We start from the raw sequence: 72,089 nt of genomic DNA, 5'->3' as shown, positions 1-72,089 counted from the left end.
TGTTCCTAGATTAAAAAAAAAAAGAAAAAAGCTTTTAACACTATTGATTATGGATTATTAATGATGAAACTGGAGAAATATGGTATAAGAGGAAAAGGTTTTGCTCGGATAAAAAGTTACCTTGATGACAGATATCAATTTGTACAAATAAATAATGTTAAATCAGATTTAATAATTAAAAAAAAGTTACTTGTGGTGTTCCGCAAAGTTCAGTGCTAGGCCCCAAATTGTTTGTACTGTACATAAATTATATTTGTAAAGTGTCTAAAGTATTAAAATGGTTTTGTTTGCTGATTATACAAATTTATATTGTTCGGGGAAAAATTTGGAACAGTTTCTGAATACAGTGGAAATCGAACTGATGGTTTTCAAAAAATGGTTTGATTATAACAGACTTTCACTGAATTTAAGTAAAACAAAGTTTATAATATTTAGTAATCAACAAAGTAACAATGAAGTTAAATTGAGGATTAACAATGAGGAAATAGAAAGTGTGTATAAAAATAGAAATAGAAAGAGTGTATAAAAATACATTTTTGGGTGTTATAATTGATCATAAATTATGTTGGAAACCATATATTAATGTAAAAGCAAAATGTTGCAGTATTGAATAGAATAAAACATATTTTGAATGAAAATACTTTATATATATTGTATTGTACGCTCATAGTTCCAGACATTACTTATTGTGTGGAGGTGTGGGGTCATACATATAAAACCAATATAAATTCAATATATATGTTACAAAAGAAATCTACTAGGATTGTTAAAAGGGTTGATTATTACGAACCAACAACAAAAAATATATATTTTTAATTAATTTCTATGCTTTCAAATGTGTAGATTAGTTGATTTATATACATCATATTGTACAAAGTTTATAATAATTTGCTTCCAAATTGTATTCAGAGTCTGTTCAAAATAAGAGAAAGTCAGTATAATCTAACAGGATTGTGTTTAAAAAGTAAGGGCAAGAACTAATGCAAAAAGTAGGTGTTTATCTGTCAATGGGGTAAGTAAATGTATGGAATAAATGTGATAAGGAATTAAAATTATGTAATTCACTTTGCAAATTTAAGAAAATGTATAAAAATAAGGTGATAAATAACTATATGACTCCATATCAATAATTGTGAATGTATTGTTAAAATATTGAACTAATAGCTGGAATGTGTATTTTTGGTATTATGTTTGTTTTGAATTATGTATGTACGTTTCGGGAAATGTTAAGTAACATTTGTTTAACTTGTATTATCTAGCTTGTGAAAAGTGTCACTCATCAGTTAACTATGTATAAAGGGTAGGCATAATAAGCAAGGCTTCGACATACACCTTTTTTGGTAATTATATATATATATTTTTTTTATTTATTTTTTTGTGAGGAGTTGTTTGTGAAGGCCAAAATAGAATTATTGATTGATTGATTTAGAGCAGGGCTTTTCAAAGCTGTCCCAAAGGAACCCTAGCACTGCACATTTTTTATGTTTCCTTCATCGAACACACCTGATTGAACTCATTAGCTCATTAGAAAAGACCGCAAGACCTGAAGTGGGTGTGTGTCAGACAAGGGAGACAATATATATATATATATATATATATATATATTATAATAATAATAAAATAAAAGAAGCATTACGCATAAAAAAATATTTACCCAATGCTCAGCAGACAAAGTAATACAATTCCTAAAGCATTTATTCAGATAACTACAGCTGTAGATATCCTCTTCTTCTTCTTCTTCTTCTTCTTCTTCTTTTTTTTACTACACATGACCCTGCAACTTACACAACAACATACAAAAATAATTGTATATTTATATATTTATTAAATGTCAGAATAATCATGGAGGGTTTGTAAGGCATTATTCTTAAAAAAAAAAGCTTTAGATGGATTTGTATTGAGAAAATTACTACATAAAGAGCTGAAGTGAAAAGTAAGTACTACAATGATCAACATCTTTATACATTTAAAAGAAGCATTTACATTTGAAAGAAATTAATTCATTATTCCTTCAAAAATATTTACTCAAAGGACTGTGATCTAATGGTAGTCGTTCAACAGAATCTACCTTTCTGAGTATCTAATTAATCAGTGTGTGATGTTGGTTTGCTCTCTCTTCTTCTCATAAATATTTCTGGATCTGATGTCATAAACCAACATAGCAACAGCAGCCATGCCCACCAGAGCAGAGAGAGCCAATCGGACCACAGATTCAGTAACACCACAGAAGCAGATGGAGTCTAAGAGATAAAAAAAAAAAGAACAAAGATAAAATAGAAATATTATTCACTAAATTTGTGAAAAAATATAATTCTGCTGACATACAGGAACATGTGTGACAGAGTTGAGTGATGTCCAGATGTGTGGTCTGGTTGCTGATGGGATTGTTGATCACACAGCTGTAGGTGTTTTTCTCCTGATATTCCACCTCCAGAGGTAGAGAGAGACTGATACTGAGATCAGACACACTGATGCTGGACAATAAACTGTTTCCTTTGTACCAGGAGAGAGTCACATGACTCACATTCACCACTGAACACAGCAGTGAACAATTCTGCTGTGATGAAGATGATGATGATGATGATGAACATTGTGAAATGTCTCTGCTGATGACAGGAATGAACAGATGAGCTGAGAAGAGATAGTGGAGATTCATTTGATATTAGAAATGTATACAACAGTGAATCTGTATTTCACTACAAACTAAAAATCCATTATCAGTAATTTCACAATATTATTATTTACAATATTGCTAATAACTAAATGATTAATCTATGAGTGCATTATATTATTTATTTATTTATTTATTTATTTATTTTTTACTTGGGTGCTTTTTGTAATGAATTTATCATTTTACTTTTGTCCTAGTCTTTAAAAAAAAAGAAAATCTTCAAAAATGAAAATCTATCATAAAAATATTACTAAACATGTTTAAAACTATATTATGATTTTAACTTAAGAGTTTTAAAGTTTTGTGTGAAAAATATTCATTTTCTTAAACTATATAATTCAAAAATTTTGAAATCGGACACTGCGTTACCATGGAAATCGTACTTTAAAATATTTTAGTGTGGTCCTCCCCCTTAGTGGGAGGGGTCATATTCCAAATATATTACGGTCTTTTAGAATCAAAACTTTTCATAATCTTGACAAAATACATATCGTTGGAAAGGTCTGAGTCTCAAGATTCCAAATTTGGTGGTTATTTTGTCATAGACATAATATTGAGAGAGAAATTGATACATTTGATCACAGAAAAATGCATCCAAAAAATTCAATGGAGTTTCAATGACACCCGGTGGCTTTTTGTGGTATAACGCCTAAACAAAATTGCATATGAACCTAAATTTTTTTATATCAACTTCAAATTTGGATCACAACTTATTTAGACATATGGCTTTAATTTTATAGCAATTTTGGATTAAAACATATTTTATAAAATATTTATTTTATATAAAATATAATAAAAATAAAATAATAAATTTATTTACAGTAAATTTAAACTTCTATAACTTTTTTATGCTTTCATTTTTTTAAATGATTTCACTTCTGCAATAATCTGCAGATTGTCTTCTTTGGTCTGTATTCAAAAGCGTTTATGAATTATAACAATTTAAGTGTGAATAGTGTACTTTCACGTCTATGTTCAAAAATGGGGGGTGACAGTTAAAGGGTTAAAACAGGTTTTCAAAGTCAAAGACTGTACCTCCCTTCTAACACAACATACTTCACTAATATTGTCACCCTTGGTAAATATGAGCAAAGGTGGCTGTGAAAATAAATCTACATTGCTTATCCTTTTGTACAGTAATTAAGCTATAATCGTCAAATTATGCAGGAAGTGTGAAAATGCTATTCAGCTGTTTGTTCTTAGGATACGCAAATGCTAGCTGGGTCATTCTGTATATCAACTCAATCAGAGGTCCCCGGCTCAAATGTTTGATTTTGTTTAAAAAAAAAAAAATAAAAAAAAAATAAAAAAAAAAAAATATTGGGGAGAGAACTACCTAAATTAAGCCAAAATATTAAATATCATGGATGAATATTTGTAATCCACTATTTGGTAGAGGGGGTCAAAACTGAAAGAATATGGCAGCATCACGGTATTTTTACACAGAGATTGGTTGATCTGTTAGTAAAATCTGTTGACTTTAGCAATCTTTGTTGCATTATGTGCCAATGGTGACCATTCAAGAACGGGCAAAGAGAGAACTTTTCAAGATTTATAAGTAGTATGCATGCTTGTAACTCAAGAAGTATTAAAGAAGTATTAAATGGGGATTGTATGGGGACCTCAATGATGCTCCATATTCAGGTTGTTGAATAATAACCATTTTCAGAAAAAAATGGTCAATCTGACCCCCAAAAAAATTGAGATTGGGAAGTTTCTGAAATTTGGTTGATTTGACACAGAATGACCCAGCTATAAAGTTAGCTTTAGTGAGACAAAAATGAGTCAGCAATGTTATTTCAAATATTTAAGATGCTTTTTTCTATACAGTCTATTCAGCCAAAATTAAAACACTCACACATCAAACAGAGCAAGTGATTCTCTACTCACCATAGACAGTAAGATTGAATGTGTTGAGCGGCGTCTCTGTTTTTATGTATACTTTATATTCTCCAGAGTCTGTGATTGTGGTGTTTGTGATGATCAGAGATCCAGTCTGATCCAGCTTCAGTCTGTCTCTGAATCTCCCATCAGCATTATTATCATGAACCGTGCTCTTCTTTTTGTTGATTTGAGCGATGATAATGTCTTTAGGTCCAAATTTCCACATAATCAAATCCATTTTCTGTATTTCAGTAAGATCAGGATTTAGAGTGACAGAATCTCCCTCCGTCACTGACACTGACTTCACTTCATCACCAAACACACCTGATCAACAAACAAAACAGTTTCTCAGAGAGACATTGGGAGTTTTAGTCATTTTAGAACATTAAAAAAAATATCAGGGCAAAACAGTTCTTCCTCTGAACAAAAGTATTTGAATATTAGTCTGATGAAATGGATGGACATAATAAAGAACAGAATGATGTGCAGATCGATAACTGATAATATACACAGAACTGATGCCATAAATATGCTTACCAGCCAAACTCCATGAGCACAAACAGAAGAAAATAAACACCAACATCAGCATAACAGAATTGTTATAATAATCAGGTCCTGACTAAAATGTTGAATGTTTTATTTTGTATTATTATTATAATTATTATTATCATTATTATTTAAGTGAATGAAGCAGTGCACTGTCGGCCTGTAGTGAAGTGTTTTTTTGAACCCGTACAGTCAGTGTAAATAAACTCCTTCAGCAGCTCCTCCCTTCAACTACTGCCTGCCTTCTCACACATCTATTTAGTAAAGTTTTTTTTTAAGCTTAAGGAAATTAACAAAAAAATGCCCTCTGTAAGTGCTGTTTAAATGCGCAAACAAATAATGAGAATCATTTACAAATCTGTTGTCAAAAGAAGAGAATTTTTCTTTCTCTGTCTCTCTCGCTCTCTTTCTTTCCCTTTCTCTCTCTCTCTCTCTCTCTGTGTGTGTGTCTGACTCTCTCTTTCAAATAACTTCATTATAATAACTGCATTAGAATGCTATCATTAAAAACAAATGTTCTTCTTCTTTAGGGGAAAAAGTTTTAATAAAGTACTGGTTGGAAGTTGGGATGGTTTTGTTGGATACTTTAGAGGGTTCATGGTAGTTAGGTGGCTCAAGTAGCACTCAGCAAGAAAGTATCTGGATATGTGGCTGACATGGGAAGCTGTTCTGTGTGAAGTTTGCATGATCTTTCTGAGTTCCCTCTGTATCCCTTTGATGGACTGGCTGATGCATTATGTTCTTACGAAATATGGAGGCTGGATTTTATGTCTTTATAGTAGTACCTTCAGTTCTCCCATTTCAACAGATATCTGAGTGGAGACATTTTGTGACAGTTGACAAAATCTTTGTTTCGTATTTGACACATTCAGTTCAGTCGTGCATCTTTCTTAAGAACCACTGGTCTAAAGGATCATATTTGAAAATGTGAAGATTAAAAACGTCTTTATAAAGAGTTCATAATCTATTTATTTAGGTTAAAACTTTGAGAAGGCAGGCAGTAGTTGAAGGGAGGAGCTGCTGGAGGAGTTTATTTACTCTGACTGTACAGGTTCACGAAAACACTTCACTACAGACTGATCTTCACTTCAGCTTCATTCACTAAAAAAAAAGAAAAAAAATTCAAGTGGGTCAGGAAAAATGTTGGAGGTGTTTATTTTCTTCTGTTTGTGCTCATGGAGTTTGGCTGGTAAGCATATTTATGGCATCAGTTCTGTGTATATTATCAGTTATCGATCTGCACATCATTCTGTTCTATATTATGTCCATCCATTTCATCAGACTAATATTCAAATACTTTTGTTCAGAGGAAGAACTGTTTTGCCCTGATATTTTTTTAATGTTCTAAAATGACTAAAACTCCCAATGTCTCTCTGAGAAACTGTTTTGTTTGTTGATCAGGTGTGTTTGGTGATGAAGTGAAGTCAGTGTCAGTGACGGAGGGAGATTCTGTCACTCTAAATCCTGATCTTACTGAAATACAGAAAATGGATTTGATTATGTGGAAATTTGGACCTAAAGACATTATCATCGCTCAAATCAACAAAAAGAAGAGCACGGTTCATGATAATAATGCTGATGGGAGATTCAGAGGCAGACTGAAGCTGGATCAGACTGGATCTCTGATCATCACAAACACCACAATCACAGACTCTGGAGAATATAAAGTATACATAAAAACAGAGACGCCGCTCAACACATTCAATCTTACTGTCTATGGTGAGTAGAGAATCACTTGCTCTGTTTGATGTGTGAGTGTTTTAATTTTGGCTGAATAGACTGTATAGAAAAAAGCATCTTAAATATTTGAAATAACATTGCTGACTCATTTTTGTCTTGCTAAAGATAATTTTATAGCTAGCATTTGTGTATCCTAAGAACAAACAGCTGAATAGCATTTTCACACTTCCTGCATAAATTGATGGTTACAGCTTAATTGCAGATGAAGCATTATAAAAATGTTTTCTGCTCGTTTTATTCACACATCACTTTTCATTGCATCTCAGTCTCTTTACTTACAATATTGTCTGCTTGCTAAACAAGTCTACTAACCTTTGATAAAATTATTAGCTGCACAATTGTGGTGCAAATTACATTACAAAATATTAAGATTTTTAATTTAAGAATATAACTAATTTTCACATTATACATTTTATTAAAAACCCTGTTTAAATCATAATATACTTTTACACATGATTAATAATAGTTTTATGATGAACTTTCATATTTGAAGATTAAATGTCTCAGTCTGGGGCAAGAGTAAAATGATAAATTCATACGTAAAACAAATGGGAAAAGTAGCAAAAATAAATAAATAAATAAATAAATTATTATGACCTTCAAATAACAAAAAAGTAAAGGCCAGTTCACACTGCACCAACAAATGCATACTAACACAGACAATATCACCAGATTGCAGTCACTCTCATTCCACAACCCAACAAGCACTGATTCAGCACACAATCAGCAAATACGACCTCCGACAGGCACGAACACGGATAACACACTGATCTGACAAAACCTGACGAACGTGTCTGATGTTATCTGGTGGTGTGGTGTGAATTTCCCTTTAGTTGTTTAATCAATTCGTTTTTAATTCAAAATCAACCCCTGAGACACCAAAGCACCAAAACTTAAAGAAATACCCATACCTTTGTCATTTGACATAATTAATTATTAGTAATGTTATAGAATAATAATAAGTAAAATGACAGATGATTGATTTTGAGTTTATGACAAACAGATTGACTTTCTTTATGTATTATCAAGTTAATCAACGTTTTGAAAACTTTTCTTGATACTGATACTTTAATTTCTTTTTAAACATGAATATTTTATAAATATTGAGGGGTTTAGATCAAGACTGTTAGCTCTGAACTCCATGTGTGATGAAACGGAGTGACATCACAATGAAATTTCACTCATCACATCAAATACTGACAAATACTATTCTTTAATATCATTTCCAGCCCCTCTCTCCACTCCTAACATCATCAGAGAGACTTTATCTGTTCAGAACTCATCATCTTCATCAGGACCAGCATCCAGCTGTGTGTTTCTGTGTTCAGTGGTGAATGTGAGTGCTGTGACTCTCTCCTGGTACAAAGGAAACAGTTTATTGTCCAGCATCAGTGTGTCTGATCTCAGCAGAAGTCTTTCTTTACATCTGGAGTGTCTGAATGATTTCTACAGCTGTGTGGTGAACAATCCCATCAGAAACCACACCACACATCTCAACAACACTGAACTCTGTCAGACATGTTCAGGTATGTCTGTGATAATATTCAGTGTTTATGAACACATTCACTCACACTAATGTGTCTCTTTATCATCACAGCACACTCTCCTCCAGACTCTGTATCTCTGATAGTCTCTGCTGCTGCTGGATCTCTGTTGATTGTAGCTGCAATTGGGATTGTCTGCATTTGCAGGAAATGTAGAAAAACCGATCAAGAAGGTAAGTGTTACCTACTGTTAGTATGATTGTAAAAATATAATATTAATATTAAAATAATTTAAAACTGTATTCCATCCCACATGAAAAATACTATAGTAATTTATAGTAAATACTATAGTGTTTTTGAACCGTACTATAGTAAAGTGTCTTATACTGTATATATTATAGTATTTACAACGCTTTGTAGTATTAACGATAGTGAACTGATAAACTGTTATCAAAACTGTAGTATACTTTAGTTTTTTACTACAGTAAACTGCAGTGTATTGAAGTATAATATACCCTGTAGTTGTAGAAAACTTAGTACAGTATTGGGTAATGTAATTTGTTTATATTACTAAAGTTGTTATATTACCACAGAAACTATTGAATTACCACAACAAATTAAATAAAGTACTTTACTATAGTATGGTTCAAAACCACTATAGTATTTACTATAAATTACTATAGAATTTGTTTTTCATGTAGAAAACAGTCATTCTCAAACATCTTTTTTAGAGATTTATTCTTTTAAAATGTCTGCCATTACTGTTGAAACAGTTCAAACTCACACAAAGGAGATAATTTACTCTGATCCAACATTCTACAAAAGGCGTGGAGGAGGAAAGCCTCAAAACTGTCATGGGACAAAGGTAAGGGACAGCCATATACACAGTTGTCTTCTAAAACATAGATAATTCTTTATATGTAATTTGTTACATGTTCCCCTGTGCTTGTCTTTGGACTTTTATGGCGAAGTGTATAAATGCAAATCTTATATAGAATAAGCAAATCTTATATAGAATAAGAAGACTTTGATAAGTTTGGGTGGAGATGCTGTTAAAAAAAATGACACTAGAATTACATTTATAGACAGGAATGTAAAAAATATATGTAAAGGAAATAAACAAAAGGAAGGCTGATCCATTAAATGTAGTTTTTAAATTGTATACATCAAGAAATGTGAGAATAAAGCTGAAAACTGCTGATAGTGTATGCATATGCATTTTAAAGTGTTTTATTGATGGAGGATGAAAGAAGGTCAACAATGTTCTGGTTAAATAGGCCTACAATCTCATGTTGTGAAGCAACACAAGTAATAGCTGAGACACACATGAATTGCAAACAAGTATGATAGAAACACATACCTGAACTAAACGACTAAATATTTAACTATGAAAAACTAGGCAGGGAGGAACGGTGCAAATGAAAACAAAAGTCCATGAGGTGTGAATGTGTTACAGAATGCCCCTTCCTGAACTACAGGAGCAAATGAAGGGATTAAAAACATACTCCCTCTTGGTAGAAATTGTGAAATCGCATTCCCTTCTGTAGAAATCATGTTTTCCCCCTCAGGAGGCCACATTCCATTGTCGGGCCCTTGGAATCATCCTAACCTTTCCCCCCTTACAGTGCCCCTGCTCACTCTCAGTGGTGGGAGGGTGGGTGTTGCTCATTTCCATACCATCATGCTCTACAAGGACTCCCACAGCAATGGAGGGTATAGCTGGTCAGACTTTCAGACCTCAGGCTCTGAGGCGATGTTCACTCCTGACAGTGAGATGGTATAGATTGTCCATAGTGAAAATACAAAAATTCCAAAACCACCAGACAAATGCACAATCTGTACACATAAAATAGATCACTTCTGGGTTGGGCATTCTGTCACACATTGTCTGGTTTTAAGCACACGAAGAAGGTTCAGGTTCAAAATTAAATTTAGTAACATCCACAGATAAATCCAAGTACAAAAGAAAGAAGTAACATAATAAGAGACCTAATAAACTAAAGTTAACACATGTAAGGATAAAAGAAACTCAGAACTTTGATCTCCTGAGAAACAGACAATACAAACATACTCGGTCATCTTCAAGACACCCCACAGAGTGGAGGTGCAGGAAACGCCTCTCTCACATGTTATCAGTTTCTTCTCATCCCCTTCTTTCCCCATCCTCCCTCCACTTGGTTCACTCAGAATGGTCAATAGTATAATGTTCTACATGAATGCAAGTCATATTTTCAGTCATGTTTGGTATCATTTGAATAGTCTCAGGGTGAGTGGTACAATGGTCTCAGTCTTACAAAAGTAGACTAAAAGATAATACAGATCCTAAGAGTTAAGAGATATTTTGCTCACTGTAATGGAAGTGCCCTTTCCACAGAGTCCTCCATGTAAATTACCTTCTGTTGCCATTGAGTTGTAAAACACCCAGGCTTGGGACCTGAGTTAATGCATTATTCCAATTGTTAGTTCCTTTCTCCATCTCGGGGATGTTTGTCTCGATCTGAGATACTTAAGGAAATGTTGCAAGAGGATCAGAGCCTTCTGTAGCTGGAATGAGCCCATAGCATGAAGAGTGTGAACACACTTTATACTGTGTATTTCACTAAAAGTCCGGTATGCATTTTTACTCTTAGAATCATCTTTGAGAATTTAATTGTCTTGTATTGATTTGATATCTATGAATTGGCTACGTAATTGGCATAATACATATTTACCTGACTGTTAATAAATTGTTACATTTGATTCTATTGCGTTTTACTATGTAATTATTGACTCTACCGCATTTCCTGCATCAGGTTAGTAACAGACTAAAATTCAGTTTAAATGGAGCATAGGGCACACCAGCTGTATCTTTAGAGTTCTGGCTAACACTTGGTATTAGTTCAAGTGTACTTCGATTGTAAGGGTTTATAGGGAATTTCTGTTTAGGTCAACTGGATGTTGTTCGACCAACCTAAATAGGGTGAGCCTAACCTCTGTTTACTGTAATATTACTCTAGATAAGTGTACATGGGAAACCATGGCATGACCATACCAAAACTATCAGGTGTTAATGTTAATGTATAATGTATAATGTATAATGTTGGTCGGCTTATACCTATAGTAGTGGTCGTGACCTCTGACTAGAAACGATGTTGCTTTATTCAAGTGTGTACAAATCCATGGGGGTTAATTAAAAGTACTTTTAGGATGAGTAAGCATAGGAGCAGCCGTCTAAAGTCTTAGCCAATTACCTCTGGCTAATAACCAAGACTGATGAAAATGTGACCGTAAGATACGCTAAGGCCAAAGCGATATCTTTGAGCGACATGAGCACCTGAATGAACGAGTACAATAATATGAGAGAATAAATAATCAAATCTCAGAATAATAATGATTTGAAATAGTCAAGCAAACAATTTGCCTTTCAACCTAAATTCGAGGTCATAATAAAATGGAGCCAGATTAAATAATAAAATTGAGTCAGATTTGAGTTTAACTTAAATTGAATAACTTTGCGCGCTGAAAAGACAGAACATGCAAGAGACCTTCAGCAAGCACCGGATACCTTCCTTGGACCGAGTGCGTAAGACCCTACCTCACAAGAACTTACATACACTTATGAACTTAAAAACAATTGCAAACAAGGATGATAGACACGCACACACCTGAGCTAATGTGACCAAATCAAATCTGTAACTATGACAACAAACGCAGCAGGGAGGAATGGTGCAAATGAAAGCAAAAGTCCACGAGATTGGATACATACATTTGGACATGTGTTTGTTTTCTTTCAGAGAGTTAAAGAGGAGAATGATGTGGTGTATGCTGGAGTTGCTGTGAGATGAAATAAATATATTAAAAATATATGTAAATCCTTGAATATTTAAAATAGCATTGAAGGTTGCATTTCTCACCATAAGATTGCAAAGGCATGTTTACAAAGACTTCTATGGACACACAGTTACACAAAGAGAACATATTAAAATTATGTTGGGTATAAAAAAAGATGATGCCTTGGTTGGTATGTGATGGTTGGCAAACCCTAACCTCATTAATGTTGTTCTGATCCTGTAAATGTTTAAGTATCACAAATGTTTCAAATGTGCTTTTATTGTGTAATTGTTTTTTGTCAAGTTTCTCTATTTATTGTGAGATTATGAATTTGGGATTCAATCAAGATCAAATATTAAAATTAATGTGATTTTAATGGATTGCTATCCAGGGCTTTCAAGGAATGATTTTCTTTTGTGCATGTGTGTATTGCTTTCATATTTCTATTTTGTCAGTAATGGTGTACAGAAAATACAGATCACCCTGCTAGAGCTCCATCTACTGGATGAACATGTTCTTGTAGCTTCTTGTTGATGTTCTCTCACTAAACAAGAATAATATAACCATTAACAATGCCAGATCAATATGTAATATCTTACAGACAATAAAATAAATTGCTGTTGATAATATAAAAAAATCACTGCATCCTGTTTTTTGAATTCAACATTTACTTACATCTGTTCATTTAGCAGACACTTTTATCCAGACAATAGAACTAGTTACACTACTGAGCCATTCAAAAAAACAGCTACTGGATCAAAATAATGAATTTGTGTAACAGTAAGTGAATTCAACTCATAAAAAAAATATTTTAAAAAGTTTACAAACATTAAAAACATCTTGCCTGCAGGTGTTTCTTTTAAAGGCCTAAAGTTCTAGGAAGATGTTGACCACTTGAGTGAAGAAAAAAAATGTTGAGGGTGAAATGAGAAGCTGAGAAGCAAAAAAAAAAAAAAAAAAAAAAAATTATAAAAAAAAATGTATTAAAAAAAACCCCGGACCACAGTCACACTGTATTTCACAGAAATAAATGTGTAAACATCAGTCAGTTTATATTCCACCCTGCTCTTAGTTTGATCTTTATCTCTGATCACAACTATTATTGTATTTTAACGCGTACATGCATTCATGGCTGTAAAACACCATGAGGTTCCTGCCTTTTATTGTTTTACAAATGTTGGCTCTGATCAAATATCTCTATTGTTTTCCTTTAACTCTTGAAACTATAATAATTGTGTTCAAAACAGCTAATGATTTTCTGTTCATTACAAAACCACACTGGTGCATCAGATGTATCTCATCAGATGAAACGTTTTCAGAAGAACTGTGAATGCAAAGACACTTTAACTCTAAACAAGCTATGCTTCTGATAAAATAAACATTGATAACTTTCTAAAGACCCCGCTGGATCTCAAGTTAGGAGTTATTCAAACAGCAATAGAAAATAACAGATATCATGAAAAACAGGTAATTTATTTATAAAATTGTGTTCATGTAAAGTTATTTGACACTGAATGGAGTATTTTCCTGCTCCTTTGCAGACTGTAAGTTCACTGATACATTTTGAATATTCTTCAACTGAATTCAACTTCTGTCAAGAACAATAAATAAACAAATAAATAATAATTATAAATAAAATAAAAAATAAATAAATTTGTCTTAAAAATGAACTGCATCATTGTTGTTTCAAATGCACTTTTAGTTTTGTTTGTTTCATTTAAAGTTTCTGTGAAGGATTTTTCTGAGTTAATGAATGTGGAATCCAGTCAAGGTCAAAAGGTCAAACAATAAAACATTAAATAATAATGTGATATTAATTGATTGTAATCTTGATTGCTTTATTTATATTTTTAGTAGTTTTGTTAGTGCTGTGGTGTATAAACAGTTTTTTATATGTCTCTGTTGGTATGATGAACATACTCCGTGGCAAGTTCTACCTGCTGAATAAACATGTAATAAACTTGTGTAAACTACTTAAAATGTTATATACAATGTATTTTTATTACTTTATGCCTCCTTTTGTACTATATTAAATTAACATGCTTTAGTATAATCTTAAAATTCTTCAGCCTCATGGTTGACCTTTGTAGACATAACAACATTTGCAGCTCTACTCATTTATTTAATTTTACACGTTTATTGAAAAAAAAAAAAAAAAAAGTAGCCTACACATACAGTTTTGCATTGCCAAGTTTGCTGAATGAATAATGCTATCTAATATAAAAACGGTTAAAAGCTATTTCAGAATATAGTGTCTTTATACAGTACCTTTCATTTGAGCACTAAACAAGTTTCATATAACCACCGAGATTATCAGATCTATACACGATATCTCACTGAAAATAACATCCTCTGCTTTTTATGATGTAAAACAAAATCACTTCATATTGCTCCTGGATTTTATATTTAGTTACATTTATTTGTTTAATAGAAGCTTTAATCTATAAAATAAATACTTGAGACACTTTTCAAAGAAAACATATTAGACAAAAAAAATAAATAATGAATTGGTGCAATATTCATATTCAAACTTTAAAAAAAATGTCTATCAAATGGTGACAAACATTCATCTCATCATGTCAAAGGGTGTAAAACAGTTCTAGAAAGATGCTGTTGACTGGAGTGAAAAAAAAACTGTGAGCGTAAAATGAGAAGCTGAGAAGAAGAAAAAAATGTTCACAGTCACACTTGTGGTCACAAAAAATAAATGTGTGAACATTAGTCACTTCTTCAGTTTATATTTCTGCTCTGCTCTTAGTTTGATCTTTATCTCTCATCACGACTATTTTAACACATTTTTGCACTCATGTCTGTTGAACCACATGATCTGCAGATGTTTGGCCTGATCAAACATGTCCACTGTCCTTCAGATACTTCCACACATAATCTAACATGATCATCAGACATAAAATTGCATCAAAACTGTAACGTTATGGAATAAAATGTTACCATGAAGCGGTAATAATGATTGTCAAGCTTTGGGGTGCAACAACATTGTTTTACAGTCATAAGCCTTAAAAACTGAGCTGTGAAAACATTTTCACATAAACTCTTTTTTTTAAGTGCATGCTAACTATTCAGTATTTCCATAATCTATTAAAAATATATTTTCCTTAATAATTTTATGAGTTATGTGATCACTAGAAGCTGCTATGACAACCTCTATATTATTCAGTGATCTGTGTTTGATCAAAAAATATCAATATACTTATTATAAAGCAGTTCAGTTCCCTGAACTCTGAACCCTAACAACCAATGTTAATTTTGACAGAATTTTTTTTTTTTAGTTTTAGTCATAGTCTTTTGACTAAAATGCCGTTTAGTTTTAATCATATCTTAGTCATATGAATTGTTTTTAGTTCTAGTCTAGTTTTAGTCGACTAAATATCATAAGATATTAGTCGACTAAATCTATAGTAAATTTAGTTGGCTAAAATCTAATGGGTTTAGTTACAGTGTAATGCATTTATTAAGCATTTCTCCAAAATTTCCAAACTCATTATATAGGTTTGATATTAAGGTTTTATCATGATAGACATCGATTTAACTGCTGTCACACACAGCATACCTGTATGTTCAAATTAAATAAAACCACTTCTCATAAAGAACAAGAACATGGTCTTCATTTTAATTAAATACCAATGGTTATTCAGGCTAATTATGCATTCTTTATAGCAAATTTACCATATTTTTGATTCTCTCAAGCAGGCATATATATTTCTGTAAATAAATTTAGATTAATCTTTAGGGCTACTAAAGTTTTTCAGTCAAGAGCAGTGAGTGATTTTCTGTTTTCTTTTGTTGCTTGATTAACATCAATGGCTCGGAAAATAGCAACTAAATTAGGCTGCTGTCCCTTTAAAACTGAATGCACAACTGCAATGGATGCAATGTACTGATACAGTTCTCCCTACTGCTTACGTTCACTTAAGACGTAATCAACTGTGTTTATGTGAATACTCGTCAAAACGGACAATTCAACATAATTTGTGTGTAATTCTCCGTTCATGCAATGCGAGAGAGTACTGGCGCGCTGTGTATGCTTCAGTGTCTGCACTCTGAAAACTGGACCGAACTGAGTTCTTTCTTGCATCATCAAGTTTATCCATATGTCTGCTCTTCTCTTACTCCCACATATTAACATTTTTGAACGTTTTATGCGACGTGCAGCAAATGTATTTTAGCTTATGTCCTGCCAGTCCTATGCATCTAACCTCATAACCACGCAGCAAATTTGTTCTGAAATTGAATGAATCTCTTCCCAAATGATCTCTCCCTAACATTTTCGTCTTGATTTTATTTGTTGATGAAAATATCAATATATTTTCGCCATAGTTTTTATCATTCAAAAGAGTTTAAGTTTGTTATTGTCTTATTGTCGTCAGTGAAAAAGAATTGCCGTATGACGAAAATTATTGATCAACGAAATTAACACTGCTAGCAATGCCCTACCCACAACAACCTAGCAACTGCCTAGCAACACCATATCAACCGTCCAGAATTCCCTAGCAACCTCCATGGATACCATAGCAACTGCCTAGCAACCACCCAGGATATCCTAGCAATTGCCTAGCAACACCATAGCAACCATGCAGAACACCCTAGCAACTGCCTAGCAATACCAAAACAACCACCCATAACAACTTAGCAACCATGTGGAAACACCCTTGCTACCATCCAGGATAACCTAGCAACCGTGAAGCAACACCATAGCAACCACCCAGAACACCCTAGCAACCACTTAGCAACAACTTATAAAACCCTAGCAACAACCTAGAAGCACCCTAGCAACCAAGTACCGAGTTTTGCCACTCAATAGTGGTGCTTTCCAAAGGCTTGTTTGACTCAGGGAAGCAAATAGCTAATCATGAATCACCTCCACTACTTCCTAGCCACACCCTAACAACCCAAACCTAAAAAGGCATATCTTAAAATCTGAATTTCATAGTGGCATGCGGGTTGATTTATATCATTCACACTGGCAAGCAGCCTTTGAAGGATCATCAATGGCAGCTGCAAAGCCACTACTTAGCAACCAAACAGAGTAACCTAGCAACCATTTAGCAAAACCTATATCTTTGAATCATAACCATAACATCATATAGACATGAGAAGTTTTTTTTGACTCATGCTAGCAAATATGCCTCCCAACATGCTGGACATACTAGCAGTGAATGGCTACATGCTAATAGTGACTAGCTAAGTATTAAGACATGCAAAAAATTACAGGTTTGTTAAAACGATTAAAATGTCAAAATATGCTAACATATGTTATATCATGTTAACATTGCTTAGCAATGGTTGTTTTTTTACTTACAGTTGTCTCTACTCCCTTCTTGAGTTCTCCACTTTATCCTTCCCCTTATTTGTCAGTTTGCTACTTACGTTCTCACATTCACAAATACAAGTTTACAAAATGTATATTAAGCAGTTTGAGCTGAATTAACTTCAGAAATAGAGCAACAACTTATAAGGAAAAACTATGGCTGCATTTACACTGGCACAAAAAAAAAAAAAAAAAAAAAAACACCACCACCACAACAACAACAACAACAACAACAAAAACAGATCGGAATTTGTTGTACACATGTAAACACAAAAATCTGCACAAGATCCATTCCTGGACACTACCAAATCTGGATTTTAAAAAAGTGTCAACATTTCTTCAGTTTATATTCCACTCTGCACTAGTTTAGTCTTTATCTTTCATCACAACTATTTTAACACATTTTCATATTCATGTCTGTTTAACTCCATGATGCACAGATGTTTGGCCTGATCAAGTATCTCCATTGTCCTGCAGCTTGCAAAACTGGTGTTTGATTTAGTTTGGTTTTGGTCCAATGGTTTTCTGCTCTCCACAAACCACAATGAATCTCCACAGAGCAACTAAACCAGCGACATCAGCCGCATCAGTCGCTAAATCACCACAAGAGAAGATTTCAGCAAGAGATCTGAATGGTTTACATAAAATATAAATTTTGGGCAAATACAGAAGCAAGTTACATAATTGTTATTATTATTAATATTATTTTATTATCAAATAAACGTGTAGATATTTATTATTCAGCTTTATTATTGTTAACTGAGACAGAAGAACATTAGGTTTGCAAACACAGACCCAACACAACACGCTTTTGTTCTGCTGTCACTCAGCTCTGGCCTTCTGTTGATTTGGTTGTACATTTACATTGATGCATTTAACAGATACTTTTTTCAAAGTAACTTATTGTTACGTTTTTACCTTGTAATAGTCACAGCAGAACAAACGAGAGCGGACACTAGCTTCGCTTCACTTGTTTTCTCTTTATTCTTCTCTTACGTTTTCAACCAAACGTTCATTCCCGTGAGATACATCGCCCTCTACAAGTTAAACCATAACTCAATACACAACACTTATGTCTCACATCAACTGTAGTTTTGAAGACTGAATATTACTTGCACTGTCTTGCATTCACCTCATGATTAATCAAATAGCCATCCCAAAATACAATATTCTACTGACCATCATTCTATTACACTTACAGCTGTTCATTTAGTGCACAATTTTAACAAGAAAAAATACAACAGACACTACTAGGCCTTTTATTGCTAAATAAATAAATAAATGAATAATACATAGATAGATAAATAAGAATGACTTGAATACAACTACTACATGAAAATGATGATCAAGTGAGAGAAAACTTGTAGTGAATACACATTCAAACCTTAAAAATGTATTTTAAAATGTAACAAATGTTTCTGCTGAAAACACACTGTGAATCAGTTCTAGGAAGATGCTGACCACTATAGTGAAAAAAAAAAACTAATGTGTGGCAGAAACTGAGAAAAACATCTGACCACAGTCACACGATCGCAAAAATAAACGTGTGAACTTCAGTCATTTCTTCAGTTTATTTTCCACTCTGCTCTTGGTTGATCTTTATCTCTCATCACAACTAATTTAACACATTTTTCATACTTGTCTGTTGAACCCCATGATCCACAGAAGTTTGGTCTAATGAAGTTTCTCTACTGTGTTCAGATGTTATAATCATTGTTTGATCCAGGTGTTGTTCTCTTCCCACAAACCATCATCAAACTCCACACACCGACTAAACCACAGACATCAGCTTCATCAGTCACTGAATCACCACAAGAGAAGATTTCAGTTCAGTACAACAATCTGAATCATTCACATCAACAAAACGTATTTTATGTGAATATAGTAGCAAGTGACCATATGAAAGCAGATGAGAGAGAAGAACTGCGAGTGCAGAGACACTTTAACCTTTAAACACAGTGTGGTTTAATAAGTTTCTGCTTATACAAATGCTGATAAACAGTGCTTTCAGAAACTGAAGCTCTCAGGAGCCAAAAAGATCCTGATACTTCTGTTTATGCAGGTGAACATGTGAGAGAGAGACGGAGTGAGAAAACAAGAGAAGAAACTCACCAGTGCATTTAAAGTATTGTTTTTCATACTAAACAACTGCATTCAGATCTGCTTTATATAAAATAACCAAATCATGTTGTATCTCATTTTTAAAAATGACAGAAAAGTACAGAACAGTGCACAGATAATGAGAGCTTGTTCAGGATCAGGATCATCTGTGTTGACTGAAGAGATAAATGAATCCTGATGACTCAGTTTGACTCACTTGTGCAGTATTACTCTTTTGAACAATATTATATAAATGTTGAACCATTTCCAATTGATTTTTGACAGTTTAATGTCACTGTGTGAATGATTTAGACTAAAGGTCAAAAGGTCAAACATCACACACAGACAATTGATCATTATAGGATATCAAATTAATTATTATCAGTTTTTTTCTTTAACAATCTTCATGTCATAATGTTTTTTAATGTTCAGATTCAGTCATTTGAACTCAGTCTAATGGTGTACAGACAGTAGATCTCTCCTAAAGACCGGCTCGAGCGCCAACTAGTGACCGAACATGGAAAAACAAGATTATTTGACACTGCCCAAGGCCTCAAAACCTGATATGTGAAAACAAAACTATTTAAATATTTCTGTGATCTGTTAAAAATACATTTTAGATTATTTAATGAGTTCTGTGATCACCAGCTGATCCTGTTTTTGATTCTAATTCAGATTTGATCTGATCATCATCACTAGAAGCTCCTGTGAAAATCTGAGTGTATTATTCAGTGATCTGTGTTTGAAGAGGAAATATCAGCAGACTTGTTATATAGCAGATTCAAACAGATATGTGTAGTTTGATGAAAGAAATATATTTTCAAGCAACGTATGAAATTTGAAATATTTCATTACATTATATTTTATTTGTTACCAGGGATTGAAGGTGAGAGGAGTGAATGTACAAACACTTTTTTCTATCCTGAATACAACGACTTGAGACCCTTGAGCAAGGAACAGAAACCCCAACTGCTCCCCGTGTGTGTGTGTATGTGTAGGTGTGTGTGTGTGTGTGTGGATGAGATAAATGCAGAGCTCATACTTGGTCACTTTCTCTTTCTCTCTCCTGATGAAGCTGCTGTAGCTCTCTCTTGTGACTGAATATGAAAATCGCTCTTCACTCTGATATTTCAGACCTTCAGGGGCTGATATGTGGAAAAATTTTTAATTATAACTTTGCTTCTTTAATCTTTTTTATTCTGATTAACAATCATGTTAATATCTTTCTACCCAGAGAGCAACATAGTGTTGGCCCAGATCCGGCCCACATCTGGCCCGCATGAAATCCATGTGGGCCAGATGTGGGCCAGACCTGGGCCGAAACTGCTTGCTGTCTGGGTATTGTATTGTTTGCATTTTGGCAAAATTACCCTCTTCCTCATCCTTCTTCTTCACTGAAAATAGTTGTGTTTTTTCATAAAGTAAAGTCAGTGGCAAAATTAACATGACAATACTTTGATTTTTTTTCTTGCAAATGCAAATTGTATCAAAATTGGTGTTTTTGGAGTGTGTGTGTGTAGTTTAATTTGTAGAACAAAACATCAAAGTAGTGTCATGTTAATTTTGCCACTGTCTTTACTTTATGAAAAAACACCATTATATAAATCCATAAAAAATGTTCTTCCTTCACCCTCTCTATTAGACAACTCTAAACTCACAGGTGTCCAGCAGTTGCCTTTTCATGGCGTTTCATGACAGCATCTGCAAAACAAAACAAAACAAAACAAAACAAGAAAGAAGATAAAAAACATTTGGATTAGTCAGTTGTTACTTGACATGATTCTGGTCAAGTGTTTGTACCCTTAACCCTTATGGTCACTGCACACTATAGTCAGATATTTTCACACATTAAAAAATAAATACGGCCTCACGTTGTGTCAATCACGTTTACACAATGCCTCTGAAATTTGTACACGTGTCTGTCATAAAATAAATATTGGATCTTAACCACTGAAAGAAGATTGGGACATAAGCCGCGTTTCCACCGCTGGAACTTTACCCAGGAACTAGGGACTTCGGGCTGGTACTCGGTGTGTTTCCACCGCAGGAACCAGGATCTAAATAAAGTTCCGGGTAGAAAAATGCCCCTCAGAAAGTCCCTGCTCACGAGGTAGTACTTTTTCAAAGGTCCGGAACTTTCGGGGGCGGGACTTGAGCGCTAAACATGCTGATTGGTTGAGTTCATGCAGCATTGTGATTTCAACCACCATTTATTCGGATATTTTTCAAAATATTACTGTTATTGTGTCATGAAATGTAGTTTTAAAAAGTATTTCATGCAAGAATGTAGTTGTTTAAAACTCAAATCTGTGGTTTATTTATAAAGACAGCGCCTATTTAAAAATGTGTTTTGCCGATTTTGGAGACGGTCAGCTCCACACGATCAGCGGGAGCTCAGAGCTTATGTATCTGCCTAGAGCAGTCTCAAATCGCTAGTCCTTCTGATATGTGCCGCTGGCTCTGATGTCTCTTTAGTGGTTAAACTTAAAATATAATTAGTTTTGTGTAAATCTAACAGGTAATCTTTGGTCTTCATTCAATTGATCTATATGTTAAAGGGTTAGTTCACTGAAAAATGAAAATTATGTCATTAATGACTCACCCTCATGTCTTCCAAACCCGTAAGACCTCCATTCATCTTCGGAGTAGACACAGTTTAAGATATTTTAGATTTAGTCTGAGAGCTCTCAGTCCCTCCATTGAAGCTGTGTGTACGGTATACTGTCCATGTCCAGAAAGGTAAGAAAAACATCATCAAAGTAGTCCATGTGACATCAGAGGGTCAGTTAGAATTTATTGAAGCATCGAAAATACATTTTGCTCCAAAAATAACAAAAATTATGACTTTATTCATCATTGTCTTCTCTTCCGGGTCTGTTGTGAACGCGACTGCTGTGACTGTTGACGTACGACGCTGCTGATGTGTTATCTTTGTTACTGGGTGCACCAGAAAACACGTCAGCAGCATCATACGTCAACAGTCACAGCAGTGTGAAAAGTTCATTTGCAAAAACTGATAAATGCCATTTTTTAAAAAAATGCACATTATTCTCCATGTATAGCATGATCTGAACCCTAAATATGTTTGGTCAAAAAATCCGGTATTTGTCCACTTTCAAGGCATAATATAATTCAATATAATTCAAATATTAAAAATGGTTGTTATAAATGTAATGTGAAGCTTTTACATTCACAATGCTCTTTTTGATCTTGGTGGTGAAGTGTGCAGAAAATTCTGCTGGACTGAAATTTAGTCTTTGGTGAACAGTTTTCAAGAGTGCAAATAAGATTTGAAGTTTAAAGCACCTTTCAGGCTTGTGTGAGGTTTCCACAAGCAACATAGTCTACTTGAACAAACACTTTACTACATTTAAAGTTTACTTATAATTCCCACCTTCCCACCTAGAAATTTTTAATGTTCTAGGAACGTTTTCAGCGGCTAGTTTTATTTTAGTTCCCAGAATGTTCTGCTAAAAGTTAGGATAACATTCTCGAAAAACATTCTAAAAATGTCTATTGATAGCATTGTTACAACATTGTCCTCTAACATTCTAATAAAGCTTCCCATCACACTAGATGTGAACTTACATTGCTCAGAAGTCAAAATGTTGGTTGAAAGGGAAAACCCAACCTCTGTTTGGTGTCAAACTCTAGCGTAAATAACTCCAGAAACAGTATTACCAACTGCACTTATTATAAACAAGATTTATTTCTATCATAAGTGTAAAAAAGTTCTTATTGAGATTAACAGAGTTGTTGATGGTTTATTGAAAATAATAGTTTAGTTTGACGTCACCATTATGGTGATCAGTACTTAGTATGAGTCTTTTTCAGTGTGTCTGTTCATTTAACCGCTATAACTAGATTTGTTATAGCAAAAAGAGTGCGAGAAAACCGTCGTCAGGTGATGTTGGTTACTTGCTGATATTAAAACTTTTTTCACGTAGTGATCTGATCAACTGGTTTTATGTGGAGTTGAATCTATGCTATTAATTTAATATTAGAGACTATAGCAGATGAAGTGCATAAGATTCTACAAATTCATATCAGATTTTGTCTGTTCTTTTTAAATTACATTGTTAATGAACTAGAGACTGCTTAGACACACAGAGACCTCAATAATTAGTGTATGAATCTCAACAATGGTGACAAGCTTAATGCCGCAATGCATTCTGGGTGCCACGGATGAGTTTTGCATGATGTACCCAGAATACATTGTAGCATGAAGCATGTCACCATTGTTGAGATTCATACACTAAATCTTGATCTTTGTGTGACAATTTATTTGTTAAATGCTTGAAATAATCTGCTTTAAATTCAGCTGGGTCTCAGGCGCTTGAGCTATTATGTGGTTTCAACAAATAATATGCACTATACATTATATTGGGAGAAAACAGGCAACCAGACCGCATATGTGTTGTATTAATCAACAGCAAGCAACCAGTGTCATCTAACCACATGTTCTCTTGCTGTTTTTGCTATAATAAAGATTACAGCTGCTAAAGAACATCACTGACAAGTAAGTGTCAAATTGCACAACTAAAGCCAACACTTACCACCATTATGGTGACATCAAACCAAGCTATTACTTTTAAACAGACATCAACATCCAACATCTAAACATATGCTTAAATCTTAATTAAAATGTTAGGGGATAATGTTCTAATAATGTTATTAATAAACATTTTTAGAATGTTTTTTAGAGAACGTTATCCTATATTTTCAGAGAACATTCTGGGAACAAAAAAAAAAACTACCCGCTAAAAACATTGTTAGAACAATCCATGGGAATGTTCTTAGAACATTTTTAGAACAAAAAAATTCTAGCTGGGTTTATACAGTCAGCAGCAGATCAGAGACACCGCTCAACATCTTCAATCTTACTGTCTACGGTGAGTAGAGAATCACTTGCCCTGATTGATTGTGAGTGTTTCTTCAGCAGTTAATTTTGGCTGAACGGACTGTATAAAAGAAAATAAAAGCATCTTAAATATTTTAAGTAACAGTGCTGACTCATTTTTGTCTCGTTAAAGCTAATTTTATAGCTGCCATTTGCATATCCTAAGAACAAACAGCATTTTCACACTTCCTGCATGATTTGACGATTACAGTTTAACTGCAGATGAAGCTTTATAAAAATATTCTGTGAAATTATAGCTCGATTTCTGCTTGTTTTATTCACACAACACTTTTCATTGCATCTCAGTCTCTTTACTGACAATATTGTCCATGTGTGATGAAACAGACCGACATCACAATGACATTTCACTCATCACATCAAATCCTATTCTTTAATATCTTTTCCAGCCCCTCTCTCCACTCCTATCATCATCAGAGAGACTTTATCTGTTCAGAACTCATCATCTTCATCAGGACCAGCATCCAGCTGTGTGTTTGTGTGTTCAGTGGTGAATGTGAGTGCTGTGACTCTCTCCTGGTACAAAGGAAACAGTTTATTGTCCAGCATCAGTGTGTCTGATCTCAGCAGAAGTCTTTCTTTACATCTGGAGTGTCTGGATGATTTCTACAGCTGTGTGGTGAACAATCCCATCAGAAACCAGACTCAACACCTCAACACTGAACTCTGTCAGACATGTTCAGGTATGTCTGTGATAATATTCAGTGTTTATGAAGACATTCACTCACACTAATGTCTGTCTCTTTATCATCACAGCACACTCTCCTCCAGACTCTGTATCTCTGATAGGGCTGATCTGTGTCATTGTTGCTGCTGCTGGTTTTCTGTTGATTGTAGCTGCTGTCGGGATCTTCTTCATCTGCAGGAAACACAGAAGAACAGACAAATAATGTGAGTATTGCCTGCTTTTACCTCCTGCATGTGTGTATAATAATATAAAACAATACTCCGATATCAGTTCATTGATAATTTTGTTTCTGTTATATTTTCTTACAGTTCAGACCCATGACAGTGAGATCACTTACGCTGAATATACTGCACTTTCTTCACATAGTAATGTACATTTAACAGTAAAACAAATGTTTGAGCTATAGGATGAAGTGAAGTTAATTAAATCTTGATGCATGTTTGTATTTGTCAGTTGTTGTTTGTTGTTGATGAAGAGTTGTCACAGATACAAAATAATTTAAGATACAATATAATTGTTTTTAGTTAATTCTCATTTATGTCAGACACTGATATTAATCTTACATCATTAACATTTTACTTTAACAATTCAAATGTATCAGAACTAAACATATTTAAAGAGAAAAAACATTTTACTTAATTCACAAGATCCAGGCTTTAAAACTCCTTTGACAAATTAAAATACTCTGCCAGTAATGTTTTTGAACAGGAAGATTTTTTTATGTTTTTGAAATAATTTTCTTCTGCTCACCAAGCCATTAAAAGTTTTGATATTTAAAGTTTCTGAGAGTTTATGAAGATTAATGTGATAATAAAAACAAGGTCAAAAGGTCAAACATTATAACATTGTGCATTATAAATTATAATAAAAGGCTTTCGAGCAGTATTATCGTCTTATTTATGTTTGTGTTCATTTCAATATTTTTCTCAGTTGTGCGTCTCTGCCACAGTCAGATACAGATGAATCTGCTGGAGCGCCACCTACTGGATAAAGTCTTATTTCACTAACAGCTCCTCAGCCACATATTAGATTTTATAAAGTAGAAATTCTTAAAAAGCTGATATGCATCTGTATTTCATATATAGTTGACTTGTCACCGTTAAGCTTGCTTTTATGTTCATTATATCTGATGCAAGTAATGTTAAGTATTTACTGTGAGATATGTTAATGTTTTATCGAGTTATTTCGAGACTAATGTCTTGCCCTTTACAATACACTAAATGTGTGCCTCAGTCACGTCTAGTGCAGTAATGGCGTCATCTTGTGGTTGTCATAGAACGACTGCTCTAGTTAATGCACAGACATTTTCAACTGCTTTAATTTGTGATTTAATTTTATACTTGAAAGGATTGCTATTGCATAATTGTTTGTAAATGTTATTTTACTAATTACATTTAAATAATTAAAATTATTTTGTATTCTGTTCCAGAACCACAACTTGCCATCAATAAAATTCTTAATGAGATTCAAAAGTCTGGGGTGATTTCTTCAAGTTAGAAGATATTTAAACAGTTCTGACCGACTGTCTGCAGGGGTTCGAATCCACCCGAATCAGTTAAACAATTTGAAACCTCTGTCTGCAAGGGTGGTCGGGGCCAAGATGGCGTCGTGACAAGGGGGTTTTGCAGTAGCTCTTAAAAACTTTTGCTCAAATCCTGGTTTTACTTTTAAACTGGTCATGTTCAGAAATAATTTCGAATAGCCACACTTTAATAGACTTTTTTCTTTGTAAATATTTTTGTTAAGCTTTTCAGACGCACCTTTTCTCTCCAAGCTATAGCTATCGAAGTGCTAGCACGTGCTTTGCTACAATTGATGCAATGACTTGAGAATATGGAAGAGAAAGAAGAAACTCATCTTGCTATGCATAGTTATGCTAGGAGAACTCTAAGCATTGATATGGAGACAGTTGCTGGACAGTCTGAATGTTTTCATGCCTTTACCAGATACACCTGAACCCAATCCTGCCAAAAAAAGCAAACCGAGCTCTGATAGTCCAGTGGTGAGTGATACTATGCTAATGAGATTTATGCAGAGAATGGAGGCCATGCACGAAGCAACTTTGCGCCGAATTCAAGGAGTTGAAAAGACGGTGATTGAGAATTCGAACTCTATTAAACAGATAATCAGTTCTCTCGAATTCCACGGTGAACCCAGACAGCAAGCAAATTTTGGCCCAGATCCGGCCCACATCTGGCCCGCATGGATTTCACACAGGCCAGATGTGGGCCGGTTCTGGGCCAACACTATGTTGCTGTCTGGGAGGTGAAGTGTTTGAATGAAAAATCTGACGAGATGCAAAAGAAAATCGGAAAACTGGAGAAAGAAAACGTTGAACTTCGTGATAGGTGTAACGATTTGGATGCTTACAAGAGAAGATGGAATCTGCGTGTCGCTGGTATTCCGGAGAATTCAGGAGAGAACGTGAAGCGGATAATCATCGACCTCTTTAGCCAGGTTTCCCCAAGCATCGCTGCTGATCTGCACTTCGGAATTGACATCGCTCATCGACTGGGGCCTCGCTCTGCTGCAGAAAAGTCCTCCCGTTGCATAATTGTCCTTTTCTCATCGCGTTCCCAGCGGGACACAGTTTGGAAAGACGCCAAAACATCCAACTTGCTCAGGGAGAAGAAGATTAAGGTCTTCGTGGATCTCTCGCAGAAAGATAAGGATGCAAGGACTCTTCTGTGGCCGACAGTAGAGAGGGCGAGGAGGGAAGGGAAGAGGGCCAGTGTTGCCAGATTGGAAATGTCCAAGTATCGTACCAGAATTTCAAAATTATCGTATTTGGAAGAAAATTATCGTACACGAGTCAAAACACTTATCTATCTTTTCTAAACCAACTACATTTTGACACGGCCTGCAAATTACCACAATAGATAACTATGCGAATGGTTGGACGGAAGCAGTACGACAAAATACTATCCCATTATTTTCAGTGACTGTCTGCGTAGCAGTGAATATTAAAACATATTAAAATGATTTTAACACTTGCTTTGTCGCATCCATTGTAGGCGGAATTTAGCTGTTGCTGCGTGGTGCAGTTAACTCCACATCTGAGCCGCTGTCATCGGAAGACTGCGTGTTGCCAGATGTAGAAGGGATTCTTGCTGTCATTGACCGCAATTAGTGCTCGTTGGCTTTAAGACTAAAGGTGATCGTGCTTTTTGTACTGTGGCACCGAGGCTTTGAAACTCACTTCCATAAGCACTGAGAACTATGGGTTCTGTCAATTCTTTTAAAAAACACCTGAAGACGCATATTTTTGGACTCGCTTTTATTTAACAGCAGTGGTTTACTTGTCATTTCATGTTTGTGAAGAGTGTTTCTGTGTGTTGTGTTATGGTAGATTTATTGTATGTATGTTTGATCCTTTTTATTAACAGATTGTAAAGCACTTTGTGACTTCTTGTCTGTGAAAGGTGCTCTATGAATGCATTTTACTTACTTAAAATATTTTAAAATGCTATTAAAATAATAATTTAATTAATTTAAATAATTTAATATAAATAATTTAAAAGCTTATTAACCTTTTTCAACCATTTAGCATTAAACATTTTTAATGTTGTTTCATTAAAACAACTGACCTTATTTCAACCAATTTTCAATGTTGAAAGTGGGTCATGTGCGGGAAGTTTTTCAACCGTTCATCTTTAAACGTTGATTCAACGTTTTTTCAACGTTAAAACCACAACTGACCTTATGTCAACCATCTTTCAACATTGAAAGTTGGTCATGTGCTGGAAGTTTTTCAACCCTTCAGCTTTAAACGTTGAATCAACGTTGTTTCAACGTTAAAACCACAACTGACCTTATTTCAATCATATTTCAACATTGAAAGTTGGTCATGTGCTGGAAGTTTTTCAACCATTCAGCTTTAAACGTTGAATCAACGTTGTTTCAACGTTGAAACCACAACTGACCTTATTTCAACGTTGAAGGTCGGTCATGTGCCGGCTGGGACCGTCCTAAATCCTAAACTTGAAAATAAATTTAAGACAAGAGGTTTTTCAACTTGAAATGTAAAAACATAAGACAAAAATAACGGAACAACTGCAAGATGAAGAATAAAAAAAAAAAAAATAGAACATAAACGGGAGTGTGAGAATCATTTGACTATGTTGCAGTGTAGCAAGAAATTTGTCCCTTTTTGCTTTCCTTCCATCCAGGTGTGTTTAGTGTATTTGCATGCGGGAGTGTTGCCAAATCCGCAGAATTTAGGCTACTTTGGGAGAATGTTTGATTAACTATTTAGTTGGGTTTATTACAAGGACCTGGCAAACAGGGGAAACAGACATTCCGAGGGGAACAGAATCGACTGCTACACCGGTAATTCTGCAAACAGCAGGGTACTCAGCTCGCCTTGACTACTCACTGTCTATTTACAATAAAACGAAAAAGGATATGAAATACCACTGCCTCCTTTCATTTTTCATTTAAACATAATAATAGCAGCAGAAATGTACTTAGTTCAGGGAAATGTGTAGGCATATATACAGTCTTTACTAATTAAACTAAATGATACCGTCGACTGTGAGTAACGTCACTTCCCCATGCAAACACGCCCAATAAAATGGCCCCACCCCTGTCACTTGATTGACAGGTTTCCGTGTAGACGTTGGAAATTCAAATGCAAAAGGAATTGCGATTCCATTTGAGTTTTGGCAGTTTACATGCACAGTGCAGAGAGAGTGAAAAGGCAAATGTGGTAATTAATATTGCTATTTAAATATGACAGGCTCATAGCTCGTAAGATATTGGAAACACCGTTGCAAACGGACTTTGCATTTCCATTTTAAATTTGGCAGACACTGTGCGTTCGCTTAAAATGAAAATGCAAACGTAATGCGTGATTTGCATTTGCGTTTGGATTATGTCACATTTTATGCGTCCACAAATTGAAAAGGCCATTGAACATTCAATTTGCAATTCCTTTTGAATAAAGTATCATTCCATACGGGACTGCTTCTCCAATGCAATGGAGGTGGAAATGGGCTTCTCCACATAGCTCGCGCTGAAAAGCGACGTGGTGCGGGAGTTAAGACCACAGTTTGAGCCAGCGGCTCGAATTGATAAGGCTCAGCCCACAGACCCCTCAACATCCTCCACTTCAGGTGAAGGTGGGGGAGAAATGTCCTCTACTTCAAATGAACGCTCTGTTGCAAAGCTACTTGCGTCACTACAGTCACTTTCCATTTTAGCATGATCTGAAACTCTAATAGTGTATTTGCGCCATCTGCTGTTTACATAGACCACAAATTGCCTTTTTTCTCTTCCTCAGTCAGTCAACAAAGCTGCACTGGAATGGACAACAACAGAAATATATATACTGCTCACCCCTGGTGGAGTTTATGATTATTAAGTGCCGGCCATTCTATCTGCCGAGGGAATATACTGCTATACTGCTCATTTCAGTTTACATTCCCCCGAACAACAGCTGCAACAGGAACGACGCACTAAATGAACTGTACCAGCACATCAGTGAGCAGCAGACAGCACACCCCGATGCTTTTCTCATCATAGCTGGGGATTTCAACCATGCTGACCTTAAGAGTGTGTTTCCAAAAATACACCAGCACATCAACTTTCCAACACGACGTAATAACATTTTGGACATTGTTTACACCACACAGAGAGGAGCTTAAAAAAACCCTCCCCCTCCCCCACCTCGGAGCTTCAGACCACATCACTGTTATGCTAATGCCTGCATACAAACCACTCATTAAAGTCGCCAAACCAGTTTACAAACAGATTAAAGTGTGGCCAGAAGGATCATCAGAGATTCTTCAGGACTGCTTCAACACAATTGACTGGGACATGTTTAAACAGGCTGCCACATGCAATAACACCACTGACCTCCAGGAGTACTCAGAGACTGTCATTGCCTACATCAACAAGTGTATTGATGATGTAACAGTCACAAAAACAATCACTGTCCGGGCCAACCAGAAGCCATGGATGACAAGGCAGGTCACAGATTTCTGAAGACACGGAACGCTGCCTTCAGAGCTGGAGATGAGGTGGGCCTGAGAACAGCTAGGGCCAACCTGTCCCGTGGCATCAGAGAGGCTAAGAGACAGCACTCCAGGAGGATAGCTCATCAATTCAGCGACAGCAGAGACACTAGGAACCTGTGGCAGGGGATACAGACCATTACAGACTACAAGCCCCCACCATGGACCTGTGAAAACAACATCACTCTGCTGAACGAGCTGAACACCTTCTTCGCTCGCTTTGAGCAACAAAACAGCACCACTGCACAGAAGACTCCACCTCCTCCCGGCGACCAGGTGATGACGCTGACCCCAGACAGCGTGAGGAGATCCTTCAGCAGGATCAATGTACGCAAAGCTCCGGGTCCTGACAACATCCCTGGGCGTGTACTGAAAGTCTGTGCAGCAGAACTCACTGATGTCTTCACAGACATTTTTAACATATCACTGAGTCAGGCTGTTGTTCCCACGTTTCAAAACTACCACCATCATCCCAGTCCCGAAGAAGCCATCTCCATCCTGCTTCAATGACTACTGTCCTGTTGCACTTACCCCCATCCTCATGAAGTGCTTCGAACGGCTAGTTATGCACCACATCAAGTCTGCCCCCCCCCTCCCTGGACCCCTTCCAGTTTGCATATCGGTCCAACCAGTCGACCGATGATGCCATTGCCACTGCCGTCCACTCAGCACTCACCCATCTGGACAAAAAGGACTCATATGTCAGAATGCTGTTCATAGACTTCAGTTCAGCATTCAACACGATCATCCCTCAACAGCTCATCTACAAACTGATTCAGCTGGGGCTCAACACTGCGCTGTGCAACTGGCTGTTGGACTTTCTGACTGGAAGACTTCAGGCAGTACAGGTCGGCAGCAACACCTCCAGCATCATCACACTGAACACTGGGGCCCCCCAAGGATGTGTGCTGAACCCCCTCCTCTTCACTCTGCTGACTCATGACTGCACACCGTCACACAGCTCCAACCTCTTTATTAAGTTTGCAGATGACACAACTGTGGTGGGTCTCATTAGCAACAAAGATGAGACAAACCACAGGAGTGAGGTGAGCCGCCTGGCCAAGTGGTGCAGTGACAACAATCTGTCTCTGAACGTGGAGAAGACAAAGGAGATTGTTGTAGACTTCAGGAGAGCACACACTCAGCACGTTCCACTGACCATCAACTGTGCAACTGTGGAGAGAGTGAGCAGCACCAAGTTCCTGGGTGTGCACATCACAGAGGACCTCTCCTGGACTGAAAACACCACAGCACTGGCCAAGAAACCACAACAGCGTCTCTACTTCCTCCGCAAACTGAGGAGAGCCAGAGCCCCACCCCCGATCATGTACACCTTCTACAGAGGCACCATCGAGAGCATTCTGTCGACCTGCATCACTGTGTGGTATGGGGCCTGCAACGCGTCCTGCCGAAAGACTCTGCAACACATAGTGAGAGCAGCTGAGAAGATCATTGGTGTCTCTCTCCCCTCATTTATGGAACACGTCTCACCCGCAAAGCCCTCTGCATGACAGGTGATCCCACTCACCCATCACACAGCTTTTTCAGCCTGCTACCATCAGGGAGGAGACTGCGGAGTCTCCAGGTCAGGACCAGCAGACTGAAGGACAGCTTCATCCACCAGGCTGTCAGGAAGCTGAACTCCCTCCCAAACCTGCCCCCCCTCCCCTCTTCTTCCCCAGGCACCACTGAACTATGAACCCCCCCCCCCCCCCCTTTCACACACACTGATTATTATATGATGGCATGCACTAGTCACTTGTGCAGCATTGGTCTGTTCACTACCTCATTCGGCATGGAACTGACGTCATTCCACTACCTCATCAGTCAGTTAAATAAAATAACTGCTCTTGGTCACTTGTCACTTGTCACTTTAATCAGACTTAATAATATATTTTTTTCATAAGTGATTTTTTTGCACTAAAAAAATCTTTTAACTGCACTGTTGTTCACTTCATTGATTTGCACTATATCTGTCATTTGCCTTGCGCTGCTTTATTTAACTTTATTTTTAATTTTATTATATGTCTTTTTTTATATCATTCCCTTATTGTATAGTTGTATCTAAATTTTATATTTGATCTAGTTATTTTTTTAGGCTTTAATGTTAATGTTAACTGTATGCACCGGGGTCTGAGAGTAACGCAATTTCGATTCTCTGTATGTATGTACTGTACATGTGGAAATTGACAATAAAGCAGACTTGAACTTGAACTTGAACTTGAATATATATATATATATATATATATATTATTTTTTATTTTTAATAAAAGAGAAAATGTAGTTCTAAAATCAACAATAGCGTATACAACACTGTAAATAGAAAAGTTCAACAATTTTGAATGATGACTTACCAAAGCTTTGTCTAAAATATGTAATAGTAAAAGTTTACAGAAAAACCAGCACATCATAAAGAAAAAATATTTTAAGGTGATATGATGTGATTTCAAGTTTTTCTTTCTCTTTGGAGTGTTACAAGCTCTTGGTGAATAAAGAAGATCTGTAAAGTTGCAAAGTCTCACATCCAAAGAGATATTCTTTATAAAAGTTAAAATCACCAGATTTTCAGCACGATTAAAAATTTGATTTTGATTGCATGACAGTTTGATTAACAAAAAGTTAGTAACTTCTTACACGAATTACACTTTAGACAGACATTGTCTGATTTTGCTCCTTGAATAAAAACAGAACCACAGTAAATACTAATCTACATAAACTACATGAAAAACTGTTTTCATGAAACTGGAAGGTTTAGGAAATAAGATTTGTGCTTAATTTTTGCTTTAATAATGGAAAAGGTTTAAATATGAGTTCACCTTCTCTTTCCCTCGTTCTGTAGGTGAAACGGTGTGATCTGGAGAAGTCATATTGAGTCGGTGAAGGGAGGAGCTGCTGGAGGAGTTTCTTCACTCACTGCAGATCTTCACTAAACTACTTCACTTCAGACCGACAGCTTCACTGGCTTTATGAACAATTCAAGGTTTACTATCACAGTTCTGTTGTGAAGCTGCCTTGCAAACTGCTGAAGAAATGATCATTTACATTTATTTGTTTTCATGGAGTCTGGCTGGTGAGTATCTGCATGACTTCAGTTTTTTTATATTAAAAGTTGGCCACAAATATAATTCTGTTATTTATTATTCCATCGTTTATTTTGACTTAAATATTAACAAGTTTTATCAGACTAATCTTACTTAAATACTTCTGAGAAGAATGAAGACAATAGTTTCACAATGACAAAAAACTTTCAGAAATTATTTTTGAGTAATTCTGTTTGTTTTTTCTTCAGGTGTGTTTGGAGTTGATTCAGTGAAGTCCGTGTCAGTGACGGAGGGAGAATCAGTAAGCCTAAATCTTACTGAAATACAGAGAGACGATGAGATAATTTGGAAATTTAACAACATTATGATAGCTAAAACCTACAGGAAGGACAGTAAGAGCAGGTTTTATGAAGGTAGTGCTGATGGGAGATTCAGAGACAGACTGAAGCTGGATCAGACTGGATCTCTGATCATCACAAACACCAGAATCACAGACTCTGGAGAATATAAAGTCACCGGAAAAAACTCAAAGATCCCACTCAACATCTTCAATCTTACTGTCTACGGTGAGTAGAGAATTACTTCATACACATCTTTTGACAATAATCTCTTTCAGAATTATTAAGAATATCATCAAATGATAGACAATCCTGTGATGACAGATTTATATTCATGTCTATTTGATGATATAATACTTTTATAGTTTTTTTCTCATACCTTTGTTCTCAACTTATGTTCTCTGCAACTTTATTTACATTTTTAAATATCAAAGACAGACAATTATCACATAATTGTATTATACTGAGTTGCATTTATCCTCATGTTTTCAGCTCCTGTGCCTGTTCCTGTCATCACCAGAGACTCTTCTCAAAATTCATAATCCTCCTCATCATCATCCTCATCATCATCATCATGTTCATTCCTGTGTTCAGTGGTGAATGTGGGTCATGTGACTCTCTCCTGGTACAAAGGAAACAGTTTATTCTCCAGCATCAGTGTGTCTGATCTCAGCAGAAGTCTTTCTTTACATCTGGAGTGTCTGGATGATTTCTACAGCTGTGTGGTGAACAATCCCATCAGAAACCAGACTCAACACCTCAACACTGAACTCTGTCAGACATGTTCAGGTATGTCTGTGATAATATTCAGTGTTTATGAACACATTCACTCACACTAATGTCTGTCTCTTTATCATCACAGCACACTCTCCTCCAGACTCTGTATCTCTGATAGGGCTGATCTGTGTCATTGTTGCTGCTGCTGGTTTTCTGTTGATTGTAGCTGCTGTCGGGATCTTCTTCATCTGCAGGAAACACAGAAGAACAGACAAATAATGTGAGTATTGCCTGCTTTTACCTCCTGCATGTGTGTATAATAATATAAAACAATACTCCGATATCAGTTCATTGATAATTTTGTTTCTGTTATATTTTCTTACAGTTCAGACCCATGACAGTGAGATCACTTACGCTGAATATACTGCACTTTCTTCACATAGTAATGTACATTTAACAGTAAAACAAATGTTTGAGCTATAGGATGAAGTGAAGTTAATTAAATCTTGATGCATGTTTGTATTTGTCAGTTGTTGTTTGTTGTTGATGAATAGTTGTCACAGATACAAAATAATTTCCAAAAGAACAATAAACTAAACTAAACTACTGAGTAACAATATCATTGTTTTTAGTTAATTTCTCATTTATGTCAGACACTGATATTAATCTTACATCATTAACATTTTACTTTAACAATTCAAATTTATCAGAACTAAACATATTTAAAGAGAAAAAACATTTTACTTAATTCACAAGATCCAGGCTTTGACAAATTATCATTTTAAAATTATTTTAAAATACTCTGCCAGTAATGTTTTTGAACAGGAAGATTTTCTTCTGCTCACCAAGCCATTAAAAGTTTTGATATTTAAAGTTTCTGTGAGTTTATGAACATTAATGTGATAATAAAAACAAGGTCAAACATTATAACATTATCCCAGGTAAATAATTTGATATTAAATTATAATAAAAAGAGTTATTGTATTATTTTTGTTTGTGTTAATTTCAATATTTTTCTCAGGAGTGTGTCTCTGCCACAGTCAGATACAGATGAATCTGCTGGAGCGCCACCTACTGGATAAAGTCTTATTTCACTAACAGCTCCTCAGCCACATATTAGATTTTATAAAGTAGAAATTCTTAAAGGTCCCGTTCTTCATGATCCCATGTTTTAAACTTTAGTTAGTGTGTAATGTTGTTGTTAGAGTATAAATAATATCTGTAAAATTCTAAAGCTCAAAGTTCAATGCCAAGCGAGATGTTTTATTTAACAGAATTCACCTACAAAAAACGACCTGTTTGGACTACAGCCCTCTAGTTCCTGCAGTAATAACGTCACTAAAACAGTTTTTTGACTAACCTCCGCCCACATGAATTCACAAAAAGTGGGCGTGGCCTTGTTGCGCTCCGACGGAGAAGAGGAAGGGCTGCGTTTGTATTTGTCGCCATGTCGTCGAAATGCTGTTATTTTCATCTCGGAGTCCAGTCATCTTTGTTTGGGCTTCCCAGGGACGCTGTACTTGGAGATTAATGGTTACAATTTTTTGTTTAACTCGGTTCCCGAAAATAATAATCCACATATAAAGCTATGTGCAGCATATTTTGCTGAGGACAACTTCCTCAATCTCAATCAGTTTAATGCCTGATTCGCTGTGATTCAGATGGAGCAGTTCCCTCTTTGTCTGGAGAAGGCGTTGTTTATGGACCACAACTGGTAAGTGTATTTTATTATTTAAGTTGGTGCGTTTAACAGTTTCTGTAACTTATTACACAAAGGGCAACACTGTTTAGCTTTGTTAAATAGATGTTAGTGCTTTGCAAAAAAACGAATGCGATTTTCATGCGCATCTTGTCAGTAAAAACGCTCCTGTGATTATATACATCTCCAGCACGTGCGTTCTAGCACAATCACGTTACCAGGAGGGCAGCCTGCTCTCAGCTGCTCACAGCACAGGAACCGCTGGCCCAATCAGAACTCGTTACGTATTTCTGAAGGAGGGACTTTATTGAACAAGGAAGTCATCAGCCCGTTTTTATGACAGTGAAAACAGTGGTATACAGATAGGTGAATTGTGTGAAAAAAAATTTACACGCGAAACATAACACGTTATATTGACCACTGTAAACACAATCAAAGCTTCAAAAAGGCGCGAATAACGGGACCTTTAAAAAGCTGATATGCATCTGTATTTCATAAATATACATATATATTCTTTAACCTGTTTAGGTACATTGTTAAATAAACATGCTTTAATATATTCTTTAAATATATTCTTCAGGCCTCTTTCCTGACCTTAATATATATATATATATATATAGCAAGTTACATTCAAATGAACCAATATTTATTCTTCAACCTTATTGTGATCTGGGACAGAAGATCTTTAGGTTTGGAAACACAGACCCAACACAACATGCTTCTGTTCTGCTGTCACTCAGATATGGCCTTCTGTTACTCGCTGATTTGGTTTTACATTTATACTGATATTATTTTATATTGTTTTTTTCCAACGTGACATAGACTAATGTCAGCTGTAGTCTTGAAGACTGAATATTACTTGTGCATTCACCTCACGATTGATCAAATATACTGCATCCCAAAACACAATATCCTTATCACAGATAGACTCCAGACACAGACGGGTTAGTGATCAAACAGACGGGTTTATTGTACAGATATGGATAAATGTCAAGGCAGAGAAGTAACGGAGGTGAGCAAGGAGATCGATGGAGATATTGTGGTTACCAGATATTGTCAGGGCTGAGTAGATAGCAGAATTGCAGAGAAGCTGGTGGTGATGATCAGAAAACACAAGAAAGAGACCAGGAGTAGTGGATGAGACGTTAAACCGAGGTCCTGACTCTCTGTGGTCATTAAAAATCCCAGGATGTCTTTCGGAAAGAGTAGAGGTGTGACCTCGGCATCCTGGCTAAATTCGCCCATTGGCCTCTGACCATCATGGCCTCCTAACAATCCCCATGTCTACTGATTGGCTTCATCACTCTGTCTCCTCTCCATCAGTAAGCTGGTGTGTGGTGGGCGTTCTGGCGCACTATGGCTGCCGTCGCATCATCCAGGTGGATGCTGCACACTGGTGGTGGATGAGGAGATACCCCCTGTCTATGTAAAGCGCTTTGAGTGTCTAGAAAAGCGCTATATAAATGTAAAGAATTATTATAATTATTATTAAATTATTATTATTAGTAGTCATTCGGGTGAGTTGCTTCGCATGAGCTATGAGTCTTTTCCACATTGGAGAACAGACAGTGTGTTTCATCTTCTTCTGTGTTTTACAGCAGCTGGCATCCAGTTTGTTGCATTTTCCAAGGACGCATCCTTGCCAGGATTTCTATATTGCCTAAAACATCCAAAGTAGTTTGGTGAGATCTACAGAGAACGATCAAAGCAATGCAAATACACGTAGTACATGTTAGGTGTTTGTTCATTTATTCAACTTGAAGCGTCGCTGCTCACCGATCACTGTATGACACCAGAATACAAGAGAGTGATTTTAATGCATAAGGAGCTCTGCTCTGCTCTCTAAAGCACAAGTTATCAAAGCACATTTTCACAAATAGATGTCAGTTTTGCCTCCTGAAGTGTTACATCTGACGGCTTCAGTCACGGAAAATGAAAGTAAAACACTAGCTAAAATATTTAAAATATTTAATATATTATGTAATATTCACAGATGAAAGTTTGGTATACTTATGAAGTTATGTGTATTTCTTAGAATGAATTCAATCAGGATAAATGTCAAGCCTGTGCCTGAGCCTGTGCTTATATTTTCTCTAAGCTACATGGTATTAAACCATATTTTAGATTTAATACATTTAAAAGGTGTGCAGTATTATTTATATTATATGAATTATGTGTTATATTATTCAAAAGAAATTGTGGTTTACTTTGCATCGGAGCATTAAAAGTGGTAGCCTATTTTTTAATCCTAAACTTGGTGAACAGCTTTGGAGAATTTGATGATTGTCCATTCAAAGAGATGCACTTGATGACCGAGAGATGTTTCAGATGGATGCTGAGTGAAATGACTTTGTTTCAGATCAGTCCCCAGAAACTACACTCAACTCAGGGGTCATTTTAAGCGATTGCTCATTCATTTACACAACAACAGTGTTTTGAGGACCTGAAAGCATCAACTTTTAAAAACTGGTTTCATATTGCAAGTGTTTGAAAATTATACTGATGTCATCTCTGTGTAAACGACACTAATGTGAATTTGTTCAAATGGTGACATCATGCACACGTGTAGGCCTATTATGTGTTCAGTCTTTAGAAAGTTGTGGCTTAATGTTGCTCAAGGGTTGTGGGTTTGAGTCTCGTACCAGCAGGGACTGTGGGGGGGGGGGATTGAAAATGTACAGCAACTGAACCCCCAACTGCTCCCAAGGTGCCACAGCCAAAAAAATGGCTACCCACTGCTCTAGTTGTGTGTGTGCACTGTGGATGGGTTAAATGCAGACCACTATTTCAGAGTATGGGTCACCATTAAATTTTCAGTTTATAGTTTTTGTGCAAACTGCATCAGTCAACTGACTCACCACAAGAAAACTTTTCAGCAAAACAACCACAGATGAGTTCAGAACAACAGTCTGAGACTTTTTTCCTGAGGATTTCAGTTTTTATATTAACAAAACATCTATTTTTGTGCAAAAAGAAATGAGTGATCAATTGAGACAAGATGAGAAAGGTGGAAAAAAACACTTGGAGACACTTTAACAGTAAACGGCTGTGGTTTAATGTGCTTCTGCTGAAATAAATGCTGAGAAGCAGTCCTTCAAGAAACTGAAGTGCTCAGGAGAACTAAGTGTAAAAAAAGCTGCAGTTACTTCTGCTTTTTTGCATGCAAACAAATGTGAAAAAGATAAAGTGTGAAAAACAGAGCAGAAACTGACCAGACTGACCAGAAACTGACCAGTGATAGTTGCTTTTAATACTGAACAATGATTTAGTTTTTACTTTTTTAATCTTCAGACTGAGTCAGTTCTTATCCTGGTCCTGGGACCCCTGCTCTGTCTCCATTATTTGATACACCTGAGTCAGATCATCAGATCATTATGAGAGAGATCCATGAACTGAACTGAGTCAGATGAGAGAGACAGAGAACACGTGTCTCCTAAACACCCTGCTTTGATTAGTGCTAAGAACTTCATTTGGACAACTTTAAAGGTGATTTTCTCAATATTTAGATTTTTTAGATTTTTTTATTCTAGATTTTCAGATAGTTGTATCTTCGTTATGACTGGTTTTGTGGTGAAGGGTCACAAATGGTCCCCTGCTGGTAGATGTTGTAACTGCACTCTGGGAAAAGGAGCCACTTCCTCATCTGAAGTCCATTCAAAGTATTTATGTATTCTGGCGAAATGAAAGTATTTGCAAACAATATATGAATTGAAAATGTTTTATTCTGTAATATTTGTCGTTTCTTTACTTAGATGCTTTTTGTTGATGTTTTACAGTAACATATGACATAGAGCGTGTTTTTTTTTTAGATTTGCAGGGTGGAATTAAAATAGACGGGTTGGCAAACAGTCAAGGGATGTGGTTCATGCTTTTTCTGTGTTTTGTTTGTGCTTGTGGTGTCTGGTTGGTAAGTTATTAACGTGTATTTTTGAAGTTTTAGTAAAGTAATAGGGTTCTGTTAAAAATCTGGGCAACTCTTTAGTATAGGGACCAATTCTTGTTATTAACTAGTTGCTTATGAGCATACATATACTTGCATATTGGCTGTTTATTATTACTTATTAAGTAGCCTACATATTCTGAATAATTGTATTCTATATCCTTAATCCTAGCCAATACCTAAACGCAACAACTAGGCCAACCTTCATACCAATTAATAAGCAGTAATTAGTTTGATAATAGTTAGTTAATGGCAATAGTTAGTTAATGACAAGAACTGGACCTTAAAATAAAGTGTAACTCAAAATCAGCAACCATTATTTCACTGTTATTCCCATTATAAATAAAATACCCCGTTACTGAATAACATGTCCTGTTATTTTCTTACCGACATGTTAGTTGTGGACCAATATTTCAAATTAAATTATCTCGATTCGATTTATTTGTTACTCAGATCAATCAATCGTTGGGAATTAAAAAATTAAAGGCAACTTGATGTGTTCAGTTTTCTACTGTCCAACTATTATTATTATGTTATACTACTATTGTCTTAATTGTACTAACATTGTTTTGTCAATTTGAATTTGTTTGTTTACTAAATGCAAAATGCCTCAATCTTTTGGCATCATAAACTTACATACAGTATTGAATCACACATGAACCATGGGAAGAACTGATGATAAGGTTTGGTGTAAGGTAAAACTTGGTTATTTAAACCAAGATCCAGTTTTGATGCAGTAAAGACCCAATGTCCAAGCACAGCCTAATATTGCATGTTATTACATATTATATATTATTAAGACTAACCAATTTATGACTTATCGTTGAGTGAAAAAAATCTGAAATGAACACTTTGGTAAATTGCGAAGGCATAGATATAAAATATTAATAATAATAAATTAATGAAAAAAAAGCCAAATCAGTCACCAGGCCACCAATAAATCTCCCGGTGCTCCCAATGGCATAACATTGTATGAAAAAGTAAGGCAATTTAGGGCTTTTGATGTAAATGAGGTCTGTTTGATTTCACCGTTAGGGGTAGCCTACTATTATCTTTGGGATGTTTTGGTTAAATTATCACTTCTGGGGCTCTGTGTAAGGTCGACACCTTTAAGGACTGACCTGTGATAACTGTAAAATACAATGTATGCTTGACTTTGGATGACTGCAGCACCACACAGCGCTCAGTAAAGAGTCCTGCTGAAGATACACAAGAGTCTCCTGGTCTTCCTTCTGTTTCCAGTAGTCATAATGTTCTTCTGCTAAAACACCTGCTGATAAACAGTTTCACAGGAATCATTCAGGAACCAAAAGTGACACAAAAGATGCAGATATTTCTGTTTCTCTCTGCAAAAATTTGGGTGAATGCTAAATGCAAACTTATCAAACATATAATTCTATAAATATTTCAACATTAGTTTTAGGCATTTACTATTTTGAAATATATAGAAAAAATACACCAGATTTTTATTTTTATTTTTTATATAAATTAATTTGTATTCATAAAAATGACTTTCTTACTGTTCTGATCACCTTTTTTAATCTAGAGATTCAGTCATTTTAACTCCGTTGGATCACCCATAAGTGAACAAACATGGAAAAACAAGGTCTTAATGTTTTTTAAAACACTCTTATGAACACACTTATATTTCCATTATCCCCTAAATCTATAACTTCATAAATTAGTTTTGTCTGATATTAATGGAACATAAACCATATAAATTGCAAATATTATATATTTGTTTATGCAGAAGACATTGCTTTAGCTCTCTTCTGACTGAATATGAAAAACACATTGTCATAAATGGCCTTTAAGAGCTGATGTGGCAATTTCAGCAATAACCATTTGCTTTCTTGAACATTTGTATATTAATAAACATCTTGATGTGTATCAATTCTTTTTATTTTGACAATATTATACCTACAATATAATATTAATAGTGTCAGAATCTCCTTTAGTTTATTGCTGATCTTCCTCATGAATGTATTGATGCTGTTGTAGAAATAACAATTATTGATCAAACTGTTGCTAAAGCAGTACAATGCTATACAACAGTCTATATGCTCATGAATCTGGATTCTGCATTCATTTAGCAGACACTTTTCTCTTAAATGGTTGTAGGAAGGTGTTGACCACTAGAGAAAAATAAAAGAAAAAATAAATGAGAAGCTGAGAATGATGCACAGATGTTTGGACTGATCAAATATCTCCATTTTACTGCAGCTTGTAAAACTGAGAAGATTTCAGCAAGAGATGGGTTCAGTACAACAATCTGAATCATTCACATCAACAAAACGATTTTGTGTGACTATGGTAACAAGTGATGATTTAAAAGCAGATGAGAGAGAAGAACTGTAAGCTCAGCTCAACAATAGCATTCAGATCTGCTTTATATAACATAATCAAATCTTGTTCAAATATAACAACTGTTTAAAATGACAAAAATGACAGAACAGTACAGAAATAATGAGAGCTTGTTCAGGATCAGGATCATCTGTGTTGACTGAAGAGAGAAATTAATCCTGATGACTCAATATGACTCACTTCTGCAGGATTACTCTTTTGAATAATTTAATACTACATTTCATTTATAATTGATTTTTGACAGTTTAATGTCACTGTGTGAATGATGTAGACTAAAGGTCAAAAGGTCAAACATCACACACAGAGAGTGTGAGAGTGAGAGGAGTCTTCGATGCCACGACTTGACACCCTTGAGCAAGGAACCGAAACCCCAACTGCTCCCCGTGTGTGTGTGTCTTACTGTGTGTACGAATATGTGTGTGTGTGTGTGTGTGTGTGTGTGTGTACGAATATGTGTGTGTGTGTGTGTGTGTGTGTGTGTGTGGATAGATTTATTTGTTTATGGATTTATTCAACTGACTTCAGTAACAAAGCAGGCATATGTGACTCTGGATGTCATTATATCAGATGACCACTAGATGTCCTCATAACCTCATATACGGTATATGTATAACAATATGTTACAACTTTCACTTTCACTCTTCTGATGAAGCTGCTGTATCTCTCTCTTGTGGCTGAGTATGAAAATCACTCCTCACTCTGATGTTTCAGATATGTGGAAAATTTGTTAATATTATCACTTTACTTCTTTTTCTGATTGACAGTCATGTTGATTTATTGTATTGTTTGCATTTTGGCAAAATGACCCTCTTCCTCATCCTTATTCTTCTTCTTCACTGAATACGGTTGTGCTGCTTATTCAAATCTAAAATTATTGGGAGGTTTTTTAAGTTTGAACATGATGTTTTGAAAGTTTAGAGTAGAATAAAAAAAAAATAGAAATGTGCATTATTTTAAACAGAAATGTTTATTAATTGTAAATGTAAAGTGTTTTTTGTTTTTAATAATTTTATTGAACAGTTTGTACAGTACAATATAAGAAAGGGATCATATTTCATATTTCTATTTTCTTCTACTGCCATCGTGTGCTGAAAGTGCATTTAAAAATATTTTCATGGCTGCACTTGAATTCTTGAAATGCAATAAAAGTCTGTTTAGATGATACATTTACACTGTAAAATTAATACACTTTAAATAGAATAAATATAATTTAAAATGTCATATTTCAATTGACACACAATTATTATTATTATTATTATTATTATCATTATTATTATGCCACAGTTTAATTCAGTGAATAATTAAACAAATCTCTCTACAGTTACTGATTCATTCACTTCTGTGAACTAGAATAAAAATAAAAGAGAAGATTTGGAGGTCAAACTACTTTTACAAATAAAATGTGTGAAATCATTTTTATGTCATATTGTCAGTAGCTGGTTTACTGAAAAACTCACAATAAGCACAGACACACAAGTAGATGTCAGGACGTCTCCTCTTCCATTTGCTAGTTTTTTTGTTTTCATTTCCTCTCATGCTCCAGTTCATTTTCTCACAGCTGTCTCTTCTCTCTTCTTGATTTCTCTGCTTTATATTCTTCCCCTTCTTTGTCAGAGAGATTTGTGCTACTCACCCACATAGATATTATTCTCTGGCCCACACACCCAGCTTTTGCTTGGCCCACATACCACAATGAATTACGGTACTATTGTGGACTGGATTCCAGACAAGGGCCACACAGGGGCCATAACTGGCCCAAGTCTCAGCTGAGTTAATTACCCATAACTGGCCCTGAATTGGGCCAGATCGAAATGTAACATTGGAACCAAAACACAACCTTAAATAAACCATGTTTAGACCTATCTTTAACCAGAAAGCCCAAAACTGAGCCACACCTGAGCCTGATCCACAGGTGAACTAACCCTGGCAGCCAAAATATGGGCCATAAAAGGTATACTCTTGTCTTGTCTTGTATAATTATTAATTTTAATTTCAAAGATCTTTTTTTGTTAAAATCTGTGTCTTTTTTCAAATTATGATTGACCCCTCTGTAGGTTGTTGTTGTTGTGTGTGTGTGTGTGTGTGTGTGTGTGTTTTGAAACAACAATTTCCAGGCCTAAAAATGTTTTGAAAAAGTTGTGGAATTTTATTTGACAAATCTCTGTATTATAGAGTTATATTTAATCAGGTCCTAAATTTCGGTGGGGGGACTGTGTGTAGCAATAAATGGTTTTATAATAATTCTCGCAGCTTTCAAGTTTATAAAGAGGTAAAATCCTGCATGTATTCTACATAGCTTTTAGGTTTGAATAATAAAATAAATCCACACAATATTTAAGATTAAATAAGTCCTTCAAAACCAGCCTTTGAATCCATAAACTCTCTCAGAGCGCGCTTCTCATCAGCGTATCTTGTCTGCACAGAGACCTGCTGCACGCTCCGATACAAGACTCACATTTCGATCAGGACAGCTGACAGAACTGTCACTTGACTAATCGGGTCATTGTTGCATTGTCACAAAAAATGTAGAATTGGCACACCTTTTTAAGTATTTTAAGCCATATGGTACCCGTCCGTTCCAAAGGCTGTATTAAGTGCCCTCACAGTCGCATCCAAAGTTTGCACACGCATATATATATATATATATATATATATATAAATATGGTGGGGGGAGTGCATGTGAACTTGTGCAAGGTGTATATATAAATAAATAAATTTAGGTGAAAAAAACTTTAGGTGCATTAGTTTTAATGCATTAGTTAATGAAGTAGGTGGCGGTAAATGCACCTAAAGCTGGTTTGCCAACCGCCATAAAACTCAAAGAAGAAGAAGAAGAAGAAGAAGAAGAAGAAGACAGTCGTCAGCCATCCCTGGTCAGCTTCTCCACAAAGTTTAGAAAATTTCTCAGAACACAACTTTGGTAAGTAAAGTATTTGTATTTTTTGGCTTAACGTGTAAAATTACATTTGTTGTCTTAGAAGAGTAAGTATGTTTTAAAGAGTCGTATTTTCGTTTCGCGGAACTCTGAAGCCTCAAAATACAGGCGGTAACACAGTATTTTCCTTATAAATATTAAAACAAATATTCTCCAATGCGGTACTGAGCTGAATGATAAAAATGTACGTATTATTTAAGCCCTGCGATGCATTAGAGACCGTTCAAACAGAGCGCGAGAGCGCAACGGATCACTTTATGGATTAAAAAAAAAAAAAAAAAAAAACCTTTTACCTGGCTGCTTTTTATAATCCATTAAGACATTTGTCAGATTATACATACATGGAAAAAATTGGGGAAAAACACGATTACTAACGTGAGTCGTTATATTGTATAAATAGCCATACAATAAGGATAGACACAAATGTGTGAATTTCCTTTTATTTTGTTATAATTCTGTGTTGTGTCATTTAAAAGCATCGTCTGGATGGTAAAGTTTGTCTTTGGTAATTAAATCAAACTTGTCAATACATTTGACTTTCTCTGTAAAGATTTGTTTATATATTTATGTTTATTGTTTTACAGTGTTTTAACATGTTTCTGTATTTTTCATGTTTATGATATTTTGGAAGTACTGAAGATTCAGTGCAGAATTCAATAATCCTGTGGATGGACCGCAGCGAGTCCTTTTGGAGTTGTTTCCATCAAAATGCTGTCCAGACATAATGAAAATGACATTTACATTGTAGAGCTTGGACGAAGTTGTAAGTACATTTATTGGAGTCTAAATGCTTAACGATTGTGAGGCACTGTTTAATGCATCCCTTTGTTTTTATTAAAGCACACAGGCTCTGCGCAGGAATTCATCAAGGACATGACTGTTGGGATCACGCTTGTGGATGACCAATCTGAGCACCATCAGTCTGCAGTGATTGTCCAGGTAATAGAAGAAGAAGAAATCTGGGTGATCTGGGGTTGTAACACGTTGTGGGGTTGTGTACTGTGTTAGACGATCAGGGACTGGGACTAACCGAAATAAATTAATTCAGGTTTAAAACAGCTTGAGTGTTATGTAGAGAACGATAAAAATACAGTTTGTATGCATTATTTGAGCCCAGGGCTGCGTTAGAGATCGTAAAAAACAGAGCGCGAGAGCGCAACAGATCACTGTATGGATTCAGAACGGCGGGAATTTAAAAAAAAGGAACTGCTCTAAACCTAACAGCGTAAAGACATCGATGAAAAATTAGGGGAAAAAAGGTCATCACTACTCGAACTGTGTCTTTTCTGCATGTTATAAGGGAAACGATTGAGCACATTCTTCAGGGTTCTTTTGGAGCGCGTAACATTACATTTGATATTGCTGACATAAGCTTAGTTCAGATGATTATTTTACAGTCTACGGTTCAGATGAAGTTCTGAAGGTAACGCTACAAACTCTTCCTTCAGTTTTCTGAAGTAACGTTAGTCAGTGCCTCACCAGAACTCAGTGTAATGCTGCGTGAATATCTGTTTTATACAGTCTATGGTGAATATACGGTCATAACTTCATAAGTAAATTGCATATGTTTAAATCTATATATTTTAGAATAAAAGTAATAATAGTATATATCTTGTATAAATAGCCATACAATAACGATCGACACAAATTGTTACATTTCCTTTTATTTTGTTATAATTCTGTGTTGTATCATTTAAAAGCATCGTCTGGGTGATAAAGTTGGGCTTTGGTCATTTTAAATTTACATCTTAAAATATCTCATTTAAAATTTACTCAGACTAAAAATTACTTGGTTGCATTTTAACAGTGGGAGCGAGGCAAAAATGGGACAGGCCAAGGGTGTCAAACTCAGTTCCTGGAGGGCCACAGTCCTGCACAGTTTAGATATAACCCTCATTAAACACACCTGATCCAGCTAATCTAATCATTTAGGATTATTTGAAAACTACATGATATGTGCTGGAGCAGGGTTAGAACTAAACTCTGCAGGGCTACGGTCCTCCAGGAACTGAGTCTGACACCCCTGGGATAGGCCTTTATATCTCAAACTAGTTTAATTAATCGTTTATTTATAATAAGGCATTTGGGCTGTTACCAGGCAAATTAAATCAGTATCAACAAAATCCATCTTTTCAATGCAAAGAAGCTTCCTCTAAAGCGCCATTTAGATTATTTACACACTGTTTAATGCAGGATAGGAATACAAATGTTTTGATATATAAGACATAAAATGTTGAGTACTCATTTGAAATTATAAAAAAATAATAAAAAAATACAATAAATGTGAAATTAAAATGGCCAGTAGGTGTCAGTGAGTCACTGTTAATAAGTGAGTCATTGCTATTGAACCGAATCATTTAAACAGTTGATTCATTCAGGAACGAAACACTGTCATTCATCAGAGACGCAAAACTGTGCTTCGGTGTCTGTGTTTAGAATTATGTCTAAACTGCAAGTCTCTTAATTAACTTCTTGTTTATTGAACTTGTTAAAGAAGAAGAAAAAACTATATAATCATGCTGATTTTTGGAAGAAAAAAACCCACTCTTCATGTGATACTGATTTACTATATGAAATTATATAAATATATACATTTTCTGCCCCTATATCTGCAATTTTTTGATAATTTATTAAATGCATTTTAACAGACTAAATCAGGCAGTGAAAGAATGCGTGCGCACACTAGTCTGATCTACTAGACTTCACGGCACTTTGTAGGAGTGCTTGGTTTGGTTTTTGGCAAAATACTAATAAAGTCAAATTACACATCATTAAAACAACAATTACGTTATTATGGCAGATCGCACACCCTGCACTACTGTCTCTTTGGCTACTTTGTGCAAAACATTTTGCTAAGCTGTCAAAGCTTCATTTTAACCACCAATACAACAATGCAAGTATTAACCTTACCTGTACATGCTTGCCAAGGGTTGATGTTGAGAGCCTCTAGTTTGGTCTCCCTGGGTAAACACAGCTTAGGTTACACTGGATAATAGAGCATAAATATGGCCAGGGGTTCAGTTCATTTCCTTCGAGTTCAACTTCAGCAGAATACTACAGGGTTTTGTTTTCAGCGGTGTCTGCATCATGACGGCTGTCTGTATCTCTCTTGTGATTTTAGCTCCAGTTTGCCCTCCTGCCCATTATTTACTGCAGTATTTTCCAGGAAGCCTTTTTTTAACTCCGTAATTAATGTGTTTTAAAATTCAGCGAAGTACAATACTTCAAACTAAATATACTTAAGTAAAAGTAAAATTATTATTTTTTTAATTACTTGAAAAAGTACACAAAAAAGCTACTCAATTACAGTAACGCGAGTAAATGTAATTCATTCCACCACTGAGTAAAATAAATGGCAGACTTTTACTGCCGCTGTGAGGAATCAGCTGAAGAGAGAGAGTAACAGTAATATTATGAATATCACTAATATCAATGTTAGAATAACACTTTACTATTAAGCTACATTTGTAAACATTCATTGGGTAACCTGACCTAAAAGTATTATAACATTTATTAATCTAGATGAATCAGTAATTATTATTTAAATATACTATGAAGCAATGTTATTAATAAAGGAGCAAGAAATATCTGCCTGAGGTGAAGAGTATACCAATAAACGGAAGCTAATTCTATGACATATCCTATGATAAATCAGATAACTGAGATTAATATCAGACGTAACATTACAACTTGTATCAGCACAATGGGATGCTAAGTTATGCGTTAGACAGAGAGAGAGAGAGACAAAAATCTGAAGATTGTTATGAAAATGAAAAAATGAAAAAATAAAAATCTGATGCTAAGTTATGCGTTAGACAGAGAGAGAGAGAGAGAGAGAGAGAGAGAGACAAAAATCTGAAGATTGTTATGAAAATGAAAAAATAAAAATCTGCAAACGGAACTAAACTGCTCGTTATTGTGTGGTTGACGGACCGTTTATCAGTTTGGACGAGTGCAGCGCGAGCCGATCGTGATTATGCGACGCTGTTACTACACAGCGCTAATAAGAGATCCAGTAAAGAAAGCATTTGAATTTGCCACAGAAGTAATAACATCGCTGCGAGATCTAGAGAGAAACATTCACATTTCTCCATTATTAACGGATCAAACAGCGCGTGGAAACCAGGAAGAAACATTGTGCCGTGATTGAACTATCCAGTGTCCAGATCTGCAACATTCACCATGGATTTACTGTAGTAACACTAACCGAACCATGAAAGTTTGGCAGGAATAGTAGGCTATAATGCCTTCAAGTAACATTACGTCGGTTTTATTTTGACATTATAAATACAATTGCTGCCCTCAAATGTTAATCTGAAATAAAATAAACCTTTGTTTATAACTACTACAATTTCATTTTTTCCAAGAAGCTGTTTTGTTTTATATGCTCATGAGAAGAATCAATTATATCTCCAGAATTACTCAAAGTAAAAAAATATAACACTTTATTATTTTAGCTTTAATATAAAAAAAGAAATCAAGGAAATTTCTCTGGCATCTTTCTTTTTGCTGTATCAAAAACGTACCGAACCGTACCGTGACACAAGTGTATCGTATCGAACCGAACCGTGAATTTTGTGAACCGTTACACCCCTATATATATATATATATATATATATATATATATATATATATATATATATATATATATATATATATATATATATATATATATATATATATATATATTAGTGCTGGGAAAAAAATTAATTGCATCCAAAATAAAAGTTTGTGTTTGCATAATATATGTGTGTGAACTGTGTATAATTATTTTGTATATAAATACACGCATATGCATTAATTACATTTTTTTTGCATGTGTATACATTTATACATCATTTATATTATATATAAATATAAATAATTTATATATAAATAAAGAAAAATATTAAATATATACAGGCATATGTGTGTATTTATATATACAAAATAATTACACAAAGTTCACACATATATATTATGCAAACACAAACTTTTATTTTGGATGCGATTAATTTTTTCCCAGCACTAATATATATATTTCCCCAAGGAAAAAGGTTGGAAACCACTGGGTTAGATAATGATTATGCACTGTAAAACCCGACAAGTAAACTTAACTCAAACCCTTAGAGTAAACAGATTGCCTTGATTTAAACCATGTAAGTTTTAAAACTTTGCATTCAAGTAATTAAGTGATTAACTAAGTGCTGTTAACAAACAGATCAATAATTGATGATTATCATCACCAATATAAAGTATAACAACCTACATCTAGGTACAGGTTAACACCTGATGGCGTTTCTTCTGGGCTTTTGAGTTACGACAAATAAGTTTTAGAAACACACGGTTATAACAGCCAGAGAAAAGACAAAGACAGAAATCAAGGGTCAAGAGCCCAACTAAAGCAAACACTGATCTCTAACATGGTTACTTCAAATGAAACAATAAATCAACATCTAAACCTTAGTTCATTCTCAATAAGATCTTCTGTAGACGTCTGACAGAAATAAAGTCAGTCTGGTTATTAATAAGTGGAGCTGGTGATGCTGTTTGTGGGTTGTTTAATCAGATCTTGAGAGATTTCATGTATTTTATTTCAGTTGATTTCATCTAAGTCTGTGTCTGAAGTCAGTTGTAGTAGTTCTTGTGTTTCTCTTTTCTTCAGTGATTCTGTTTGTTAACAGCAGCTGTTCATCACTAATTCTCAATCAGCACTTAGTTAATCACTTAATTACTTAAATGCAAAGTTTTAAAACTTACATGGTTTAAAAATGTTACTCAAACGGTTTGAGTAAAGTTTACTTATCGGGTTTTACAGTGCTATTTCTTTTGTCTGTTTTCTTAATTGCAGAATATTTATCATGTGAATCCAGTCCTTCGTGCTGTCTTTGCTGTAAACTGGTTTAAAGGGACAGAAGTGAGAGACTTATTTACCCTCATTTGATAAAACTGTTTTGAAAAAAATTATTTTACATTTATACATTTCTAGAATATCTGTTTCGGGTTTTTTGTTAGTGTAAAAACTTTTCCAAAATAAAAAAGTAAGTAAGTGAAATGTTCACTTATTTTTCACAAGATTTTGAAGTGTTCCTGTAGCTCAGTGGTAGAACATTGCATTAGCAAGTGTAAGGTTGGGGGTTCGATTCCCCGGGAACACATGATAGGTGAAAATTGTTAGCCTGAATGCACTGTAAGTTGCTTTGGATAAAAGTGTCTGCTAAATGCATTAATTTAATATTATTTAATTAAATTTTACTCAATAAAATGTACTTATTATTATTATTATTATTATTATTTTACTTAACTTAGTTAAGTAGATTTACTTAATTTCTAAATGTGTTAAATTTACTTGAAAAATGCTTGTGCAAAAACTTGCCAAATAAAAATTAAGTAAATTTACTTATTACTTTTTTCAGTGTGGCCAAAAGTTTTGAGAATTACATAAATATTAGTTTTCAAAAAGTTTGCTGCTAAACTGCTTTTAGATCTTTGGTTCAGTTGTTTCTGTGATGTACTGAAATATAATTACAAGCACTTCATATGTTTCAAAGGCTTTTATCGACAATTACATGACATTTATGCAAAGAGTCAGTATTTGCAGTGTTGGCCCTTCTTTTTCAGGACCTCTGCAATTCGCCTGGGCATGCTCTCGATCAACTTCTGGGCCAAATCCTGACTGATAGCAACCCATTCTTTCAGAATCACTTCTTGGAGTTTGTCAGAATTAGTGGGTTTTTGTTTGTCCACCCGCCTCTTGAGGATTGACCACAAGTTCTCAATGGGATTAAGATCTGGGGAGTTTCCAGGCCATGGACCCAAAATTTCAACATTCTGGTCCCGGAGCCACTTAGTTATCACTTTTGCCTTATGGCACGGTGCTCCATCGTGCTGGAAAATGCATTGTTCTTCACCAAACTGTTGTTGGAAGAAGTTGCTGTTGGAGGGTGTTTTGGTACCATTCTTTATTCATGGCTGTGATTTTGGGCAGAATTGTGAGTGAGCCCACTCCCTTGGATGAGAAGCAACCCCACACATGAATGGTGTCAGGATGCTTTACTGTTGGCATGACACAGGACTGATGGTAGCGCTCACCTTTTCTTCTCCGGACAAGCCTTTTTCCAGATGCCCCAAACAATCGGAAAGGGGCTTCATCGGAGAATATGACTTTGCCCCAGTCCTCATCAGTCCATTCACTATACTTTCTGCAGAAGATCAATCTGTCCCTGTAGTTTTAATTTTGGAGAGAAGTGGCTTCTTTGCTGCCCTTCTTGACACCAGGCCATCTTCCAAAAGTCTTCGCCTCACAGTGTGCGTGCAGATGCTCTCACACCTGACTTCTGCCATTCCTGAGCAAGCTCCGATCCCGCAGCTGAATCCTCTTTAGGAGACGATCCTGGCGCTTGCTGGACTTTCTTGGATGCCCTGAAGCCTTCTTTACAAGAATTGAACCTCTTTCCTTGAAGTTCTTGATGATCCTATAAATTGTTGATTTAGGTGCAATATCCTTGCCTGTGAAGCCATGTTTATGCAACGCAATGATGGCTGCACGCGTTTCTTTGCAGGTCACCATGGTTAACAATGGAAGAACAATGATTTCAAGCATCACCCTCCTTTTAACATGTCAAGTCTGCTATTCTAACCCAATCAGCCTGACATAATGATCTCCAGCCTTGTGCTCGTCAACATTCTCACCTGAGTTAACAAGACGATTACTGAAATGATCTCAGCAGGTCCTTTAATGACAGCAATAAAATGCAGTGGAAAGGTTTTTTTGGGATTAAGTTCATTTTCATGGCAAAGGACTATGCAATTCATCTGATCACTCTTCATAACATTCTGGAGTATATGCAAATTGCTATTACAAAAACTTAAGCAGCAACTTTTCCAATTTCCAATATTTATGTAATTCTCAAAACTTTTGGCCACGACTGTATATGTGTTTATGACAATATATATATATATATATATATATATATATATATATATATATATATATATATATATATATATATAGTTGACTTGTCACCGTTAAGCTTGCTTTCATGTTCATTATATCTGATGCAAGTAATGTTAAGTATTTACTGTGAGATATGTTAATGTTTTATCGAGTTATTTCGAGACTAATGTCTTGCCCTTTACAATACACTAAATGTGTGCCTCAGTCACGTCTAGTGCAGTAATGGCGTCATCTTGTGGTTGTTATAGAACGACTGCTCTAGTTAATGCACAGACATTTTCAACTGCTTTAATTTGTGATTTAATTTTATACTTGAAAGGATTGCTATTGCATAATTGTTTGTAAATGTTATTTTACTAATTACTCATGTAAAATGATTTTGTATTCTGTTCCAGAACCACAACTTGCCATCAGTAAACTTCTTAATGAGATTCAAAAGTCTGGGGTGATTTTTTTCAAGTTAGAAGATATTTAAACAGTTCTGACCGACTGTCCGCAGGGGTTCGAATCCACCCGAATCAGTTAAACAATTTGAAACCTCAATTACAGTGATGTCTGCAAGGACGCAGGTCCGGTAATTCTGCAAACAGCAGGGTACTTGATAACATGTCAGCTCGCCTTGACTACTCACTGTATATTTACAATAAAACGAAAAAGGATATGAAATACCACTGCCTCCTTTCATTTTTCATTTAAACATAATAAGCAGAAATGTACTTAGTTCAGGGAAATGTGATACAGTCATTACAAATGAAACTAAATAGAGCATCACAGTCCCGCCCACAGCCCGAGAGAGCTCTGGTGCCGGAAGTAAATTTCCCATTCATTTCTCCCATTGACTTTCGGAAAAATCCATATCTAAAGAGTTTTAGAGCATGTGTGAGGGTAACCAGCTACGGCTGAACTCATAAACATATAACATTTCATTTCGAGTGAAAAAATTAAGAGAAAATCCAAAAAAAGTCAAAGGTACAAGACTGTGTACATATTTTAATTTCGAGCGCTGGAAATACTCATCCCATAAACCACCGCGCCTCACTGAATTCGACTGAAGCCACAATCAGATGTGTGACAGCCTCGGGAGAACAACATTCCCGCAATGCCAGAGGTCACCGAAATCAAAGCACCGTCACAGTTATTTATACCTCAATCATCTCCTGAGGCAGATATTGTAATGACAGTTTTTTAATCACCTCGCTAATTTTCTGATTGATTACATTAGATTTCATAGGCTGCCTATTTGTTAAGAAATAATGTTAAAAATGTTCATGAATCATGTTATGGTATGATTTGTTGGTAAAACTTTACTACAAGGTTCATTTATTAAACATTAGTTAATGTATGAACTAACAATGAGTAATACATTTGTTACAGTATTTATAAATTTTTCTTAATGTTAGTTAAAATTTAGTGCCTATGTGAAGCAAATAAACAACTTAACTAATTTAAATGATTGCATTCTTCAATATGCTACTGAACAATAGACTATATAAAATAGATTAACTTTAATAATAATAAAAAAATTGTGTTTTACATGAATTTAGAAATGTTTGTAGATCGGTTATTTATTATGTGGTTTCACTGTTTGGATGGTGTCACTGTCTGCAAACAATGACAAATATTTTATCCAAAATCTGTGTTCATGCCACCTTATACAATTACTAAAGTTCATTAGCAGTTTCTCATCCTACTCCCCTCTAGGTTACAGCAGCGGAGTTAACGCAGGTGTACCACATGGTTAAACACAACCTCAGCTATAACAGTGCTGACTGTTGACACAAGCTTAACCAAAAGATTCTGCATGACCCCAAAATCATAAAGAAAATGTCCATCGGGAGAACTAAGGCAGAAGCAATTGCCAAAGATATCCTTGCTCCAAAGGCAGTGGCTGATGTTGTTGATGTCTTAACATCAGGTAAACCCCTCCCATTCTCCATACATACGGATGCATCAAATAAAGGGAACAGGAAGATGTTTCCGCTTGCTGTACAGTATTTCAGGCCAGAAACTGGGATCTGCAACAAACTGCTTGATTTTGGAGAGAATGCGGATGAGTCAGCTGCTGGTATTATGGATTACATAGAAGTTGCAGCATATAGTGCAGACAATACTAATGTAAATTATGGAATCCACAACTCTGTCTTCACCAACCTAAAGAAAAAGCAAAAAGATCTGCAGCAAGGGAACTGCCATGCCCATATTGTGCACAACACAGTGAAGCATGCTCTTGACCAGCTCTCTGTAGATGTGGAAAATGTTGTGCTGAAGGTCTATGGCCACTTCTCCACATCTGCCAAACGAAGAGAATCACTGAAAGAGTTTTGCAAGTTCTGTGATCTGGAAATCCGTGAGATTCTGCGACATGTTACAACAAGGTGGCTGTCCCTCAATCCAGCCATTTCCCGGCTTATGCAATCTTGGACTGCTCTCAGGTCTTATTTCATCAGCCTGGGGGAAGAGTGTCCCAGACGGATCAGAGCTTTGTTAAAGCTCAGTGAAGCCTCAACTGAGGAAGATGCTGATAATGTGGAAGTTTACCTCCTGTTCTCCAATAACATCCTCTCCCTCTTTGAGGATGTTGTAAAGAAGCTGGAAAATGATTCAACCACCTGTGTTGAGTTATATTCCATCATGTCTACCTTCAAGCAAAAACTCACACAGAGAAGAGATGACCAGTTTTATAGCTACTTAACAAAAGTGAAGCTGCAAGCATCTTCTCCCACATGATGCAGACAGGGCAAGGAGAGATTTCACAGAATTTCTCAACACAGCAATCTCATACATTGAGAAATGGTTTGACTTTTCAGAGGACAACTGGCTGTTCTCCCTGCAACCTCTCTCTCTGCACCATGGCATGCTTTCCTTCAGCGACACTGAGATAATCACTAATAAGCTTAACCTCATCCAAAAAGTCAGCATGGATGAACTTTATGATGAATGCACCACAGCAAATAGCATTCTGAAGGGGCTCAGAGAAGGTGCAGATGATGAATGGAAGTCCAAAGACGTGGCTGCCAGGTGGGTGGCTCTCTTTCAAGTAGCTAACATGCTGTCCATCATCAGCCACATCTTAAGTATCCCAGCATCCACTGGTTATGTGGAAAGGATCTTTTCCAGAATTTCCAACAAATGGAGTGACAGCAGGAACAGGTGCTCTGTGGAGCTCATAAGGAGTGAGCTCTTGATCACTCTCAACCTTGAGCAGTCCTGTTCAGAGTTTTACTGTATCTGTTTGAAAGACAAACAGCTTCTCAGTGCTGCACGGAGTGACAAGAAGTACACTTATAAAAGGAAGTAGGCATGCTCCTATACTGCATACTACTACTTCTGGGCCACTGATGTTATCATGTTCATGATGTTCAAGAAAGATCCATGGATTTTTTCCAATAGACTTTTTTGAGTATGAAAGCATTTGTTTAATTTAAAGTTAATAAGTTATGGATCTGTTAATTTAATAAGTTAATAAAATATTGTTCACATCTCACAAGTTCCTCCAAATGCCTATTTTTTTTTTGGTCTCACTGTCAAACTTTGTTGGCTTATGTATTCAGCTATGACGATATGATATGACTTGAGTTGTGATATAGAGAGAGTGAGTGCATCTGTTATTTATAAACCCCCCCCAGGCATCCCTTATTTTTCTGTATTGAAGGTGGCAACCTTAAACAAATGTTCAGTAAATGCACAAAAAGGTATCCCTAGGCTAAATATTGTTTTGACAGTGGCATTATAAAATGCTTGATATGACTCATACCATATGAAGGCTACAGTAGCCATGCTAAAGTGGACGATAATGCTAACTAACGTTACCAACCTCCCTGCAAAACTCTCATGGCAGCCAAGGAGATCATGATTGCACTGATAAGTCTACCGTGCAAAAACGCAACACAGGTTTTTATTTTATTTTATTTTTTATTAATGATCTTCAGTCTTCACGGACCTTCGGGGGGTTTAACCAGACGGTTACACGAGCTCCACCAATCAGATGCATCACTGTGGGATTGTGGGATTGTTCAGGATTGTGGGTAATGAAGTACTTAGCCAAGACATCGCGAATAAAAGGCATTTATCTCTAAACAAGGTTAGTGCCCCATGATCCTTTATATGAGCATATACTATCGCTTAGTACAGCCATAGCTGGTTTTAAGTCTACCATGTATGGTTACGTTTTTATGGCTTATACCCCAAATGTCAATGCAGAAATTGCATTGAATTTTTACTTCCGGCACCAGCTGCGGGCGGGACTGTGATGCTCTATTATACCGTCGACTGTGAGTGACGTCACTTCCCAATGCAAACACACCCAATAAACTGGCCCCACCCCTTTCACTTGATTGACAGGTTTCCGTGTAGACGTTGGAAATTCAATTGCTCTGTTGCAAAGCTACTTGCGTCACTACAGTCACTCTCCATTTTACAGACTCTGACAGCAGCTGTCAATCAATCCGTCACTGTGGGACTCAGGTTCACGCCCCACGCACTCAGCCCGCCCTCGGTTCATCCCCTCTATCTCCGCTGTGCTCTGCCCACTTTTCAGCATTTTTCAAATATTGCTAGTGGGTGGAGTCAGGCTCTGACCAGGGGTTTAGTTACCCTTTAAGCACATGATCTGAAACAGTATGTTAGCGCCATCTGTTGTTTACATTGACCACAAATTATCTTTTTTCTCTTCCTCAGTCAGTCAACAAAGCTGCACTGGAATGGACAACAACAGATATATATATATATATTTAAATAAAAGAGAAAATGTAGTTCTAAAATCAACAATAGCGTATACAACGCTGTAAATAGAAAAGTACAACAATTTTGAATGATGACTTACCAAAGCTTTGTCTAAAATATGTAATAGTAAAAGTTTACAGTAAAAAAGAAAAGAAATAAAAAATATTTAAAGGTGATTTGATGTGATTTCAAGTTTTTCTTTCACTTTGGAGTGTTACAAGCTCTTGGTGGATAAAGAAGATCTGTAAAGTTGTAAAGTCTCAAACCCAAAGAGATATTCTTTATAAAAGTTAAAATCACCAGATTTTCACCACGATTAAAATGTGATTTTGATTGCATGACAGTTTGATTAACAAAAAGTTAATAACTTCTTACACTAATTACACTTTAGACAGACATTGTCTGATTTTGCTCCTTGAATAAAAACAGAACCACAGTAAATACAAATCTACATAAACTACATGAAAAACTGTTTTCATGAAACTGGAAGGTTTAGGAAATAAGATTTGTGCTTAATTTTTGCTTTAATAATGGAAAAAGTTTAAATATGAGTTCACCTTCTCTTTCCCTCGTTCTGTAGGTCAAACGGTGTGATCTGGAGAAGTCATATTGAGTCGGTGAAGGGAGGAGCTGCTGGAGGAGTTTCTTCACTCACTGCAGATCTTCACTAAACTACTTCACTTCAGACCGACAGCTTCACTGGCTTATGAACAATTCAAGCTTTACTATCACAGTTCTGTTGTCAGGGCCGTGCACAGACCTTTTGAGTGGCATGTGCTGAAACTGAAAAAGGGCACCCCCTCCCTTTTTTATATCAATTATATATATTCTCTTTTTTAGCTATTCTGTTTGGTTTTATAAGCTAATTTGTATTATTTGGTTAACATGATTATGAATGACATTGAGAAGAGGGGAAGGTGAGCAATGAGTCAAGTATTTTTGACAAACTTTTTTGAAATATAATTTAAGTAATTATGTCCAACTCAATTCCAGATTATAAGAAACTATAGCCATACCGTTACTATAACATATCCAACATGTATCCGCCTTCCTGGCAAAAATTTGATACTGTGGTGGACCAGGGATGTTGGTCTCTTGAAGGTCTCTTATTCACTACACTTTCCCTAAAATAAGCCAGCAATGAAAAAATAAATAAAAATAGTGTGAAAAGTACAGTTGCAGTGAAAAGCATTTCTGAAGGATCACGTGACACTGAAGAGTACTGAATTGGAGTGATGCTGAAAATCCAGCTTTGATCACAAAAATAAATTACATTTTAAAATATATTCAAATAGAAAACAGTTATTTAAAATTGTAAAAATATTACACAATATTACTGTTTTTGCTGTATTTTGGATCAAATAAATGAAGCCTTGGAATGAATCATGAATTACATTCTGCATGATAAAATATAAAGATTTCACAGCGATCTTCTGTAATTTTTTTTAGTTACTACTACATTTTATACATGTGAGGACGATCGGAGAGTATACCATAACATGATTAGCCTAAATGTTAATAAATTAAGTGTATCAGCAATCATAAATCAAAGAAGAAATTTCTTAGAAATATAGTTATCTAGGTGACGAGGATCACTCGTCGCTTTGTGTAAGTTCCAGTACGAAACAGCGGGGGGCGCACCTGTTATGATTTTCCGATGGTAAAAACAAATAATATGTTGTTGTATTACTTATCAATATATAGTTTTTGACCAGCGAATGTGTGCAAATGTGAATTTATTTTTTGTCCGTCATTAAAACGGCGACGGCGCCTGCCGGCATCACATTACATTTTTCATCTACAGGTTACAAACTAGTTTTTGTAGCTATATAGACGGAGCGCTCAGTTTTTCCTGTGGTAAAATGCATTTGGCCAAAATCGCATTTTATAAAAGATGAAATGCTACTGTATGCACAGGCTATTTAAGTGTTGGCTATGCATTGGCTATGACTAGATGGCAAATGCTAGCCCTCTCTCTCAGGCGACGTCCCACATGTCTCAGTCAGTCAGTCAGACATCAAATAAATAAAATATGAGCCTTTATAAACATAGTGTTTAGTAGTACTTATTCACAAGATATTTATTTACCCTTCGCAAAACTTTGTTCAGCTCAGCTGTTGTCTACTGTGCGGCTGCTGTGGAACTTTTGATTTAATGAATATAGAGGGGGCGGAGTTATCAGCTTACTGACAGCTTGAGGATCGAATAGGATTTACACAAGCTCGTTTTAAGAACTTTCATTTGCTAAATATTTGTAAAACAGACAGACAGACGTGAAGGGTAACCAATAGCATTGATAAAAAAAAAAAAAATACACCACCAAAAAAAGGGCACTTCGGAGTGTAAGGGCAAAAAGGGCATGTGCTCTGCACAGGTTGAGCCCTACCTGTGCACGTGCCTGTCTGTTGTGAAGCTGCCTTGCAAACTGCTGAAGAAATGATCATTTACATTTATTTGTTTTCATGGAGTCTGGCTGGTGAGTATCTGCATGACTTCAGTTTTTTTATATTAAAAGTTGGCCACAAATATAATTCTGTTATTTATTATTCCATCGTTTATTTTGACTTAAATATTAACAAGTTTTTATCAGACTAATCTTACTTAAATACTTCTGTGAAGACTGAAGAGAATAGTTTCAAAATGACAAAAACTTTCAGAAATTATTTTTTGAGTAATTCTGTGTTTTTTCTTCAGGTGTGTTTGGAGTTGATTCAGTGAAGTCCGTGTCAGTGACGGAGGGAGAATCAGTGCGTCTAAACTCTGATCTTACTGAAATACAGAGAGACGAGGAGATCATGTGGAAATTTAACAACATTATGATAGCTAAACTCTATGGGAAGGACAATACGAGCAGGTTTTATGAAGATAGTGCTGGTGGGAGATTCAGAGACAGACTGAAGCTGGATCAGACTGGATCTCTGATCATCACAAACACCAGAACCACAGACACTGGAGAATATACAGTCAGCAGAAGAAGCTCAGGGATCCCACTCAACATCTTCAATCTCACTGTCTACGGTGAGTACAGAATTACTTACCCGCTTTTTTAAAACATATTTTGACAATAATCTCTTTCAGAATTGATGATATAATATTTTTTGTTTTGTTTTTTCCCCATAACTTTGTTCTCAATTTGTGTTCTCTGTAACTTTATTTACATTTGAAATATCAAATGACAGACAATTATCACATCATATTATTTTACTGAATAGTATTTATCCTCTCGTGTTTTCAGCTCCTGTGCCTGTTCCTGTCATCAGCAGAGACTCTTCACAAAATTCATCATCATCATCATCATCATCATCCTCCTCATCATCATGTTTATTTCTGTGTTCAGTGGTGAATGTGAGTGATGTGACTCTCTCCTGGTACAAAGGAAACAGTTTATTGTCCAGCATCAGTGTGTCTGATCTCAGCAGAAGTCTTTCTTTACATCTGGAGTGTCTGGATGATTTCTACAGCTGTGTGGTGAACAATCCCATCAGAAACCAGACTCAACACCTCAACACTGAACTCTGTCAGACATGTTCAGGTATGTCTGTGATAATATTCAGTGTTTATGAACACATTCACTCACACTAATGACTGTCTCCTTCACATCCTCCAGACTCTGTATCTCTGATAGTGTTGATTTGTGTCATTGTTGCTGCTGCTGGTTTTCTGTTGATTGTAACTACAGTCGGGATCTTCTTCATCTGCAGGAAACACAGAAAAACAGACCAAGAAGGTGAGTATTGTCTACTTTTACCTCCTGCATGTGTGTATAATAATATAAAAAAATACTCAGATATCAGTTCATTGTGAATGTTGTTTCTGTTATATTTTCTACAGTTCAGACCGGTGACAGTGAGATCACTTACGCTGAATATACTGCACTTTCTTCACATAGTAATGTACATTTAACAGTAAAACAGATGTTTGAGCTTTAGGATGAAGTAAAGTTCATTAAATCTTGATGCATGTTTGTATTTGTCAGTTGTTGTTTGTTGTTGATGAAGAGATACAACAAGAATTTCCAAAAGAACAATAAACTAAATTAAACTACTGAGTAACAATATCATTTGTTTAGTTATTTTTTCATTTATGTCAAACACTGATATTAATCTTTCATCATTAACATTTTACTTTAACAATTCAAATTTATCAGAACTAAACATATTTAAAGAGAAAAAACATTTTACTCAATTCACAAGATCCAGGCTTTAAAGCTCCTTTGACAAATGATAATTTTTAAATTATTTAAAAATACTCTACCTGTAATGTTTTTGAACAGGAAGATTTTTTATGTTTTTGAAATAATTTTCTTCTGCTCACCAAGCCATTAAAAGTTTTGATATTTAAAGTTTCTGAGAGTTTAAGAACATTAATGTGATAATAAAAAACAAGGTCAAACATTATAACATTATCCCAGGTAAAGAATTTGATATTAAATTATAATAAAAAGAGTTATTGTCTTATTTTTGTTTGTGTTAATTTCAATATTTTTCAGATACAGATGAATCTGCTGGAGCGCCACCAACTGGATAAAGTCTTATTTCACTAACAGCTCATCAGCCACATATTAGATTTTATAAAGTAGAAATTCTTAAAAAGCTGATATGCATCTGTATTTCATAAATATACATATATATTCTCTAACCTGTTTAGGTACATTGTTAAATAAACATGCTTTTAATATATTCTTTAAATATATTCTTCAGGCCTCTTTCCTGACCTTAAATATATATATAAATATCAAACATCACATCATATGCATTTGTACCATCATTCATCTACTGTAGCTTTCACATGAGCAGCCAGAAAGAGAAATATAACCATTGAGAAATAACATCCACTGCTTCTTATGACATAAAACAATAACTTCATATTGCTTCTGGATTCTGCATTTCATTACATGTATTCATGAAACGAACAATGTTTGCAACCTATATCACATATGATCATGTGTAATACGATTTTGGTTAAATAGGCCACCCCTAGTATAAACATATATATATATGTGCTGAAAACACACTGTTAATCCATTCAAGGAAGATTTTTACCAATGGAGTGAGAAAAAAGTGTGTGTTAAATGAGAAGCTGAGAAGAAAAACTGAACACAGTCTCTCGGACGCAAAAATAAATGTGAACTTCAGTCATTTCTTCAGTTTATATTCCACTCTGCTCTTAGTTTGATCTTTATCTCTCATCACGACTATTTAAAAAATAAAATGATATTCATGTGACTGAGGTGAGCAAGGAGATCGATGGAGATATTGTGGTTACCAGATATTGTCAGGGCTGAGTAGATAGCAGGATTGCAGAGAAGCTGGTGGTGATGATCAGAAAACACAAGAAAGAGACCAGGAGTAGTCATTCGGGTGAGTTGCTTCGCATGAGCTATGTGTCTTTTCCACATTGGAGAACAGACAGTGTGTTTCTTCTGTGTTTTTTTTACTGCAGCTGGCATCCAGTTTGTTGTATTACTACCATCTTTTGTTCATATCCTTCCTGATCAGGATCGCTGGTGAGTGGAAGAGCCTCGTGTTTCCTACTGGCCTTCACTCATTACACTTACAGTTATTCATTTAGCACACTCATTTAACAAGAAAATACAACAGACACTACTAGGCTTTTTTATTGCACAAATAAAATACAATTTAAATAAATAAATAAACTTTAAAAATGTCTTTTAAAAGATGACAGACATTAACCTCATCATGTCTGCGGGTGTTTCTTCTGAAAACATACTGTTCAACAGTTCGAGGAAGATGTTTGACACTGGAGTAAAAAAACAAAACATGATTGTGAGATGAGAAGAAAAACTGAAGACCGTCACACGGTCACAAAAATAAATGTGTGAGCATTAGTCACATCTTCAGTTTATTTTCCACTCTGCTCTTGGTTAATATATTTTTCATACATATATCCAGAGATGTTTGGTCTGATGAAGTATCTCTAGTGTGTTCAGATGTTATAATCATTGTTTGATCCAGGTGTTTTTCTCTTCCCACAAACCATCATCAAACTCCACACACCGACTAAACCACAGACATCAGCTTCATCAGTCACTGAATCACCACAAGAGAAGATTTCAGTTCAGTACAACAATCTGAATCATACACATCAACAAAACATGCATTTTGTGTGAATCTGTTAGTAAATTATCAATTGAGCACAGATGAGAGAGAAGAACTGTAAGTGTATAAAGACACTTTAACCTTTAAACACAATGTGATTTAATGAGTATCTGCTAAAACAAATGCTGATAAACAGTGCTTTCAGAAACTGAAGCTCTCAGGAGCCAAAAAGATCCTGATTCTTCTGAGTTTATGCGTCTGAACATGTGAGAAAAAGACGGAGTGAGAAAACCAGAGAAGAAACTCACCAGCTAGATTTTTTTTGTTCTAAAAATGTTCTGAGAACATTACCATTGTTCTAACAATGTTTTTAGCGGTTAGTTTTATTTTTGTTCCCAGAATGTTCTCTCAAAAGATAAGATAACGTTCTCTAAAAACATTCTAAAAATGTTTTTTTCCTGAGGATTTCAGTTTTTATATTAACAAAACATGTATTTTTGTGTAAAAAGAAAAGAGTGATCAATTGAGACAAGATGAGAAAGGGGGAAACAAACACTTGGAGACACTTTAACAGTAAACGGCTGTGGTTTAATGTGCTTCTGCTAAAATAAATGCTGAGAAGCATTCCTTCAAGAAACTGAAGTGCTCAGGAGAACTAAGTGTAAAAAAAGCTGCAGTTACTTCTGCTTTTTTGCATGCAAACAAATGTGAAAAAGATGAAGTGTGAAAAACAGAGCAGAAACTGACCAGTGCATTTGATAGTTTGCTTTTAATACTGAACAATGATTTAGTTTTTACTTTTTTAATCTTCAGATTGAGTCAGTTCTTATCCTGGTCCTGGGACCCCTGCTCTGTCTCCATTATCTGATACACCTGAGTCAGATCATCAGATCATTATGAGAGAACTGAACTGTGTGTGTCAGATGAGAGAGACAGAGAACACATGTCTCCTAAACACCCTGCTTTGATTAGTGCTAAGAACTTCATTTGGACAACTTTAAAGGTGATTTTCTTCACAGGAATCTAAAGCATTCAGGAACCAAAAGTGACACAAAAGATTTCTGTTTCTCTCTGCAAAGATTTGGGTGAATGCTAAATGTAAACTTATCAAACATATAATTCTATAAATATTTCAACATTGGTTTTAGCCATTTACTATTTTGAAATATATTGAAAAAATACACCAGATTTTTAATATAAATTAATTCTTATGAATGAAAATGACTTTCTTACTGTTATGAACATGATTTAATGTGCATTTCGTATAATTTATAATTAAATATAAGTGATTTTTGTTGCATTAATAGTTATCCTGAATGCACTGTGTGAATGATTTAGAATAAAGGTCAAATATAAATCATCATGGGATGTTAAATGAATTCCTATTATGTTTTATGAGTGATAGACATATGATTATCTTTTTTAAATCTTGAGATTCAGTCATTTTAACTCAGCTGGAGCGCCCACAAGTGAACAAACATGGAAAAACAAGGCCTTAAAAATTAAGTTTTTTAAAACACTCTGTTTTTAAATTTTTAAATTTTTCCATTTTCTCCTAAATCTATAATTTCCTAAATTAGTTATGTCTGATATTAATGGAACATAAAACATATAAATTGCAAATATTATATATTTGTTTATGCAGAGACGTTGCTTTAGCTCTCTTCTGACTGAATATGAAAAACACATTCTGTCATAAATGGCCTTTAAGAGCTGATGTGGCAATTTCAACAATAACCATTTGCTTTCTTGAACATTTGTATATTAATAAACAAACATCTTGTTGTGTATCACTTCTTTTTATTTTGACAATATTATACCTACAATATAATATTAATAGTGTCAGAATCTCCTTTAGTTTATTGCCGATCTTCCTCATGAATGTATTGATGCTGTTGTAGAAATAACAATTATTGATCAAACTGTTGCTAAAGCATTAGAGAAGGAGAGAAGAGCACAAGCTTTTAAAATATCCACAATCTGTTCAAACATTTTATCTTAACAAAGATACGACTGAAGCTGGTTTTTCAACAGTCTATATGTTCATGAATCTGGATTCTGGATTCATTTAGCAGACACTTTTGTCTTAAATGGTTGAAGGAAGGTGTTGACCACTAGAGTGAAAAAAAGAAAAGATAAATGAGAAGCTGAGAATGATGCACAGATGTTTGGCCTGATGAAGTATCTCCATTAAACACAGCTTGTAAAACTGTGGTTTGGTTTAGTTTGGTTTTGGTCCAATGGATTTCTGCTCTCCACAAACCACAAAGAAACTCAGCAGAGCAATTTAATCACCAACATCAGCTTCATCACCACAAGAGAAGATTTCAGCAAGAGATGAGTTCAAAACAGCAATCTGAATCATTCACATCAACAAAACATGCATTTTATGTGAATATAGTAGCAAGTGAAGATTTAAAAGCAGATGAGAGAGAAGAACTGTAAGTGTGCAGACACTTTGACCTTTAAACACAATGTGAATTAACTTCTGCTAAAACAAAAGCTGCTAAACAGTGCTTTCAGAAACTGAAGCTCTCAGGTATCGGGTGCCGTTTGTAAATCTGCTCATGCTGAAAATAACAGCAACATTTTGTCACATTTAGCTTCAAACAATGTTTAAAAAACTGGTATGAATTTTTGACGGTCACTTTTTAGCAAATTTACAACAATATTTGTCAACTTAGAGATATTTTAAATAGTTAAATATAAATATTAAATGTTACACATAAATGTTAAATATTAAATCTAAATGCTAAATCTAAATCTAAACGTTAAATATAAATGTTAAATATAAATCTAAATGTAAATATAAAATCTAAATGTTAAATCTAAATCTAAATGTTAAATATAAACTTAAATCTAAATGTTAAATATAAATCTAAATCTAACTGTTAAATATAAATATAAATCTAAATGTTAAATCTAAATGTTAAATATAAATCTAAATGTTAAATCTAAATGTTAAATCTAAATCTAAATGTAAAATCTAAATGTTAAATCTAAATCTAAATGTTGAATCTAAATGTTTCGGTTGAAACTAAATATTTAGCTAATATGCTAATTCTAAATGCCGGAAGTGCCAAAATAAAAGCTCGATGAGGTCAGTGTGTGTTTATATCATCCTGTTAAATAAGGAACGAATGAAAACCATCTCATCCGAGGAAATTGACTCTTGGACATGGGTTATCATGATAATGACTACCTAATATAATAAACACGTTTGGAGAAACAGTATTTGAGGAGTACGCTAGTGTATGTAGATATTAATGTTAGGGAACAATGTGAGTGATGTGTACGTTTAGTAGGAAAACATATTATCTGATCCACACTCCGGAACAGAAGAGGGCGGTATTGCACCAATAAGCTGGATGCCAACCGCCGTTAAAATGGAAAGAAGACAAATATGACGGCTTGCTGTGAGTTACAATGGTGACAATATATTTTTTTCACGAAATAATTATTTAAATTTAAGAGTACAAGTTATTTTCATACAGTGGTATTGATTTTGGAGTTAATCATCTATTAAATCTAAGGTGTAAAGTCAGCAACTTATAAGCAAAAGGTGTAAAGACGCTATACTCCGGTTTCACAGGCAAGACTAATTGAGCCATGGCCTGATCCAGGCTTAATCTAAACCCTAAAGGCGGTCGCACACCGGACGAGAAGCGCCGCGTCGCGTCGCGCCACATGTAGGACAACTCAAGGTATCGCACACCGGACGCGCACATTCTATATGCGTGAGCTCAATTTCGCAGCAAGATGGGAGAGTTTTAACTTCATCTATTATTATTATTTTAAATATATGATTTTAATTGATAAAAGCTGAGTTTTGAACGTTAATTAATGAAAAGAATCTGTGTTGTTATAATAAGTCTGTTATTGTTTTGTTGTATCTGTTGTCTAGGCAACTGTGCAGCTGAAAACGTAACCAAACACTTTTTAATGTTTTATTTGAATGAAACAAGTGTACTGTATTTTAATTTCAGTTTCAGTTTATAACATCTGGGTTTTTAAATATAAAACTATGCAGATGGCGCTCTGTGGCGCGGCAGAAATTTGAACAGCGTTCTGAGTCGTAGCTGGGCGCCGCGGACAGACGCCGAATGGCGCCGCCGGTGTGCGTACTCCCATAGAGAATAATGTGTTCGAATTTTAAAGACGTGGCGCGACGCGACGCGGCGCTGCGCTTCTCGTCCGGTGTGCGACCCCTTAAAAGTTTGCTACATACATAATATAGCATATTTGTGATTGTGCTGTAAAAACACGTTTTATAATGAATAACTAACGGGAGCTCCATTAAGTACACGACTCAAAAGTGGATTTACATAAACCATATATACATCTTGAAGACTATTACTAAATGTCTATCATCTGACAGGATAGTCTTTGATAAGTATTGCAGGTGAGCACATTTAACAGACATGAAACAGGCATCTGAGTTCACTCATTGTTGTCAACACTGCTTTAGATGAGTGTAAGTCATGTAATCAAACAAATCTACTTACAGTTACTAAACACAGGTTATCTGTTTTATTTGTCCATTTGCAATATTGATAATTTTAGGAACATTTGTGTTGGATAAAAAGCGAGTTACATCATTTACTAACTCAACATGCAGATGCAGTATATCACAGATAAATCACAGAGGAGATTGACTCTTGTCTGGATGTTACAGGAACAGATTATGTTTATCTGCTGTAGAGTGACTGATGAAGGAATGCTGCCATCAAAGGATTTGTGTAAGTACACTACAAAAATGAAACATTTTAATTAGTGTAATTTCAAAGAGTTATAACAGCACTTTTCTTATTGTTGATTTCTGTGCATTTGCTGCAGATCTTTTGTGGTGGAGCAGGACCGGCAAGGAAAGGGGAAAAAAGGAAATACCTGAAACAAAAGAATAAAGTAATGACTTTTTGTATTGTGTGTGTGTGTGTGTGTATTTGTGTAGGTTCTGAAAATGTCTGCAGACTGGTGTGTGCACTGAGGATGGAGAAGTCCACTGCAGCATCCGGAAATGGTCCGGAGATATGGATGAGATGCTCCATCACTCCAGCTCTCACTGTCTCATCAGGACCAGATGCTGCTGTGGTCTCTTCATCCTCAGTGACCCCATAGCAGCAAGAGCATCTAGAGAAAGACCAAAACACACTGAGGATTTGATTTTGGTAAAGTTTGTTCTGCTGGTTTCTGTTTATACAATGAAGGCTGACTTTCAGAAGCTTCAAAAGCATCATCAAAAAATGTGATGGAGCCATGATGTCATTGACAGTGCTCTTATTACAGGGGCCTACAATCCTCTGATCCACCTGGAGAAAAGAGCCGTGCTCACAGACATACTGGTGGTTTTGAACCAGTTCAGTGGTTTAGCCCACTACAAAAATAATAAATTAATGCATGTACTTGTAAACTATGTAGTGGTGCTCATGGAGAGCAGGCACACGATTGTTTGGAGCAGACACAGCAGTCAGATTGTCCTGCACGTGTTCTCGCTTCAAGGTTGTGTGGTTCAGAGAGCCGACATCATGGTCTTCCTCACCCTGTTGCTCAATGACATCCCCGTTGAGAAGAGTGAGATTGTGAAGTGCAGCAGCAGAACTGTATCAGCTGTGTTCAGATCGCAGGAGGATGTTGGGTTCACCATCTGTAAATACATGATTGTTAGAACAGTAAGTTTGAATGAAGCTTTGTTTCATGTGTTGTTGACTTGTACATGTATGCATTTATTGTGATGCTAACATTAATACATTCTTTTAATCATTTAAACATGTTTCTTGTTGTCAGTAAATAAAGATTTTTTCTATTCGTGTATTAATTGCTTGACTGAAAACTGATGCATTCACATCAACTGCATTAGTGTATATTCATGTATAGCTATGTCACGACAGAAAATACATTTTGCTTCTTTTACTAAAATTTAATTTTAATTTTAATTTATTTATCATTATTATTGCATGTAAGTGTTGGGGTGGGCAAAGGATGCAGTTCATTATGGGGTAATCTTCATTTTTGAGTAGTAATACTTACATTTTTAGAGTATAAAATCATCAGTCTTCTCCAAAGGTGAGATATTCAAGCAGCTGATCGACGTGTGCAGACATTGTAGAGTCGCTGAGAGAAACTGTACTGGACTGTGGAGTTAGTGATGCTGTGAAGTGGTAGTGCACCTGTACCTCTTTTTATTATTGTTGCCAAACTTAAAGATCAGGGTAAGACGGTTGTATTTAACAATAACAATTATAACGCCATAAAACAGTAAATAAAAATTGTACGTGTTCATCATATGAGATCCTATACAAGAAAAAAAAATCACATAAAATAATTGAAAAAATATAGAGATAACGATTTTGGGTTTTCTAATTCTTTAAAAAATAAATCACATTAGTGGAGTTAAAAATATAAAAACTACAGGAGCATTGAGCAGCATAGAGCGCCCTCTCGTGGCTGTAGACGGTCATGTTTACTCTTGGTTCATGTCAAATTAATTTTGATAAATAAGTCGACATTTAGATTTAGATTTAGATTTTACATTTAGATTTTACATTTAGATTTAGATTTAACATTTATATTTAGATTTAGATTTAACATTTAGATTTATATTTATATTTAACATTTAGATTTAACATTTAGATTTAGATTTAGATTTAAATTTAACATTTAGATTTAACATTTAGATTTAAATTTATATTTAACATTTAGATTTAACATTTAGATTTTATATTTACATTTAGATTTAGATTTAACATTTAGATTTAACATTTAGATTTAGATTTAGCATTTAAATTTAACATTTAACATTTAGGTTTAACATTTAATATTTATATTTAACTATTTAAAATATATATAAGTTGAGAAATATTGTTGTAAATGTGCTAAAAAGTGACCGTCAAAAAATTCATACCGCTTTTTTTACATTGTTTGAATCTAAATGTGACAAAATGTTGCTGTTATTTTCAGCATGAGCAGATTTACAAACGGCACCCCATACTCAGGAGCCAAAAAGATCCTGATTCTTCTGAGTTTATGTGAACATGTGAGAGAGATGAAGTGAGAAAACCAGAGAAGAAAGTCACCAGTGCATTTAAAATATTGTTTTTAATACTAAACAATAGCATTCAGATCTGCTTTATATAACAATCAAATCATGTTAAAATATA

The 72,089-nt window shown here is 35.2% G+C and overlaps 1 protein-coding gene and 4 long non-coding RNA genes across 5 annotated transcripts; all 5 read left to right on the top strand.

Moving 5' to 3' along the window:
• The first annotated feature begins 8,478 nt into the window (after positions 1-8,478).
• LOC113101119 (uncharacterized) lies at positions 8,479-12,160 on the top strand. Its single transcript, XR_003289929.1, has 3 exons — positions 8,479-8,558; positions 9,099-9,190; positions 12,099-12,160. It is a non-coding gene; the product is annotated as an uncharacterized LOC113101119 (long non-coding RNA).
• Positions 12,161-24,929: 12,769 nt separating this feature from the next.
• Positions 24,930-25,586, top strand: LOC113101122 (uncharacterized). The gene is made up of 3 exons (XR_003289931.1): positions 24,930-25,162; positions 25,251-25,370; positions 25,476-25,586. It is a non-coding gene; the product is annotated as an uncharacterized LOC113101122 (long non-coding RNA).
• A 9,056-nt stretch (positions 25,587-34,642) lies between these two features.
• LOC113101127 (uncharacterized) lies at positions 34,643-35,773 on the top strand. Its single transcript, XR_003289934.1, has 4 exons — positions 34,643-34,788; positions 35,053-35,349; positions 35,438-35,557; positions 35,663-35,773. It is a non-coding gene; the product is annotated as an uncharacterized LOC113101127 (long non-coding RNA).
• A 10,880-nt stretch (positions 35,774-46,653) lies between these two features.
• LOC113101126 (uncharacterized) lies at positions 46,654-59,525 on the top strand. Its single transcript, XR_003289933.1, has 3 exons — positions 46,654-46,978; positions 47,056-47,154; positions 59,454-59,525. It is a non-coding gene; the product is annotated as an uncharacterized LOC113101126 (long non-coding RNA).
• A 1,756-nt stretch (positions 59,526-61,281) lies between these two features.
• On the top strand, positions 61,282-62,863 carry LOC113101124 (hepatocyte cell adhesion molecule-like). Its single transcript, XM_026265586.1, has 5 exons — positions 61,282-61,349; positions 61,568-61,891; positions 62,109-62,405; positions 62,481-62,600; positions 62,705-62,863. The coding sequence occupies exons 1-5, from the start codon at positions 61,310-61,312 to the stop codon at positions 62,800-62,802; spliced, it is 879 nt and encodes a 292-aa protein (XP_026121371.1). The 5' UTR covers positions 61,282-61,309; the 3' UTR covers positions 62,803-62,863.
• The last annotated feature ends 9,226 nt before the right edge of the window (positions 62,864-72,089 follow it).

Source organism: Carassius auratus, unplaced genomic scaffold (assembly GCF_003368295.1).
Source record: "Carassius auratus strain Wakin unplaced genomic scaffold, ASM336829v1 scaf_tig00217546, whole genome shotgun sequence".
In the NCBI taxonomy this organism is placed as follows: Eukaryota; Metazoa; Chordata; class Actinopteri; order Cypriniformes; family Cyprinidae; genus Carassius; species Carassius auratus.
This window is presented reverse-complemented; position numbering and strand designations above follow the sequence as displayed.

Coding starts and splice junctions, on each gene's coding strand:
- LOC113101124 (XM_026265586.1), top strand. CDS start 61,310: ATGATCATTTACATTTATTTGTTTTCATGGAGTCTGGCTG. Junction 61,892..62,108: donor CTTCAATCTCACTGTCTACG/GTGAGTACAGAA, acceptor TCGTGTTTTCAG/CTCCTGTGCCTGTTCCTGTC. Junction 62,601..62,704: donor CAGAAAAACAGACCAAGAAG/GTGAGTATTGTC, acceptor TATTTTCTACAG/TTCAGACCGGTGACAGTGAG.